At 42.2% G+C, this 62,500-nt stretch overlaps 1 protein-coding gene across 1 annotated transcript; it reads left to right on the top strand.

Moving 5' to 3' along the window:
* Window positions 1-5,839: 5,839 nt before the first annotated feature.
* LOC121860819 lies at window positions 5,840-22,974 on the top strand. The gene is made up of 2 exons (XM_042358206.1): window positions 5,840-5,986; window positions 19,742-22,974. Exon 2 carries the CDS (start codon window positions 19,785-19,787, stop codon window positions 22,806-22,808), a length of 3,024 nt encoding a protein of 1,007 aa, XP_042214140.1. The 5' UTR covers window positions 5,840-5,986; window positions 19,742-19,784; the 3' UTR covers window positions 22,809-22,974.
* The last annotated feature ends 39,526 nt before the right edge of the window (window positions 22,975-62,500 follow it).

Here is a 62,500-nt window from a genome sequence, read left to right on the forward strand (position 1 = left end):
GAAGAAGAGGAGGAGGAAGAAGAGGAGGAGAGAAAGTAGAAGAGGAGGAGGAGGAGGAGGAGGAGGAAGAAGAAGATAAGGATGAGGAGGAGGTAGTAGAAGAAGAGGAAGAGGAAAACTATGTCTCTCATCCTCTATTTTCTTCCTCTTCTTCTTCCTATCCCTTTTCTTCTGTCTCTCCACGACGTTCTTCCCCTCACCCTCTTCCTCCATTTCTCCTCCTGTCTCCCCGTTTCTCTCTCTCTCTGTCTGTCTCCCCTCGTCCAACTCCCCCTATACCCTCACCTTACCTTACTTCACCCCTTGACCCCCCCCCCCGTCACCCACACACGAGCCAACTTAAGACACGACTAAGAGATTTAAGTAAACTTCCTCTATTGCAGACACACAGACAGACACAAAACCTTCCATATAACTTTAGCTATAAAATATCCCCCTCAATTGTTTAACTTTAATTATGACCAAAATATTTCTCAATCTTCCCCCCAAACTCTAAACTTTTATTTTTTATTAAATTTTTTGGACTCTGGGGTTAAGAGTCAACACAGTAAGTTTAGAGGAGTCGTTTAGCACTTTATTTTACCGATGAGTTGTGAGGTTGTTGGTGTGATGAGTTAGTTAATAAGATCACTTTACCTGTTGTGTGGTTGTACAGTACCTGGTTTATTACTGTTGTAGCTATTATTATTAAGTACTATTTCCTGTAACTTTCAAATAACCGGGAATCAAGGGGTCAGGGAATACCAGAGGGTTAGGGGGTACCAGGGGTCAGGGGTTACCAGAGTCAGGGTGGGTCAGGCAGCCACAGCGTAAAGTTTTTTAATAAAGAATCCGTCTGGGTTTTACAATGAGCTCAAGTTTATGAACAGGGATACTTATAGTCTTCCTAACTGTCTAAATGTCCGTCCTAGCTACCTCTTGTGAGCTGAGAGAGAGAGAGAGAGAGAGAGAGACTAGCCTCCTCTCACTTAGTGGCTTAGTAGACAGGTAGATGTCTCCTCGGTAAGATAATTATGGGGAGACAGACAGACTGGGGGTGAGGGAAGGTGAGGTGAGTAAAGAGGAGGGTAAGTAGGGGGGGGGTGAGGGGAGAGTGGGGGACAGTGAGGGGAAAGAGGGAAGAGGAGAGTGGGGGAGAACGAAGAGAGTGAGGGGAGAGTGAGGGGTTCTACAGGAAGTTCCTCTTAATTAGTACGCAATAAACCCGGATACGTCATCTGTTCATATTTCCGGGTTATGATAATTACCCCGCTAAATATGTGTCACGTTCTGTTGTCACCACCACCACTACCAGTATTACCACTATCACCACTACCAGTATCACCATCACTACCACCACCACCATTACTACCACCTCTATCACTATCTAAACCACCATCACCATTGTAAGAAAAAAAATGGAAGGTTGCCAAGTTGTCAGTTACTGTAATTTAGGTTAAGTTTTCTGTCAGCTGTTGGCCACATCTCAGAATATTGGAACGAGTCTCAAGATCGTTGAAGGAAGATTTGAAGTCTTCTTAAAGGTAGGTTAGCTAAGTTAGGTAAGGTTGTTGTGGTGTGATGCTCGGGTGTCAGGTGGTCAAATATTCCTCTCACACACTCAAATATTACTATCGCACACTCAAATATTATTCTCACTCACTCAAATATTACTCTCACACACTCAAATATTCCTCTCGCACACTCAAATATTACTCTCACACACTCAAATATTCCTCTCGCACACTCAAATATTACTCTCACACACTCAAATATTCCTCTCGCACACTCAAATATTCCAATATGAGAAACGAAAGTGAGGGAAAGTATTTTCATTGGCACAGGTCGCCGCTTACTTATGAAATACTTCTTAGAGTTTGGCTGCAATATCTCGCGTGTTGATGTGCCTCTGAGAGAGAGAGAGAGAGAGAGATGCAGGTGAAAAGAGAACAGCGAAGGAGCGTGGGAGAGTCCGTGTGGAGAGAGTAAAAAGTGTGTGTGTGTATGGAAGTATGTAGTAGGGAAGGTGTGGGAGAGTGCAAGAGGAGTGGGGGAGTGTGAGAGTGCAAGAGTGTGGGGGGACTGTAACAGTGTGTGTGTGTGTGTGTGTGTGTGTGTGTGTGTGTGTGTGTATGGAAGTGTGTAGTAGAAGTGTGTGTGGGAGAGTCCAAGAGTGTGTGTGGGAGAGTGTAAGATAGTGAAAGAGTGTGTGGAAGACTATATGAGTGTGTGTAGTGCAGGAATGTGGGAGCGTGTGGGAGAGTAGAAAAGTGAGAGGCAGGAGAGGTTGAGAAGACACACACAGACAGCTACAAAAAATATTTCCAGGTTAAAGAAACAGAGAGAGAGAGAGAGAGAGAGAGAGAGAGAGAGAGAAAGAGAGATGGTGGTGGTGGTGGTCCAGGATTATCGTCCAGACATAAAGACTTCCAGGATACTTCTTCCAGGCCTCGCCCTCTTATGACCTGTAGGAGGGAGGGGGAGGTAGATGGATGGGAAGGGAGGGGAAGAGGGAAGGAAAGGGGAGTGGGAGAGGAGGAGAGGAGGATAGGATGGATGGGGACGGGATAGAGGGGTTAGGGGAGGGGAAGTGGGGGAAGAGAGGGGAATTAGGAAAGAATAAATGGGGAAGGGGGAAAGGGAAGGGGGGGAGAGGAGAAAAAAGGAGGATGGGAACTGAGAAAGGGTAAGGATGGGTTAGGGAAGGAGGGGTGAGAGGGAAGGGGAGAGAAATGAAGGAGAAGAGAGGGAAGGGAAGGAAGGGGAAGGCATAAGGCGAGGTCTTTCCGAAGTGGGGAGGAAAAAGAAGAAAGGAGGGAGGGGTGAGAGGAAAAGAGATGGAAGAGAAAAAGAGGGAAAGAAGAGAGGTAAGGTTAAGTGAAGGAGAATGAAGAGGGGATTGAGGAGGGCGGAGGATGGCTAGTAAGGGGTAGGGGAGAGGGGAGGAGGGGAGGGAGAGGGAAGGAGAGGAGTTTACGATTTTGGGACGGCTGAGAGGAAGGAAGGAGGAGGAGGGGAAGGGTAAGTGTTTATGGGACATAGGACGAGGTGGGTAGGGGGGGTTGAAGGATAAAGAGAGAAGGAGGAGAAAAGAAAAAAGATTCCTTGCCAGAAGGGGAAGAGGAGAGAAAAGTGTTTATGAGGGGGAGAGGGAAGAGGAAGGAAGGAGGGAGAAGGGAGGGGGAGGGGGGAAAGGAAGGGAAAGTAGATAGAATGGGAAGGGAGAAGAGATTAGTATTGCATCCTTCATTTATTAGATCCAGTCAATGGTTATGGAGGGAGGGAAAGGAGGGAGGGAGAAAGGGTGGGAGGTAGGAAAGAGGAAGAGTGAGAGAGAGGAAGTAGAATAAGTGAAGGAAATGGGAAAGAACGGATTGTGAGAGGGATGAGAGAGAGGAGGTCTTCAGGGAGACACTGGGTTCCCTCTTTATACACCAACAACAGAGACGAGAGGGAAGAGGTGAAGAGGGAAGAGGAGGGAGCAGAGGGGAGTAAGGAGGAGGAGGAGAGGGGGGAGTAGTCTTTTTTGTTTCATTGTAATTATATGATAGATGGGGGATGGTAGGGGTGGTGATAACGGGTACAGTCTCTCTCTCTCTCTCTCTTAATCTAACTTGTGACACATCATCTCTGAAGCGTTGTGAAGTCTGCCAAGGAACAAGGTGTGTGTGTGTGTGTGTGTGTGTGTGTGTGTGTGTGTGTTTGTTGGTGACAGAGCTCATGTTTGACGCCCTAATGTGTGTATATGAGAGCCAGGCGGAAAGTTGAAATAAAAGTTATGTTTGACAGGTTTGTAGAAGTGTGTGTGTGTGTGTGTGTGTGTGTGTGTGTGTGTGTGTGTGTGTGTGTGTGTGCAAAATGGAGAGGGGTGTTAAGTAAGTAAAGATATAAAAGAGAAGAGAGCAGGTAAAATGGGAGAGGGAGGAGGAGGGAAAGGAAAAGGGAAAAAAGGGTAAAAGTGATGGAGGAAGTAAAAAGGAAAGAGAACAGAAGATTAAAAACAGGAAAGACAATAATGGGGACAAAATGGAATGAATGTGAATTGAATGACGAAGAAAAAACAAAACTAGGAGGCGACAACAAAAATTTAAGACGAAAAGGTTAAAAGCGTACGAGTCTTAACTTCTGTTTAACTGCGTCACCGTCACCATGACAACGGGTGACGTCAAACACCAACACGATGAATGAGTTTATGTTTACATCCTTTTTACGCGCCAACGCTAATGAATGACAGTGATTATGAATGAATGTCTCCCACTTTACTTACGCGCCACTACTTGTGAATGACGCCGTGTTTACCTCTTCTTTTAACCTCTTTTTTCGCTTTCTTTTCCTTTTCTTGCTTCTTTTTTGCGTAAAATAACGAGACCTCCAGGAAGTGAATCGGCCACTGAAACTGTAACCGGTAGATTAGAATGAGAGGTTGTTTGTGTTGTTGTTAGGTTGAGGCTGTGGACAGGTCTCGGAAACTGTCTTGTTGACAGGAGTGTGATAGTTATGTTGTGTTCAAACACTACTACTACTACACACACACACACACACACACACACACACACCCACCACACCCACCCACACACACACACACACACACACACACACACACAATAACATATAATAAATCAGTGTATTCACTCCCAGTAAACACTGCTCCTACACTGTCACTATGTTGAAATGAACTGTATTTTGAGCTGATCCCATCTAAATCACTATATGTCTTATATGTGTCACTTATGTCACTTGTATATTATTTGTAATTCGTAACCCATTCCCCAAATATGTAACTGTATATTTTCAGCCTTCTGGCTGCCAAGCTCTTTCAATAAACCGTTATTATATATTATTATACACACACACACAGGCCTCCAAGGAGATGCTGCATTAATCAACACCCTAACATGACCCCGACCTTCAAGGCTCCCAAGGCTCTTATAAACTTACTATTATTTGCCTTCGTTTTAACAGGTAGTTGGGTTCACATTTTCACATAATGTATTCAGGTTCTTCCAAGGACAGGGATTTTTATTTAAGCATACGAGGGTTCGGGTTCGTGGGTCAGAGATTTAATAGTTTGGTCCTAGAATGCGGATCATCATGATGGGATTTGAAGCTCTAATGAAGCGTGAGAAAAGCCTTTGGTTCAGGTCAGGTCAGGTCACGCCGCTTTGACCCTTGGATGCCGACAACCACCTTGAACCCATCCGTCCGTCAGCCCAGGCCAGCCAATCACCAACAGATACGAGGTCAGCCAATCAGAACCAAGTACGAGTCATATCACTAGCTGCTAAACGCGACTAGTTGAGATTTTGTGAGATAAAATGTTTATTTTCTTCATCTATTATTATTATTATTATTATTATTATTATTATTATTATTATAATTATTATTATTATTATTATTACTATTATTATTATTATTAAATCTGTTTCTTTCAGTGGCAGACAAACCAACAGTAGCATAAAATACAAAAAAAGAATATAGTATGCATTTATTGACAAATGTTTATAATTTTCCTTAAGTAGAGCTATGTTAGAGAATAAGGTACTACTACTATTACGACTTGTGACTACTACTACTACCAATAATAATAATAATAATAATAATAATAATAATAAAGTCAAATTAGAACTCAAAGTTTAGGTGCCAGGAAGACGAAATACAGTAAAAGAAAATACAAAAAATAAAAAATAAATTGAAAACAATACTGTTATGGGTAATTAATCATACGGCCGACACCTCGGCACGAGGGACACCTCCAGTAGAAAGACAGGTACAAAAACGTTTCCCCAGACGCCCGGCAGCGGATCACGGGAGCAAGTTATTCGGGGGTCAATTCGCTCGTGGCCTCAGTTTGCCGCTGACAGTGACACGGAACGCAAGGGCAGAGTCCGGGTACACAGGGAAGGAGTACGCTACCATATCATACGTGAAACACTATATATTTTTTTTTTGGAAGTATCGTCAACTCTCTCAGGAAGACGGGAATGGCGCTGTGATTACTCATTATTAGGTTAGTGCTTTATTGAGTTTTCTTCAGTGAATTTTACTATAATTCACAAACATCAATATTGGTATAGAAAATTTCTTAATATTACAGATACTACACAAGACCAGATACATTATTAGTTAAATGTATATTGATAGTAAGTTAATGTTTGTTTTTTTAATTATTAGAAACAGCAATGCATTTTATTTTTACTTACACATGTTCTTGTTTTGATTATTTCCAATGTAAACATTATAGGTAAACTGTCTTCCGAATCTTTCATTACTTTTCGTTGATGATTACAGACAGGAATTTATTATCAATTATTGGAGGTTTAAAAGACGAAAAAATATTAAATCAAGCTCAAAAAAACAATTAATGAAAATGTTTGAAGCGTTGAAAGTACACGTGGTGAGTGAGGCTCAGTTCACTATCCCAACCGTAAACTTTGGCACCCATTCTCAGCTGGGTCAACTGTGGGTACGTCAGGAGAGCCAGTGATCCAGAACTCAGGAGGTGACCCCCGATGCTGTATCTCATTTTCAGAGCCATACTAAAGGCTACAAAATACTTAAATACAGTAGGCAAGTGTATACACCTTACGGATGTCTGTCACTGTAACATTACTTATTATCTGTATACAGTATGTGTTGTGTTCTGACATCACACGAAGCATGATTTAAATGTACTGGATCAGTATGTTGTGTTGTAATCTCACATCACTGGGGGGGAGTTTGTTTTACCATAACCTAAGAACACTTTATAGTTTGTTGTCATAACCTCACAACACGGGAAGTTTTTGGCATAACCTCACAATACTGGGAAAAGTTTGTTGTGTTGTGCTGGAACGCTGGAAAGTTTCAAGGAGACTGGATAGATTCATGGATGATAGAGAGTGGTAGTAACTCTCGACAGGAGCTGCCATGCACAGGCCAACCAGCCTATTGCAGACCTCCTTATGTTCTTATGTTCTAATGTTCGTAACCTGACAACACTGGGGTATAGAGATAACAAGGGCCATAAGGTGGGAACATGGTCTCAGACATAACATCGCCACACACCAAGTGTTATCCAGATAACGATGACGGAAGAACGAATATTTCACTCAGTATTCCGGCGTGACGGGGAAAACAAGTACAAATTTTGTATTAACAAAACTAAAACATTAAACATATTGACAAATATAACCAAAATCATACAGGTTACAATAACAGATACATATCATACAGGTTACAATAGATACATGTCATACAGGTTACAATAACAGATATATAAGAAAGTTTAAATAGATACATATCATACAGGTTACAATAACAGATACATATCATACAGGTATACAACAGATACATGTCATACAGGTTACACTAACAGATACATGTCATACAGGTTACACTAACATATATCATACAGGTTACACTAACAGATACATGTCATACAGGTTACACTAACATACATGTCATACAGGTTACACTAACAGATACATGTCATGCAGGTAACTAACTAACAGATACATGTCATACAGGTTACACAACAGATACAGGTTACACTAAACAGATACATATCATACAGGTTACACTAACAGATACATGTCATACAGGTTACACTAACAGATACATATCATACAGGTTACACTAACAGATACATGTCATACAGGTTACACTAACAGATACATATCATACAGGTTATACAAAGATACATATTGTATACAGGTTACACTAACAGATACATGTCATACAGGTTACACTAACAGATACATGTCATACAGGTTACACTAACAGATACATATCATACGGTTCACTAACAGATATGCACACCACATACACATCAGCAAGGTATAATTTAACAGATACATATCATACAGGTTACACAACAGATACTATCGTACAGGTTACACTAACAGATACATGTCATAGGTTACACTAACAGATACATACTGCAGGTTACACTAACAGATACATGTCATACAGGTTACACTAACAGATACATGTCATACAGGTTAAACTAACAGATACATGTCACAGGTTACACTAACAGATACATCATACAGGTTACACTAACAGATACACATCATACAGGTTACACTAACAGATACATAATCAAGGGTACACTAACAGATACATATCATAAGGTTACACTAACAGATACATGTCATACAGGTTACACTAACAGATACAGTCATACAGGTTACACTAACAGATACATGTCATACAGGTTACACTAACAGATACATGTCATACAGGTTACACTAACAGATACATGTCATACGGGTTACACTAACAGATACATATCATACAGGTTACACTAACAGATACAATATCATACAGGTTACACTAACAGATATGTCATACAGGTTACACTAACAGATACATGTCATACAGGTTACACTAACAGATACATATCATACAGGTTACACTAACAGATACATATCATACAGGTTACACTAACAGATACATATCATACAGGTTACACTAACAGATACATGTCATACAGGTTACACTAACAGATACATGTCATACAGGTTACACTAACAGATATGTCATACAGGTTACACTAACAGATACATGTCATACAGGTTACACTAACAGATACATGTCATACAGGTTACACTAACAGATACATGTCAAGGCGTTACACTAACAGATACATATCATACAGGTTACACTAACAGATACATGTCATACAGGTTACACTAACAGATACATGTCATACAGGTTACACTAACAGATACATGTCATACAGGTTACACTAACAGATACATGTCATACAGGTTACACTAAAGATACATGTCATACAGGTTACACTAACAGATACATATCATACAGGTTACACTAACAGATACATATCATACAGGTTACACTAACAGATACATATCATAGGTTACACTAACAGATACATATCATACAGGTTACACTAACAGATACATATCATACAGGTTACACTAACAGATACATGTCATACAGGTTACACTAACAGATACATATCATACAGGTTACACTAACAGATACATGTCATACAGGTTACACTAACAGATACATATCATACAGGTTACACTAACACAGATACATATCATACAGGTTACACTAACAGATACATGTCATACAGGTTACACTAACAGATATGTCATACAGGTTACACTAACAGATACATATCATACAGGTTACACTAACAGATACATGTCAACAGGTTACACTAACAGATACATATCATACAGGTTACACTAACAGATACATATCATACAGGTTACACTAACAGATACATATCATACAGGTTACACTAACAGATACATATCATACAGGTTACACTAACAGATACATATCATACAGGTTACACTAACAGATACATATCATACAGGTTACACTAACAGATACATGTCATACAGGTTACACTAACAGATACATGTCATACAGGTTACACTAACAGATACATGTCATACAGGTTACACTAACAGATACATATCATACAGGTTACACTAACAGATACATATCATACAGGTTACACTAACAGATACATATCATACAGGTTACACTAACAGATATACACTATATACACTAACAGATACATGTCATACAGGTTACACTAACAGATACATATCATACAGGTTACACTAACAGATACATATCATACAGGTTACACTAACAGATACATGTCATACAGGTTACACTAACAGATACATGTCATACAGGTTACACTAACAGATACATATCATACAGGTTACACTAACAGATACATTTGTAACAGAATAAGAACTAGGAACATGACCACACAAGCCGAAATATAAAAAGTTCGTCCAGGGTTTGTGACCTTTGACCCCAACAACGTTAACAACTTAACAAAATTCTAAACATGAAAATATATGTTATTGAAGGTCGAAGAAAACATTCGTACAGAGTGGTGTTTAGGCCGGAGTTTTATATATATATATATATATATATATATATATATATATATATAGAGAGAGAGTGACCAACATTAAAGTTAGTAATCATTTGTTTTGTTTTACGTTTGGCCAGTGTTTAGTTAACAATTGTGATCCAAATTTCTTATCAACTGTAGTTTAGTGAAGACTGGTTACCGCGAGTAAGTCTGGGGACTGGGGTTGCAAAGAGGAGCCCATGACGTGAGCGGGCCTGGACGTGAGACAAAATTGTGGCAGTCAGTTAAGAAAGGTCTTCATAGAGCTGACTGATTCGGTTAAATACACAGCATTTTATATTGACACGAGTTTAAATGTACACAAATGACATTCAAAAGGTACAAAAAGTTAAACTCAACTGACAACAACAATGTCGAATGCAAATTTGTTTTTGTTAAAATACAAATACAAAAACTGCTAAGAACAGAAATATTAAAAACAACAACTATCAATAAACAGTAAAAAATGACTACTATATCTTCCATATTGTTGTATTACACACAAATATAAAAGAAAAATCACAGAAAATTCTCACCAGTAATTATAAATGTAAAAATAATAATTACAAAGTGTAGCGCACGCTGAGTGGTGTGAGCATAACAAGTATATATAATACGTTAAACACTAAAACACACCAGCAAACACACCAAATATATAAGCTAATGTGAACGTTATTTTGAAATGGACAATGTGAGAGGTGGAATACAAAAAGTTACTTTAAATAAAATAAGTTAAATACAGAAAGATACTTTAAATACAAAAAAGCTACTTTAACACAAAGTTACCTATACACAAAGAAGTAACTAAAATACAAAAAGTTACTTAAAAACAAAAGTTACCTATACACAAAAACAAAAAAATCCCTCGCACGGGTAAAATATTCTCAGCTAGGTCAGGAAAGACTAAAAATACAGCTAGAATATACTAATAATAACATAATGGCGTCACCATTCAGCGGGACCACGCCTCCCCCACGTCAATATTCCCTCCCGCCCAATATTGTCAACTCACTAACTGCGCTAATTTCAATTTAACAAACAACCTCATGTGATCGTAAATGTTTACGTTGGACTCTGACGTTAATGTTTATAGACTTTCGTTTGGTTGTGTTTTTTTCTGATAAGTTCCTTGATTCTTGCTTGATGTTTATATTTGTGGTTCTCTTGCAATGACGTTATCGGTTAATTATTCTTATTTGACTGTAATGTTTAAAAGCGTCTTATTTGAGATAAGGTTAGTACTTTACTGATGTTACAACTTGATGTAAACAATGTACATATACAGCAGACATTCCAAGTTACGAGGGTAACTTACGAGTTATTCTCAACTTGTAGGAAATGAGTGGAATGTTCGAGTGCTAATGTGTTTTGCTGCTCCAGGTAACACAGCTATATCAAACACAGGTCTTCCAGGTAACACAGCTATATCAAACACAGGTCTTCCAGGTAACACAGGTATATCAAACACAGGTCTTCCAGGTAACACAGGTATATCAAACACAGGTCTTCCAGGTAACACAGGTATATCAAACACAGGTCTTCCAGGTGACACAGGTATATCAAACACAGGTCTTCCAGGTGACACAGGTATATCAAACACAGGTCTTCCAGGTGACACAGGTATATCAAACACAGGTCTTCCAGGTAACACAGGTATATCAAACACAGGTCTTCCAGGTAACACAGTATCAAACACAGGTCTTCCAGGTAACACAGGTATATCAAACACGGTCTTCCATAACACAGATATATCAAACACAGGCTTCCAGGTAACACAGCTATACAAACACAGGTCTTCCAGGTAACACAGGTATATCAAACACAGGTCTTCAGGTAACACAGGTGTATCAAACACAGGTCTTCCAGGTAAATACAGGTATATCAAACACAGGTCTTCCAGGTAACACAGATATATCAAACACAGGTCTTCCAGGTAACACAGCTATATCAAACACAGGTCTTCCAGGTAACACAGGTATATCAACACAGTCTTCCAGGTAACACGGGTATATCAAACACAGGTCTTCCAGGTGACACAGGTATATCAAACACAGGTCTTCCAGGTGACACAGTATATCAAACACAGGCTTCCAGGTGACACAGGTATATCAAACACAGGTCTTCCAGGTGACACAGGTATATCAAACACAGGTCTTCCAGGTAACACAGCTAATAAACACAGGTCTTCCAGGTAACAGGTGTATCAAACACAGGTCTTCCAGGTAACACAGGTATATCAAACACAGGTCTTCCAGGTAACACAGGTGTATCAAACACAGGTCTTCCAGGTAACACAGGTATATCAAACACAGGTCTTCCAGGTAACACAGCTATATCAAACACAGGCCTCCAGGTACAGCTATATCAAACACAGGTCTTCCAGGCACACAGGTATCAAACACAGGTCTTCCAGGTAACACAGGTGTATCAAACACAGGTCTTCCAGGTAACACAGGTATATCAAACACAGCACAGGCATATCAACACAGGTCTTCCAGGTAACACGGGTATATCAAACACAGGTCTTCCAGGTAACACGGGTATATCAAACACAGGTCTTCCAGGTGACACAGGTATATCAAACACAGGTCCCAGGTAACACGGGTATATCAAACACAGGTCTTCCAGGTAACACAGATATATCAAACACAGGTCTCCAGGTAACACAGCTATATCAAACACAGGTCTTCCAGGTAATACAGCTATATCAAACAAGGTCTTCCAGGTAACACAGCTATATCAAACACAGGTCTTCCAGGTAACACAGGTATATCAAACACAGGTCTTCCAGGTAACACAGGTATATCAAACACAGGTCTTCCAGGTAAACACAGGTGTATCAAACACAGGTCTTCAGTACTACAGGTATATCAAACACAGGTCTTCCAGGTAACACAGATATATCAAACACAGGTCTTCCAGGTAACACAGGTATATCAAACACAGGTCTTCCAGGTAACACAGATATATCAAACACAGGTCTTCCAGGTAACACAGCTATATCAAACACAGGTCTTCCAGGTAACACAGGTATATCAAACACAGGTCTTCCAGGTAACAATACAAACACAGTACACAGCTATATCAAACACAGGTCTTCCAGGTAACACAGCTATATCAAACACAGGTCTTCCAGGTAAACAGTATATAAACACAGGTCTTCCAGGTAACACAGATATATCAAACACAGGTCTTCCAGGTGACACAGGTATATCAAACACAGGTCTTCCAGGTGACACAGGTGTATCAAACACAGGTCTTCCAGGTAAACACAGCTATATCAAACACAGGTCTTCCAGGTAACACAGCCATATCAAACACAGGTCTTCCAGGTAACACAGGTATATCAAACACAGGTCTTCCAGGTAACACAGGTATATCAAACACAGGTCTTCCAGGTAACACAGATATATCAAACACAGGTCTTCCAGGTGACACAGGTATATCAAACACAGGTCTTCCAGGTGACACAGGTATATCAAACACAGGTCTTCGTAACACAGCTATATCAAACACAGGTCTTCCAGGTAACACAGCTATATCAAACACAGGTCTTCCAGGTAACACAGGTATATCAAACACAGGTCTTCCAGGTAACACAGGTATATCAAACACAGGTCTTCCAGGTAACACAGGTGTATCAAACACAGGTCTTCCAGGTAACACAGGTATATCAAACACAGGTCTTCCAGGTAACACAGGTATATCAAACACAGGTCTTCCAGGTAACACAGGTATATCAAACACAGGCCTTCCAGGTAACACAGCCATATCAAACACAGGTCTTCCAGGTAACACGAGTATATCAAAACACAGGTCTTCCAGTAACACAGGTATATCAAACCACACAGGTCTTCCAGGTAACACAGGTATATCAAACACAGGCCCCTCTGTGTAAATACAGGCACGTTCTGACAGGTCTCCAGGTAACACAGGTATATCAAAACACAGGTCTTCCAGGTAAATATAGTAAGTATCAAACACAGGTCTTCCAGGTAACACAGGTATATCAAAAACACAGGTCTTCCATAACACAGGTATATCGAACACAGGTCTTCTTCCAGAGGTAACACAGCTATATCAAACACAGGTCTTCCAGGTGTAACACAGGTATATCAAACACAGGTCTCCAGGTAACACAGGTATATCAAACACAGGTCTCCAGGCAACACAGATATATCAAACACACAGGTCTTACAGGTAACACAGGTGTATCAAACACAGGTCTTCCAGTAACACAGGTATCAAACACAGGTCTTCCAGGTAACACAGGTGTATCAAACACAGGTCTTCCCAGGTAACACAGGTATATCAAACACAGGTCTTCCAGGTAACACAGGTGTATCAAACACAGGTCTTCCAGGTAACACAGGTATATCAAACACAGGTCTTCCAGGTAACACAGGTGTATCAAACACAGGTCTTCCAGGTAACACAGCTATATCAAACACAGGTCTTCCAGGTAACACAGCTATATCAAACACAGGTCTTCCAGGTAACACAGGTATATCAAACACAGGTCTTCCAGGTAACACAGCTATATCAAACACAGGTCTTCCAGGTAACACAGCTATATCAAACACAGGTCTTCCAGGTAACACAGCTATATCAAACACAGGTCTTCCAGGAAACACAGGTATATCAAACACAGGTCTTCCAGGTGACACAGGTATATCAAACACAGGTCTTCCAGGTAACACAGGTATATCAAACACAGGTCTTCCAGGTAACACAGGTCTTCCAGGTAACACAGGTGTATCAAACACAGGTCTTCCAGGTAACACAGGTGTATCAAACACAGGTCTTCCAGGTAACACAGGTATATCAAACACAGGTCTTCCAGGTGACACAGGTATATCAAGCACAGGTCTTTCAGGTATACATCAATCAGTCCCTCAAACTCACTCAAATAGCCATTGTTAAATGATTTCCCTTTCCTTAATCTATTCTCGACCTTCTATTTCCACGTTTGTCCCGGCTGTTCAGGTCTTTATTCAACGCGTCACGGACCATTTTATCTGCGTTTAGTCGCCAAAAATAAAATCCGTCAAAATTTCCGTTGTGGACTCGACACAAACACGCGCGAAATTAATATTATTCTTGAAAAAGTGGGAAAAATGGTGGTTTTCATTGTGTCTCTCTTTTTTTCTCTCCGTCTGCCTCTCTCTCTTTGCTTCCATTGGTCTCTCTCTCTATCTTCGGCTACGTGGCTCTTTTCTCTCTCTTTGTATATATATATATATATATTTCTTTTCTTCTCTCTACATCAGCCTGCCTCTCTCTCTTCCTCTCCCTCTCTCTCAGTTCTCACGCATGGGGGCCCAGATTAAGCTATTTTAAGTAATCTCAGGTATATCTCAAGTGAAACTTTTAAAACACCGACAATAATTATGTTAATAACGCATTTCACACACGTAACATACATACATATATAGGAAGAGACGAGAAATTATTAAATCAAACTTGACGTACACGAACAGCATAAAACAATTATTAAATATAAACACCTAACTGGATAAAAGCACACACAAGTGGAGAGAGAGAGAGAGAGAGAGAGAGAGAGAGAGAGAGAGAGAGGCAGGTGTAGAGTGAGTAAATTAAAGCTGGTGGCGACAGGTGAGTCATAACAGGTATTAATGGAAACTGTCACACCCACCTGTCCTACCTTTTAACCCTATATTACTTTTTTTCATTCACTCACTAACTTTTATACTTTTAAACACATATATTTTTTTGAGGATGAACACATGAATGATCTCAGAAACTTTACGTACATCCTATGAGAAAGATGACTGGGTGTAAATACAAGTAAAAATGGGGGAATTAACTAGAGATGAAATAGAAAGTAAATATTAGCTAAAATGAAGAAGCAAATTAAGATAATGGGGGAGTTTCAGGTATCCTTAGAGTGGATCTGTCAGAAAATGGGAGAATGAGTGATGAATTGAACCAAAGTAAAGAGCAAGTGCAAGGGAAGAGAGTAAACAGGTGGATTGATAAATGAATGGAATATGAGATGAAGAGAGAGAGAAAGAGTGATGTTTGTGAAGGAGAATTACTAGACTAACATCGCTATTATAAGGTTGTGAAGAATAAAATGTAAATGGTATAGAGAAAAAACAGATAAGAACGAACGTGAATAGTGTGTTTGGGTGTGATAAGAGGCAGGGAATATAAAACAGATGAATCAGGGTTTGGCCAAGAGGTGTGTGTGTGTGTGTGTGTGTGTGTGTGTGTATCTGGCTACCTTGCTTTAATATGAAAAAAAGCTTGAAAAAGTATTACAAGCGCACACACACACACACCTTTTCCTGTATAACTATTCAGATTTCAGTGTAAATCTTTGTGTATAAATCACAATTAAATCTATATACAGAAAGAGGATTCTCTACACTTTGCCTTTACTGCAAGATGATTTACTGGGTGTTAAATGTATAATGTACTCGAATCATAAATTATAATAACAATCATGCTACTACTACTAATAATAATAATAGCAGCAGCATTGTACCTCAGGTGTTGTCATCATAGTCAACAGGTAATGCCATATACATAAATGGGGTTGTTACTAATTAATACTGAAGACCAGGTCTCTCTCTCTCTCTCTCTCTCTCTCTCTCTCTCTCTCTCTCTCCTTGTATATAAAAGTTTTTTATTTATAATATAATATATAATAACCCTCGATCAGTCTTCATTAATCACAACCATCGTGACACTCCATTAATATTATGTATTTAAAATTACCTACGCGGGTCACCAACACAATTTTTCACTTTTTGCCATTTTTTTGTGGTTCATATTAGGGGAAAGTATTGTGGCCGATTTTTGGAGGCAAAAGAAAAATTAATTTGAGTTGTATGTTGAGGTATGAAGAGTTTTGAGGGTGACTTAAGCGCTTTGGAGGAGATATACGAGTTTTGGAGTTGTCTTAAGAGTTTTGGAGATGACTTAAAGAATTTTAGAGGTAACTTGAAGAGTTTGGAGGAGACTTATGTTATAGATAAAGAGTTATGGAGGTGATTTATACTACAAATAAAGAATTTTAGCGGCCAATATTTCCCTGAATGTGTGTGTGTGTGTGTGTGAACTCTTCTACCTCGTGTAAATAAAGGGTGGAATTGAACCAAACTCGGTGGGTGGATATATCAGAACAACATCTTCCCAACGAGTTCGATAATCAATATTTTGCGTCGTTGGGGTAGAGAGTTATGACCTCTTTTGCCCTTTGTTGTGGCGCAGCGGGGAACCTCACAACTTTTGCTGACATCTTTCTTACAGCCCAGGAAATGTTCAGTGTTTACCATGAACGTCTTAGAAATAGGCATGAGTGGGAAAGGGTGGTGGTGGTTAGGGAAGTAGGAGGGACAGAGAGGGGGTAGGGGTGATGGGAGGAAGGGGGAGAGGGGTGATGGTGGTAAGGATGAGAGGGATGATGGAGGTAAGGAGAGGGATGTAGGGGGAGAGGTGATGGTGGTAAGAGCGGAAAAAGAGTGATGGGGAGGGGAGAGGTGGTAAGGGGGGGTAGGGGGTAATGTTTAGGAAAGAAAGCGGACATTGTAAGGATAAAGAGACACGTAGAAATAACAAATTACCATGGCATGTCACACACACAGCAGAGGTATACTGTTCATACGTAAATACATTTCGCGAAACCTCCATTTTACGGACTCCACTCTCCATATAATCCGTTAGATGGGGGTTTCATATCTAACGGATCCCCAATATGACGGACTTTCATCTCTACAGTTCGTTAGATGGAGGTTTCACACATAAAGGGGTATATACGTCTAAGGAAATATGCGCAGAATCATTATATACACATTCAAAACAACCTAGATATATTTTAATACATATATATACACGGATATCTTATATAATATATACCTGGATCTATATACGTATGCTGTATATAGGCCCTCGTCATCAAAGACACGTAAGGTAAATATTTCCTTTAGATATAGTACTAGTAGTGATGATAGTAGTAGTAGTGATGGTGGTTATGTTCAACAGATCAATAGCTGTCTTCTGGAACCACTCCAAGTTACAGCTCTTATATACAGTCTAAAATGTTTCGGGATCTGTAGAGCCTACAGTCTCTGTTAGTATACTGTCTATCTTCTGTATACAGTATACCTCACATACATAACCATCCATCAACTTCAGTATATACTGTGTATATATATACACACACAATGAATGGAGAGAGGTTGTCAAGGTGGAGGATATAGAAGAGAGAGGCAGGAAGACTACTGGTTCTGTCATCTTTATGGAAATCCACAAAGCCTCCGTCGCTTACTGAATTTATCAACATTTTTACCAATTACTATGTTAATGTATGCACCACCGCCCATGTATATATATATATATATATATATATATATATATATATATATATATATATATATATATATCATGTAAATCCACAATGAAAACGTGGCTAAGATAAATCTTGATAAAATCACACCTTAGCTTCCGTCTTTATTCAAGACATCTTCAGAGGCCTCTGAAGATGTCTTGAATAAAGACGGAAGCTAAGGTGCTCCGTTGTTTCCATTTTCCCGTGTGATTTTATCAATATATATATATATATATATATATATATATATATATATATATATATATATATATATATATATATATATATATATATATATATATATATATATGTGTGTGTGTGTGTGTGTGTGTGTGTGTGTGTAGTGTAGAGACGCCGCCAGTGGTGTAGACAACATTGTGTGGTGGTATTAATCAAGGCAGGATTATATCTATAAGCTAACTGACCCAACTTGTTCAGACTCAGGACAGTTACGTCGTCTGTACTAGAGTTCTGGTGGCCCACGGTCTTCCTCTGTCTCGATAAAAAAAAAGACATTACGATTTTTTCATTTTCATTCTTTTTATTTACTGTATATACGAGTATAAGTTAATTATAACGTGGCTCACTCTAAGTCTCCTTGTCTTGTTATCTTCCTCCCCATCTCTCTTTTTATGAAAAAAAGCATAAAAATAATAAACAAACATAAACAATACTCAAGATAAATGAGAATAATGTAGCCAAGGTGTCAGAGGAGGGTGAGTGTAGCAGCGTGTGTCCTGCAGGAGGGTCACAGTCACACCTACCACGTTTACACTTGTACTACACCACTGGGGGCCAAAAGGTCAAACGTCACAAGCAAACTTTTGAAAGAGGTATTACCCTGCAGAGGTTGACACGCTCTCAAGTGTTAGCTAAATAAACTTGAAACTGATGTGCAGCAGCTACCTATATGCAATAACAACAATAATAATACACACTACCCTTCGATTACGTGTACGAGTATTAATGCATGCTATTGGATAACTTAAAGATTAACCCACAGCTTATTCCACCTTAAGCCGAGCCAGCCTAATTCTAACCTAACCTCACCTGCATTGCGTTAGGTTAGGGTGTTTAATCAGGTAAAATAAGCTGGGGGAGTTTATCTTCAGGTTATCCACAATATTAATACTTTAAGCTTCACTGAAAATAATAATCAAAAGCTGGACCAACACAAGAGATACATACATTGCTAGGTGACCACAAGCTTCTAGTACAAATTTATCATAGCGAGGAGTGTTGTGATTATATGAGACAACTGTGAACCATCGATTGTTTTGTGTGTGTGTGTACACGAAAGCGTCATTTATCATCCTCTAAGTTTCAAGTGTTAATATACTAGTCACTATCTTTTTATTATATTTAGTTCTTCAGTAAAACATTTTACTCCGTGTTTGGGATTAGCAGCTGCCTGAGCCAGAGTGGGCAATGTGTAGGGCTGACAGACAGACATGAGGTGAGTGTGATGTGTGTCACAAGGGAAGTAATGAAGTTTATTTCTCTTTCCTCAGGTTCTCCTTGTCTTACGACCTCTGATGCTGAGTGTGACTTTCGATGACGTCTGCTAGCGTCTACGTGGTGACCTCACGACCACCTTCCCCTACACACATGTGGTGGGCGGTGGTGACAGCGTGGTTGTGGTTAACCCCTGTAGTCTCAGGACAGTATGGGCTCCTCGCGCCGGCCTTCTTGTCACTGAGGAGCGACCCTGGGGTGTTGTTGTCCTCGTCGGCAGCTCTCAGGTCAGGGGCGGTCCCCAGCACGCTCCTGACCAAGCTGGGGGAGCGTCCGCCTCTCCCCCGCCGCAGTGCCTCCACCAGGGAGAGCGAGATAGCCGCCATCTTCAGGGGCGTGGCCTACGGCGCCCCGACCCAGGGTCCAAACTCCACATCACCTGTCCCACCCACAACCACCACCACCACTACTACCACCAGCACTACCACCACGACCCCCACCACTACCCCCAGGGAGGAATACAGGCCCTGGGCAATGGAGGATGGAGGGGTGGAGGTAGTGGGACTACCACACAACACTGTGGTGTCTACAGCAGCAGGAGGGGAGGTCTCCTACGTCCTCCACGACGCCACCAACGTCAGTGACGACGGGGAGGCGCCACCACGACCATCCCAGGCCACCATCCTGATGGACGATACAGCCACAGTGCCCGCGGCCGCCACCATCGCCACCACGGAGGAGGGTGTGAGGGGCTGGGGGGAGAGAGAGACGACGCCTCTTATAGTGGATATGTCTGAGGTGCGGTGGTGGCTGGGGGCCGCCTGGTGGGTGCACGTGTACGTGTCTGCAGGTCTGTTGGCCCTGCTGGCTGCTGCTGCCCTCTGCTGCATGGTTCGATCCACCTCGGGCGTGGTGCTGCCCCGCCCACACTACCTGGGTATCCACACACTGGTGTTCCTGGCCGCCGCCCTCAGAAGTCTCCACTTGTTCCATGATCCCTACGGCGTGGAGCGCCGCCTTCCCGAGGCTGCGGCGGCGGCGGTGGAGGAGACCAGCTGGCCTTGTTTGACGGCAGCACTGGCGGTGCTTGTGGTGGTGTTGGCCCGGGCAGGGGGTCACTCACGGCCCACACGTCCACACGCCACCCTCGTACTCACCCTCATGACGGCACTGCATCTGTCCGTATCCATCACCGCCCACTTGGCCGCCCACCTGCTAGTGAAGTACGCTCTCCCCTTGCGGGTGGTGGCCCGGGCCGTGACGGCCACTTGGGGAGGTGGAGTGGGAGGTGGTGGGGTGTGGGCTGGTTGGCGGGCGGAGACGTGGGCGGGGGGTGAACGGGGTCAGCTGCTAGCAAGGGTTACACGATGGGGCGGGGGAGCCACCCAAAATTCTGGCCTCCAGCGTGGCGCCCGCCTGGCCCTGGTGGCCAGTGTGGCCCAAATAGTGTTGGCCATATTGCAGCTTTACATATTGGTAGCGCCCCTCACCCCCGCCGCCCATGTGTGGGCTTGGTGGACCCGCGTGAGCCTGGCCCGGGGGCTGGAGCTGGTGGTGGGCGTGGCGGTGGTGACGGCGGCAGGGCTGCTGGCCCAGGGGCGCCCCGCCCACGCCCGCCACGACACACACATCTTCTCCGTGTTAACCAGCTGTGGACGGGAAGCACGGGTGGTGAAGGGCGGGCGTAGTGCCAACGTGTTCCCTGCCAGCTCGGAAAAGCAGCACATCCTGGGCAGCTTCACCCTGCGGCCCGCCCACCACACCCTCGACCACACCGTCAAGCGGCCGCCCCTCGACTGGGCCTCGCCCGACCAGCCCGACCACAACACCAACCTCCACTCCGTCACGTCAGACTTCCAGCTCCTCTGGAATCGCGAGAGAACACAGTCAGCTACCACCTTCCGGCCGCCCTCCATGTTGGTCAACGACAGCGGCTTCGTCAGGTTCCGTACCCAAGTGGACCCAGAGCAGGCAATGGACGACGTGTTCAACCAGTCGTCCCTCAACCTGCGTAACGCGAAGTCCTCTGCGTCGCCGTACATCAAGACACATCACAACTACAGCAGCCAGACATTGCCCTCCACCAGGTACTACTGCGGCCCCGTCACCAGCGTGTCCTCCCCCGAGCGTTCGCCCATCAGGAAGCCGATCAGGTCTCATACCACCCGTGGGCGGCGGGCGGGGAGCAGAATGGGCCAGTTGCGTCCCGTCTCCCCCACCCAACATCACCTCACTCTGCCGGCGTCCTCCGCCAGCAGGTACGACGTTTGCAATTACGACGACTACGAGGTGGCGCCCTACTACCACCATCATTCTGGAAGCGTCTCCGGCAGTAGTAACATGTACGCCACGCCCCACGCCAACTCCCCGCGTCGTCATTATTCCACGCTCGGCAGTCGTCGCGAACCGCTAGTAGGCGTCCACACAGGTCGCCAGCTGACCCAGGACATCAGGGTGTGTCAGCCCTCGGACGCTCTCAGCGGCGTACTAGAACCCAGCACGTGTTCGTCCCTGTCAGAGATCCACGTGGACTACCTGACCGACGTGTCCTCCTCTAACGACGGCGTCAGCCAGGGGTCACTCCCCTTCCCCTGCCAGCGACCACGGCGACACCACCACCTGCTAACTCTCCCCCTTACCTCCACCCATTACGCACACTCCAACCCCACACACACCCACAGCCACGCCCACAAAACCCCCAGCTCTCCCCCCTCCTCACCCAGCCACCAGCCGGATGTAACCCCGGACTCGGCCGTGGTGCTGGACTACTGCTCGTCGGGCGAGGAAGAGGGGGAGGAGACTGCGGACCCTCGCGAGTCGCAGCAGCAGGGGGAAGACTTAATGCGTCTGAGCAGCACGTCCCTGAGCAGCGAGGTGAAGGGCCAGGCAGGGTCACGCTCAGGGCTGCTCAGTAAGCTTGTGGGCAGCAGCATGAGCGTCAGTTGCTACGGCTATTCCCCCCTGGATGTTGATGACACGTCCTCCCCTTCCCAGGAGACTCCAGCAACAGCTGTAGCCAAGGTGCGGCGAGTGGCGTCTTCCAGCGATCTCCAAGAGGTGTGTGAGGCCTCCAGGACGACCTCCACGTTACCTCGACCCCCAGATACTGTGACGTCACTTTGAGGCAGTTTACCATACCTGGAGGTTTTGTGTTTACCTCCACACCTCATCATGACAAGGGGGAGGGGGTCTATTCTCTCACATCCACACACCATCACTACCATCCCCTGTCTCTTACTTCACCCCCTCCAACACCTTCACACTCCCCTCACCCACCCACACACCACACCTCCACTCACCCACACACCACACCTCCACTCACCCACACTACACCTCCACTCACCCACACACCACACCTCCACCCACCCACACACCACACCTCCACTCACCCACACACTACACTTCCACTCACCCACACACCACACCTCCACCCACCCACACCACACCTCAACATATCACCCCGAGCTTGAGGTCCCCTTTACCGTACATCCACACTATATTACACCCCGCCCCCAAACACCCACATCCCCTGACATTCCTATCCTCATAAACTAACATTCTTTCCAAAGCACTACCATGATCCCTTGAACCCACCCTGATCTTACCCTCATCCTCCATCCCCACCTCACCCTTCGCCCTCACCTCACCCTCCATCCCCACCTCACCCTCCACCCCCACCTCGTCCTCCATCCCCACCTCCTTCACCTCAGTGTATATAGGTCATCCAGGTCACCTCAATATGAAGGTAGAGATAGTGTTGTTAGCTCCTCCTCAGGAACCTAGAAGCTGTGGGGCAGGTTGTGGCGGCCTGCATCCTACACCCCACTGACTGTGACATTCTATAACATGTATGATAGCCTGTAATGTGGTAATGTGTGTGACAGCCTGTGATATGAGCTGCACTCTGTCTATCAGCATGTAATATGTGTGAGTGACAGGATGTACCATGCCTGTAATATGTACTGTAGCCTGTAACAGGTATATATGGCATCCTGTAACATGTATTTCACACTGTAAGGGAGCATTTAACCTGCACTGAGCTGTTTATAATAAGCAGTTGGCTACAGGCTCTCTTAAACCTGTAAACTCATGAACAATGTCAGCTGTCATAACCAGCCTGTAAATTGTCATGAACCGTCACGAATTACTATTAGCTCTCTTAAGGCGGTTATAACCTACCTGGAAACAACCGCTAAGAAGCTGGCAGGGGACAAGAATGAGTTGGCAGGTGTCAATAGGGAACAAGGAGGATCAACCAAGTGTCAAGTGATAGCACAGGTGTCAAGGAGGATCAACCAGGAGTAAAGTGGTAGCACAGGTGTCAAGGAGGATCACGCATGTGCCAAGTGGTAGCACAGGCGTCAAGAGGAAGTCAGCAAGTGTCAAGAAGAATCAAGCAAGTGTCAAGTGGTAGCACAGGTGTCAATAAGAAGCAAGCAGGTGTCAAGGAGGATCAACCAGGAGTAAAGTGGTAACACAGGTGTCAAGTGGTAGGTAGCACAGGTGTTAAGACGAATCAAGCGGGTATCAAGTGGTAGGTAGCACAGGTGTTAAGAAGAATCAAGCGGGTGTCAAGTGGTAGGTGTCATGTGGTAGAAAGCATGTGTCAAGAGGTAACAGTAAGGTGCAGGTCGCCAGCTATAGGTGTAAGACTGGAGTCACTGTGATAAACTATTTTTGTATGTGTAGAGTATTATATCTTCTCCCAGGATCAACGTGGATATATTCTCTAGTCAACTGGGAAATAAAACTTAAATATATACTACCAATGACTTTTTCTATATACCGTAATGAATAAGTTAATAATAATAATGATGAAGATAATAATAAAAACAACAATAATGATAATAACTATAATAATACGAGAAAATATAGTAATGATGACAATATGACTAAAATAAGATGAAAAAAATGATAATAAATATAAAAAAATCACAATAGTCAACACACAGAAAATACAAGAAAAACAAAAGTACGAATAATTAAAAGAAATATCACAAAAGCAGTGAGCCCAATTAACGCGGCTAACAGTTAAAACAAAAGACATAAACAAGGAAGAGTTACACATCAGATACAGAGACACAGTGTATAATACTACTCCACCATTATGATTAACTGGAAAACATTGCCTAATTGTTGTGGGGGGGGGCGTGTTTACAATCTCACTAATTAGGCATTATCGCCAGACTAAGCTTTAAAACACATTCATTTCGCCAAACAGGGATGAAGTTTGTTGTTTCTTCATTGACGTTGTTTTCCCTAAATTATGCCAGACTTGTAAGTAGAAAACAGAGTTACTACACCAAGACACATTATCAAGTCAACAAAATTTTCAGCTAAAAATCATTCTTGGTAACACTGACACTGACACCAACTCTGGACAAAGGTTTATCGTCCTAAGAACATGAGGATATTTTCCCCTGGTATGTATTAAGTCCCTGGTCATCTAATAAGCACTGCATGATCACAGTAATTTACATCATTCAAGTCTGTTTAATGATGAGTTATCACATCTGCAACAAGGGTTATTAAAATATTTTGTGAATACTCTTACATATGTTGTTATTCCTGAGTACATTTAAAGAAGTTCCCATTCATACGATACTTTCATTAAACATATATGACAGCCGTGTGGACATTACTAAAGATACACTACCTTAATGTTCTGTCCAATAATACTTTGCAGGTATTATTACCTTCACCCTAATATATAATGTATTTCTTAGCATTATAAATACCCTCTAGCGCTGGGAAACCCTTTAGTATTATGAACAACACCCCCCAGTGTACCGTAACCTCTTTATATTATGAATAACGCCCCCTTGAGTACGATAACTTGGCCTTTTGGGCGCGAAAAGTTAATCACTCCCCTGTGTACCACAACTGGCTGCCGGACGCACAATGAATCATGTCTTCCAGTAAAAAGTAACCTTTAGTGTGTTAAGACTGAAAATCTTGTATACGATAACAAACTCCCTTATGTACGATAGCCTATTTTTTACCTGGTGGTTACCTGGTGGCACAACTATAACGAGGAGCCTCATGCACACTAACCTTATCTCTTGAAGTAACCTTGAGTGTCATGACTGGGCTCATTAATATTAATCAACTCATGTAAGATGATCATTAAGTTAATTTACCTCTTGCGTTACAGATGAAATCATAGCGTGCGATAACAACCCCAGTTAAGTACGAGTGTCTATTTTTTGTTTACTCATCTAATCCTTGTCATTTGATTGGATAATCCATACAATCATAAGCGTCATGCACCTTCAAACGTACGCAGCAAAGCTTATGAAGCTGTAGCTTGAAGTTTCGCAAGACCTTTAAAACAAATTCACAGTACCAAGTCATCACAAACGAGTGTTATATCTAAGCTAATTTTAAAGGTACGAGAGCTCTTTAAAAGCCATCTTCAAACACACGCATCTAAAATTTACCACACCATATATTTTACAGCTTTAAGTCAGCAGCTAAAAAAATAAAAAGTAACTTTAGGTGACCTGGGAAAATTTAAATGACGGCCGGATTTAAAAGCAATTACGTACTAGGAGTTTTAAAAGGGCGGCGCCCCTGGTAAATTGAACACGACCTTAGCCCCTTGTACACACCCTTCCTTCACCCCTCCCCTGCCCCCCTTACCCCTCAGTACCCTTCCACTGCCCTCTCTTTTTCCTCAACCCTCCACTGCCCTCTCTTGTCATCTCTCGCCCTCCCTTACCCCTTCCCCGCCCTTCACTACGCCTTCCCTCCAACCTCCTCTTCCCCCCACAATTCTACACCCTTTATAGTATACCCTTTCCACATTCTCTCTCTTATCTTTATCCTCTCCCTTTTATCCCCTTTTCCCTCTCTCTCTTCTCTTTATCCTCTCCCTTTATCCCCTTTCCCTCTCTCTCTCTCTCTCGTCTCCCCTCCCTTCCATACCCAGGACTAGAGGGGATTTCGGCAGCATTTCAAATTACAGTCAGAATTGAAACAACCATTTAATAGACTGGACGGGTCAGTCCTAGCACACACTGCGAGTCCCTCTCTGATTGGCCACTGCTGACACAAGAGTCCTTCTCTGATTGGTCGCCGCGGGCACAAGAGCCCTTCTCTGATTGGTCACCGCGGGAACAAGAGTCCTTCGGTCATTGGTCACTGCCCGGTCCTGGACGAGTGTGTGTTCTTCTGTGAGTGGTCAGCACTGGAGTAAGAAATCCCCCGAGATTGGTCAATATTGGTACACAAGAACTTTCCTTTATTAGTACAGTTCATATATATATATATATATAAATATATATATATATATATATATATATTATATATATATATATATATATATATATATATATATATATATATATATATATATATATATATATATATATATACAGATAAATACGTAAGAGAGCACCAAGAACAAACAACAAGCAAGCACACATACAAAAGCGACTACTAAGTCCCTCTCCTGAATTGTGGTCAAAACTAAACACAGTGAAGCCGGGGATTATAAAAACAGTAAAAAACATTTAACCCCGCGACCCTACCTCACCCCGCTCCCCCTCCCGACCACCAGATTATAGGGGGGATACCTGAAATATATTCACCCCCCTCCCGAAACATTCCCTGAACTATATGATAAAATATATTCACCGCCTGAAGTATATTCTGGAATCATTCCTGAAGCATATCCTAAAATATCGCCTGAAACATATTTGCCCTCAGAAATATACTACATTCCTGAAACATATTTATCCCTTAAAATATATCCCGATATATACTGTGTTGTAATACATTCAAGGACTGAAAAATATCCCCAAATATATTCTCAAACACGATTGGACTGAAATATATCCTGAAAATATTCACCCACTGAAGCGTTTCCTCAAATATACCCTGATATATGTTCTAAAATACATTCTTGAGGTAAATATATTGATACACTGACGGTCTTTATCACAAACAATATATACGACGGAGGAAATATGTTCCAAAATATACTCAAAGGCTGAAATATACTCTGAGAGCGAGAGAGAGAATAAACAAAGTGTGAGTAGAAGAAGAAAGTAATAAAGGAAGTAAGAGTCAGACGAGTAGAGGAAAAAGACCAATAACTTCGCACCTCGGCAGACAGGTAAACACAGACAAAATAACGGGAAAGAACAACATATACACACATACTCTCTCTTATGTGGAACAGAGAGAGAAAGTCTCCCTCTCCCACACTCTTCTTCCTTCCTAACTCATACACTCCCTCACTCTTCCACACCCTCTCTCTCTCTTCCATACCCTCTCCCTCACTCTTCCACACCCTCTCACACTCTTCCACACTCTCCCTCACTCTAACCCCACCCCACAGTCCCACACTTTCTCACATTCCCCACACTGTGCCACACCCTCTTCCAATCTCCCACACCCTCTCTCACTCTCCCACACCCCCTTTCACTCTCCCACACCCTCTCTCATTCTCCCACACCCTCTCTCACTCTCCCACACTCTCTCTCACTCTCCCACACCCCCTTTCACGCTCCCTCTGAAGCACAATGAGATTCCGAACAGATATATGTTGCTCACTCTTCCCTTCCGGGGGGTCAGAGATGGCGGGTGTATTGTGTAGGGGGACGGCGTAATGGTGGCTCTATGGTGGGAGAGTAACAAAATATTTGCTCATAATTTTTTCAGAGAAAATGGATGGTCTAATGTAGCACTATGGTGACATTATAGTAACTCTATGGTGGCTCTATGGTAGTTTTATGGTAGCTCCAGTGACTCAATAACAGCTCTAAGGTAAATATATGGTAGCTCTAAATTGATTATGGCAACTAGAGGTAAAACTATGGCGGGTCTATGGTTGCTCTAAAAGTGACCCTATGGTAGCTCTCAGGTGGAGGAATGGTAGACAATGGTGGGTTAATGGTAGTTTCACACACAACAGGTTATAGAAGAGAGGGGGATGGTAGTAGACGGTCACATACGTTATTGTTGAGAGGGAGAGAACAGGGATGTGAGAGGGAGAGGGGAAGACGGATGAAAGGGAGAGAGAAGAGGTGATGGAAGAAAAAGAAAGGGAAGGAGAGAGGGAGGGATGGGAGAAGAAAGGAGTAAGGATTGAGCAGGGATAATAGAGAAGGAAGGAGAGAGAGAAGGGGGAACAGGAGAGGGGAGAGAGGAGGAGGAGGATGGAGAGGGAGGGATAAGAGAGGAAAGGGTTGAAGGAGAGGGGGAAAGGGAAGGAGGGAGGAAATGAAGGTTAAGGAGGGGGTGATAAAGGAGGGAAGGAGTGAAAGAAACGAAAGAGAGAGAAGGGAGGGTGGGGGGGTTAGAGGTGAGACAGGATGGTCACGACACACCATGATTCACGCGTCCTCTTCAACTCTCCACACCATTGTCTCCTCCCATTGTCCTCCACACTGCTTTATCACAGTTTCTTTCTTTCCACCATTATCTCTCATACCTGGTGGCTCCACTCATGTCGCCGCCTTCTTATTATTATTCTTTTTCTTCTTCCTGCGTTTTGTTCTTTCAGTTTGCCTGGTTGTCTTGTGGCTACGGGTATATTTTGGGTTTTTTAATTTACACATTTCTTATCTTTATCTATCTTTCGAGCTATCTCCGTCCGTCTAATTTCGTCTAACATCTTTTGCTGTTTCCGCTTCTCATCTTTTCTTCTTTTCCTATTGCGTCTCCTTCTCTTCCTTCTATTTCATCTTCTCCTATATCTTTATCTTCAATTGCTCACACACACACACACACACACACACACACACACACACACACACACACACACACACACACTACAGGTAACCAAATGAAGGTGTAATAATAACACTATCAATTAATTATCAGTAAACCTGTCCTCACATTATTGAATTTCCGGCTCATTTAATTATTGAACTTCCGGCTCATTTATGTGTATTGGAAACCGATGGAAGTCATTTAAATAACACTACGACAACAACAAAAACTAATAATAATAATAATATCGTAATAATAACAATGATAATAATACTAATCAAATTATATCACGATGGGTATTACCTAATTTAGTCTACAACTGATCTATTAAAAATACAAGACTATCCTTAACGTAGTACCTCAGGATTCAGAACTTAAACCGGGATGTCAGTTTGGTCAGGTGACACTCGGCCGGGCCTTTACAATGACCGGAGATATATAATTTTTTAGCTCTATCAATCTATTCCACTTTGATACGAACATTACACTTCACATCCTGAACAAGAAGCCCCACGAGACCTTCTCCTCCTCCTCCTTATTGTTTCCCTTCCTTCTCTTTTTCCTTATTCTCCTCTTCTTCCTCCCCCCCCCTCCTCTTCATTATTACTCCCTCTATGCCTAATACCACCTATTTATTTATTATCTACAGTATATACCCTACCACCTAATTAATCCCCTCACATTCAATACTTCAAATGCATTAATACGCTGTCAACTGATTCTCTAATTAATTACAAAATGGACTCGAGAACTACAAACTAACCAAAATATAACGTAAATCCAACATGTAACACAGTTTAATATTCAGCAACAGGATCAGGAAATACTGGCATGATGCATTACCAGGTTTGTATCATGATAGTTTGTGAGTGAGGAAGATCGAGAGTTACTGTAGTTTGTGAGTGAGGAAGATCGAGAGTTACTGTAGTTTGTGAGTGAGGAAGATCGAGAGTTACTGTAGTTTGTGAGTGAGGAAGATCGAGAGTTACTGTAGTTTGTGAGTGAGGAAGATCGAGAGTTACTGTAGTTTGTGAGTGAGGATATAAATACAACTACAAAAATCTAAAGGACCGTAAATAGACGTTAATCACCCCCCCCCCCTTAAACTACATGACCCTCAAGTAGTTGATGCCAAAGGGTGACTAAAAATGTCCAGATATGTCCATGTAAGTAAACTTTTGATATAGTCTGTACAGTATTCAGATATAAATAACATGACATAGGTGGAAGTTACTGTGCATGTTAACGTGATAGTTGTACAAGATAAGATAACATTACTTTTCATTCTTATTTTAGACAGGCAAAACTCCACTATTTTCTCCACCTTCTAACCCTTCCTTCTTCTAGGCCTTCCTTCCTCCCCCCTAATCCCCCTTTCCTTCCTCCTAAACCCTCCTTCCTGCCTCATGATCCCTTCCTTCTAATCCTTCTCTCTTCCACTCCCTCTTTGCTTCCTCTGTCTAATTCCTCCTCCACAGTTCCTCCTTCCGCCTGCCTCCTGATTGAAGCCTCCGACTGAGATTGGGCAGGTGATCAATCTAGGTTGATTAAAGTTGAAGGTGAGCAAATAGATGGTTCTCTCGCTCTATCTATCTATCAATCAGTATCTCTCTTTATCTATCTATCTTTTTCAATCTACTTATCCATCTATTTCCCTTTCTCACTGGATTAACAGTCTACTGATATAGTTTCTGTCTATTTGTTTGTTATTATTTTTTCTCATCTCTCTGTTTATTAATCAATCCGTTTGTTTACCCATCAGTTCATTCCTTTATCTACCCGTCTATTATCTATCTATCTGTCCGTCTGTCTATATCTATTTGTCTCATCAATTTTTCTATCTGTCTCTTTATGTGTTTATCCATCTACGTCTTTCTAGCCTTTTATCTTTCTTTCTCCCGCCTTTCCTTTCCCTATTATCCTCCCTCCCTTCCTCTCCTTACCTCCTCTCCACTCTTCCCTTTCTCCGTCACTTCTCCCCCTCCCCCCCTCTCTCTTTCTCACTAAACCTATCTCCCATTTCCTCTCCTTCAATCAGCCTCCCTTCTCTTCACTTTTCCTCCCTCCCATTTCCTCTCCCGTTCTCCTATTCCCCCCTCTCTCTCCCTCTATCCTATTTCCTCCCCGTCACTCTCCTTTCATCCCATTCACTTTCTCTTCTTTACTCTCCCTCCCTCCCATTTCCCCTCCCCCTCCCCATCCCTGACGTCATCACCCTCCGCTTCAGGACAGGTTAGAGCCGCTGAAACACTCGGTAAAAAGTATAAATTACCCGTATTTTTCTTTTATTTTCCCGCCAACACATATATACGTCCCCCCAAAATACCCAGAATAGCCCGCCAAACTGAGCAAGATTTCCCGCCAAAACATGTAAATATTTTCCGCCAACATGTGCAGAATTTCCCGCCAGAATGTGCAGAATTTCCCCGCCAAAGCATATTAATATTTCCCGAAAGAATGTGCAGAAGTTTCCGCAGTAATAAGTCAAGGTTGTTCTCAAAAATATGTACAGAACTTTCCGGCAAGATATATGAACATTTTCCCGCCAAACTAGGCAGTATTTCCCGCCAAAATATGTAGAATTTCCCAGCACGATACAGAAAAAACCCTCATGACTGTGAAAAATATACCACACCTAAATATGCAGAATGTTGCTCAAAAGGTGTAAAGGATTTTCCGCCAAAACATGAGAATTTTTCCCACCCAAATACTCAATGTTTTCCTCTAACAATATTAAAAATAACCAAGTATTTGATCCCAGCTGACCCAGAGAACTGTACTAGTGTACAAGTACACTCTTGTCAGGGCCCTTGTACACCGGTACTTGTGTGAGAGAAGAGAAAGAGGGAGGGTAGGAGGATGGAGGATGGACAGGGAGGGTAGGAGGATGGAAGACAGGGAGAAAATAAGTGGGACGGTAGAAGTGAAGAGAAGGAGGAGGGAATTATACTACTAAAAGGGTGTACTTGTGTGAGTCAGTTGAACACGGGTGTTTGTGGGAGAGAATGTGGGTGAATGGAAGGTTGGTGGTGGGAGAGGCTACGGGAGTGAAAGAAGAGAGAGTATAGTTGAGAGGGAGTGGTAGCTTGATCTTCACTCTCCCAGAAGCACCTGAGGGCACACACACACACACACACACAGTGTATTCACTCCCAATCAATCTTACTTTTTGCACTGTCACTATGTTGAAATGCCTTGTAATTTGAGCTTCTCCCCACCTAGTTATTATACACATATTTGTCTCACTTATGTTACTTGTATATTATTTGTAAATCAAGAGACCCATTCCCCAATTATGTAACTGTATATTTTCAGCCTTCCGGCTGCCATGCTCTTTCAATAAACCGTTAATTATTATATTATTATTATTATTACACACACACACAGATCAAAGCACCGGGACCTTAGTATTAAATAAAAGGAAAAAGCGGGAAATCTATCCTCTCTCCCAGACTTTCAGGAGCTCTCAGCTGTCCTGAAGCCTAGGGCACTAGTGAGTGAGTGAGGTTATGAGGGAGGGCGAGAAGCGCACACACGACAGGTCAGTGTGTGTTGTGATCAAAGCTGTACGACCTGACTATTAAATAAACGGAAAACGCGGCAAATTTGTATTCATTTCATCTGGAAATACTGAATATTGCCGGGAATTTTTATACACAATTCGGCGAGATTTTTTTTTAAATTTTGCTGATTTTTTTATATAATTTGGCGGAAAATTTTGGATACTTTGGTGAGAAATTTTGCATTTATGTAGAAACAATTTTATATTTCAGAAAACAATAACAAGAAAAATGGAAATATCTCTTATTTTCCCGGGTTTTCAGAATCTGTCCTGAGGCTGATAATAATGACTGGTGAGAGAGTGAGTGAGAGTCTGAAGAAGAGTGAGGGTGTGAGGGGGAGAGGTGTGAGGGGGAGAGTGGCAAAGTAAGGGCATCTAGAAGAGTGAAGCAGAGTGAGAATGAGGGAGAGTGTGGGAGAGAGGAAGAGTAAGGACGGATATGTGGGGAAAAAAGGAGATAAAGAAGGATGAGAGAAAGGGAGTTTATACTGTAGTTCAGAGAGAGAGAGAGAGAGAGACCTAGTTCTCACACCCGAGGCTGCTATATATGCATGACTGTACTTTCATATATTCGTGGGGATAATACCTCATTAACACACCTGGCCAGGGGGGGCGCGCGCTAAAAAAAACGTTTATTATAATAATTATCGAGAATTTAGAACACGACACAGTTCCCTCCAAAATATGCAAAATACTCGTTAAAATGTGTAAAATTCCGGCCAAACTGTGTAGCTCTCGCGCCAAAATATGCAACATTCCCCCCCAAAATGTGTAGTTTTCGCGCGAAAATGCTCGTAGTTTTAGCCAAAATCTAAAACATTCCTGCTATGGAGAACCGCTTCACCCCCCTTCATATGTGTATTTTACCGCCAAAATGTGCAAAATTAGTACTAAAATATGCCAAAATATTCCAAAGTCACCCTAAAGTGCATACAACTTCTGCAAAACGTTCAATCGTCTCGCGAAAATGTCAACTTTCTTAGATCTTAGTATTGTTGTTATATTAGTTTAAGATGCTTGAGCTGTGAGGGTTGTTAAGCCAGTAAGAGTTAACTTCAACAATTAATAACAGACGATACTTAAGACTAAAAAAGATATACATATGTAAATATTCGTAATGTATTATTCAAAATTCTCGACAAAGAACGCCAATCATCGCCAAAACTACACCACGTATTTTCAACTTAACTATTAAACAAACGTTCCCGCCAAAATACTTGAAGTTAAGGAAAATTATTAAATTCCCGTCAATATCTGAAAATTATCGCCATCACCAGAAAAATCTCCACGCCAGCTTATTGCACCTAAATATAGTAAAATTTCAAGCAAACAATATTATAATTTCATGTCAAAAACCGTAAAATTTTCAGGCCAAAATAAAAACAGATTTCCCGCCAAAATATACACACATTTCCCGCCAAAATATCTGGATGTCAACTGCATGGTTAAAACAGATTATTCGGGCCTCGCCTTCACCGTATTTACATTTATACTATGAATTTAAATCCCAGTCAGGAAGTGCATATTATTTTAATTATATTCAACTTAATATATACATCAATTTTGACACCATTATTCATTGCTGTTGTTTTTATTATTGTTATTATTATTGCTGTTGTTGCTGTATCATTATTATTATTGTTATTATTATTAGTATAAATATTTTGTACCGCAATTATCTATAATTCAATACAAACATAATACGTCATTGATCCATTAATAATTAGTATTTATAATTTTGCATAATGATAACTTTCACCTCTTGAATGGATATAGAAACAGTCTACCCTTCGCGCATCACTGACTCCATTTTCTATCGAGGCTACACTTTCTTCCGGGACACACACACACACACACACACACACACAGGTCAACAAAGTGGAATTTTCTCCCTTTACTGAGGCGGAGTTGGAGGCAGATTAGATTATAATGGAAGTGTCTGGCCTTATATAACCCCCCTCCCGTGTGTGTGTGTGTGTGGGGGGGGAGGCGCCTCTGTCTATGTGTGGGAGGCGCCTCTGTCTATGTGTGGGGGTGTGGGAGGCGCCTCTGTGTGTGTGTGTGTGTGGAGGGTGGGGGAGGTGCCTCTGTCTATGTGTGGGTGGGAGGCGCCTGTGTGTGTGGGGGGTGGGGAGCCCCTGTGTGTGTGTGTGTGTGGGAGGGTGGTGGGGAGGCTCTGTCTATGTGTGGGGTGGGAGGCGCCTGTGTGTGTGTGGGGGTGGGAGGCGCCTGTGTGTGTGGGGTGTGTGGGAGGCCTCTGTGTGTGTGTGGGGGGGTGTGGGAGGCCTGTGTGTGTGTGTGTGTGGAGGGTGGGGGAGGCGCCTGTGTGTGGGGTGGGAGGCGCCCTGTGTGTGTGTGTGTGGAGGCGCCTGTGTGTGTGTGTGTGTGGGGGTGTGTGTGTGTGAGGCGCCTGTGTGTGTGTGTGGGGAGGCGCCTGTGTGTGAGGCGCCTCTGTGTGTGGGGGGGAGGCGCCTGTCTGGTGTGTGGGGGTGGGAGGCGCCTCTGTGTGAGGGGGGAGGCGCCTGTCTATGTGTGGGGTGGGCCTCTGTGTGTGTGTGTGTGTGTTTACATAATACCCAGAAGATATGTAAAATTGGAAGAAAATAACAAGAAATAGAGAAACAGATAAAACAGGAAAAAAAAGGAAGAAATTGAGAAATAAATAAGATGAAACAAAGACAAATAGGGGATTAGATAAACAGAGAATAGGTAAAATAGGTGGAGGGTCTCACAGGAGGCCATTTCTAAACTACAGATGGATGGAGGCAGGTCAAATAGGCTTTAATTGGGACTTGTGGCCAATTAACCCAGCCAACGCAGGCGGCGGATCCCAGAGCTGCTGTGACCTGTAAGATATCTCTAGCTGTCTCCCTAGTGTGCTTGCCAGTAGGCTACGAGAGAGAGAGAGAGAGAGAGAAAGTGTATGTGTGTGTGTCATGGTATTTCATGCATATTGAAATTGTGTTATCTATCTCTTTCTCTCTTCAGTGCTACGAGAGAGAGAGAGAGAGAGAGAGAGAGAGAGAGAGAGAGAGAGAGAGTGGAAGGAAGTCGTGGCATTTCGTGTATGTTGATGCTGGGAGATGTTAGGATCTCTCTCCCCTCCCACCTTACCTCCCAGCTCCACAGCCTCTCTATTAACTCCCTCTCACAACCAGCCTAACAACTTCTCATAACTTCCATCACAACCTCCCTCAAACTTCCTCCCTCACAACCTCTATCATACCTCTCCCTCACAACCTCTATCATACCTCTCCCTCACAACCTGTATCATACCTCTCCCTCATAACCTCTATCATAACTCTCCCTCACAACCTCTATCATACCTCTCCCTCACAACCTCCATCATACCTCTCCCTCACAATAACCCCCTCCAATCCCCACCCTCCCCTCCCATCCTACCTTCCCACAATAACAGTTTCTTGGCAATTAAAGAATCAATTCGAGGCTGTGCTGCTTCAAGGAGTGTTTTGTGTTGGTTGTTAAGACGGGTACCACAAGACTCCTCTGGTGGGGTAGTTAAGTGGGGGGGGAGGTAGTTGGGGGTATTTATGCGGTAGTTAGCCTGAACGGGTCATTATCCCTAGACAAACAACCAGTATAATCCCTTTACTGTAGTTTACATACCAAGAAGTCGCTTTATACAAACCTCAAAGTTACTTTTTTCCCCCGGGAGAAGTTTTTCCTTTTATCGGGATTTTAAAACACGGGTGAAAATGGCATCGCTGGTCGACCATCACAACAAACTTTTACCTACATAATGTGATTATGGTCAGGAATGCAAATAAGGGTCGTTGTATCGGGGTCCTTGTTGAGCTCTATCTATCCTAAAGCCATTACAGGATCGGGTCAAGACAGTGCTAGGCGGACGGGGAAGCCAGGGGTGATAGTGTTGTGGTTGAGCCCCGGGGTGACCGCCCCTAGTGACCATAGCCATTAGTATCGGTCCAGCCCAGCCCCTGTAATTACGCAAATTTGCTAATTGGTATTTGGGTCATTTGTAGCGTCGGAGTTTAAAAAACAGTGCACCAATTAAGCATCTAATTGGCCACAAAGTGATATATCCAGCATTACATAGTATTAGGGAGGCGTGTCCGGGTCCCACCTCTCATTTTCACAAACAAATATATAAACAAAGTCTGTAAGGTGGCATTAGGTCAGCGCCGCGGCCAGCCTGTTGCCGTTTATCTCACTTGTGGAGCTGTGTGTGTCTGCCTCCCCCCCCCCACAGAAAAGCTTATAAGATCAACGTCATCTGTGGGTAAACAAGAGAAGTGTAGTTGTGACGGCTAGATGGTAGTGGATGAAGGATGACGCAAGTAGAGGGAGGAGGACGAAGGATGTGGACGGAAGTGGACGGAAAGGGGATGAGAAGAAGCTCGTGGCTGGTGTAATGCCTCCGCTGATTGGCTGAAGCACAACAGGTAAACAAATACAAGGTGAATCTCAACACGTGGTCAGCTAAATTGACACAAAGTTCTCTCTCTCTCTCTCTCTCTCTCTCTCTCTCTCTCTCTCTCTCTAACCTGCTGGATACCCGCCACCAAGTATGTTAATATGTTGTTTATATTAATGTGGTTATCAGTAAGTTTGTCTGTCCACGTTTCAACTCCTGAACGCTGTGAGGTATTAACTTCAACCTCTCACGTCACGTCAGTTCCCTCGGGTTCAATCCCTGTGCTGAAGGTCGGTCAGGGGTCAGGGGTCACTTGATCAGTTCAGTAAGTGTAGATGGATTATTTTGACGTCAGGTAAGGATAACTCTCTCTCTCTCTCTTTCATCCCCTTACATTCTCTCATCTCCCTTATCATCACCTCCCCCTCCTCTTCCTCCTCTCTCCTGCCATCCCCATACTTCTTTTTCCCTCCCCTACTTATCCATACCTCCTTTTCTTTCCTCCCCTTCCCTCTTCTTCCTCTATCCCCTACCTCCTCCTTCCCACCCCCAACAGTCTCGGGGTGTCACAGGATAACACCATAAGTGTCATATCACCGACACTTGACACCGTGACAGTATCTCCTGACCTGACCTGACCGTCTTGGATGTGACCCTTGACTAGTGAGGTCAAGTCAGTCTCCCGTTCTCTCTCTCATGTATGTATAAATGTATGTACTGTATGTATGTACTGTATGTGTGCACTGTATGTATGTATGTGTAAACGGTATCCGGAAAAGTTATAAGATACTGGTTAGTGTTAGGTTAGGTAAAATTATCAGTCGGGAAGTTATACCTCGGGTGAAATAACCAAGGGGGTTAATCTTCAGGTGATCCCAAAATTTATAAAACACAAAATGTCTTCATGTTCAACAAAAAATAAAACAAGGATGCAAAGAAAATAAAGTTTGTTCATCTGTATAGAAGATATCAAGTGAAATAAATTCAATAAAAATTCAAATTCTTAAATAACCGCGTGTGCTTCAAACCCGAAACGAAGACAGATATTCTCTGAAGATTCAAATCGACACCATCTTCAAAAATCTACATCAACACTTTCAAAATAAAAAATATTTCCACTTTTTTTCACAAACAACAATAATAATCATCAAAAATATTTCCACTTTTTTCACAAACAACAATAATAATCATCAAAGTCAATATGAAAACCTTATTCTAAATCAAACTCAATCAAACAAATTACCACTTCCTTAAAAAAAAATACTGCAAACTTCTTTACCATAAAATATAACATTACCTTCAAAACCAAGAGGATAAATTTACTTCAGAATAAAAAGATCATCAAGTGTAACACCGTCACCATCATCATCGTCCTTCAACATCATGTCAGGCAAGAGCACCAGGCGCCTAAAAGAGAGCTCAGGTTCTCAACTACCTCAGCCATGCTAATATTGTTATTATTATCTGTGTTTTTTCTGGCTAAATAAACTGTTTCAAAGCAATTCAATTCAATCGTCAATGTTAAATTATCCAAGAACAGGTGCCCCCCCCCCCCTCCAGGTGAGTTTGACAGGTGAGATTGGGACAGGTACCCCTCATCCCCCCAGGTGAGAGTGAGACAGGTAACCCTCATCCCCCCAGGTGAGAGTGAGACAGGTACCCCCCCCCCTCCGTGAGAGTGTGAGAGCAGGTACCCGACTATTTATTACATCCCACCAACCTGTCAAAAACCTATCCTTCCCACAACCTCGTCCACGTTTTCCACAATGCTTAGTCCGACTTGCGGTAGTGTGGCGAAGGCGAGCGAAGGTATCTGGTTTGACAAATGCCCGAAGCTTTTGAGGGATTCGATGCCGTGTTCTTATCCTGATGTAACAAATGTAAGGCTTTTGAGTGACTCGCTGCCCTGAACGACCCCACCTTTGGTCTCATGAAGCAGTTCGAATGTAGTGACTCTGGTTCATGAAGCAGTTCGGATGTAGTGACTCTGGTTCATGAAGCAGTTCGGATGTAGTGACTCTGGTTCATGAAGCAGTTCGAATGTAGTGACTCTGGTTCATGAAGCAGTTCGGACGTTGGGACTCTGGTTCATGAAGCAGTTCGGACGTTGGGACTCTGGTTAATAACAACATCGTGATTACATCCACTAAAATTCGAACTGACTAACACTTTTATCATGATGGGGTTCGGCGTGGAGTTCAATAGTGCATGTTCTCTCTCTCTAACAAACAAACACACACACACACACACACACGGCATCAGAGTTCAATACACAATATCCCTGAGCATCAAGAACTTTTCCCAATACTGATCGACTTCTTGCCCTTCCACATCGTCCCAGAGACCTGACCCTGACCGATGACCTGGGAGAAGTGACCTGGCCTCTGCCCTCCAGGGGTTAACCAATCAGGGGGAGGGACAAAGGTAAGACAAACAAACCCACACGATCTGATAGCGACACCTAGGACGTGGGTGTGTGTGGGGGGGTAATGATCAGTTCTGGGGGGGTAATGATCAGTTCTGAGACACAAATCAAATACAAGTCTTAGGGTGTTTTAAGAAGTACTGTGTACACTAAACGGCAAAACAAAGTAAATGGTTAAACTAATAATGTACAGTATTTGTAATAATAATAATAACCTCCGTCCCCCTCTGTCTCTCACCTAGCATCTTGGAGACAGTCACAATATTGGTAGGAGTGAGACCGTCGATCTGAATACTGAAGAAGACGAGTTGATTTAGACAGATAGATAGAAATAGATTTCCTTTTAAAACTCCTCTATAGCCTTCTGATGTACCAAGTTGGGAGAGCCTGGGAGAGATGGAGGGAGTGTGTGGGAGAGATGGAGGGAGTATGTGGGAGAGATGGAGGGAGTGTGTTGTGTGTGAGGTGGAGGGAGTGTGTGGGAGAGATGGAGGGAGTGTGTGGGAGAGATGTAGGGAGTGTGTGGGAGATGGAGGAGTATGTGGGAGATGGAGGGAGTGTGTGTGTGTGTGTGAGGTGGAGGGAGTGTGTGGGAGAGATGGAGGGAGTGTGTGTGTGAGAGGTGGAGGGAGCGTGGAAGGAGTTGGGAGAGTATGGGAGAGATGGAAGAGTGTGAAAGACAGTGGTGGGGGAAGGAACTGTGTGAGAGGAAAGAGTCTTGGGAGGGTTGAGAGAGAGGCTAGTGAGGGAGAGTGAGGGAGGAGAGGGAAGTGAGGGAGACTGTGGGTAAGTTGGGATAGGAAGAGTGAGAGAGACTGTGGGAGAGGGAGAGGCTAGTGAGGGAGAGTTGAGAGGAGAGGCTAGTGAGGGAGAGTGGAGGAGAGAGAGGCTAGTGAGGGAGAGTTGAGATAGAGAGAGTAAGGGAGAGGGAGAGTGATCTAACCTACCTTACGTTAATTAATATTAAGGACTCTCATTCGCTCTCTCAACCTCTTATCTACTCTCACTTACCTCTCCCTACTCCATCCCTCCTTCACTAACCAAAAATACTCTCCTCCTTCCTTCCTTCCTTCCTTCCTCCCTCCCCCTCTTTCCTTCTCTTCTCTCCCTCACTCCCTTCTTCCCTATTCTCCCTCCCTCCTCCCCCACGTTCTCTCCCTTCTCCACTACTATTCCTCCCTCACTCAACTCATTCTCCTTCCTTACTTACTTCCTTCTCCCTTCCACTCTTCTCACTCACTCTCCTTCACCATCTATCCCTCTCCTCTCTCCCCTTACCCCACTCCCCTTCCTCTCCTCTACCCCTTCTTCCTCACCTACCCCCTCTTCTCTCCCATTCCCTCTCCTTTCCCCTTCTCCCTCTCCTCTCACCCGCCCCCTCACCTCTCCCCCTCTCACAGCCGCCGTAGTATGATAACAGACACTTGAGCCCTAAATCCGTCCCTCTTACACACACGGCATTGTGAGAGAATGTGAGATAGAGTTTGTGTGTGTGAGAGAATGTGAGAGTGAGTGAGTGTGTGTGTGTGTGAGAGTGTGTGTGTGTGTGAGAGAATGTGAGATAGAGTTTGTGTGTGTGAGAGAATGTGAGAGTGAGTGAGTGTGTGTGTGTGTGTGTGTGTGTGTGTGTGTGTGTGTGTGTGTGTGTGTGTGTGTGTGGGTGTCTGTGTGTGTGTGTGTGTGTGTGTGTGTGGTGTGTGTGTGTGTGTGGGGAGAGAATGTGAGTGTGTGTGTGAGAGAAAGAAATGTGGAGAGTGTGTGTGTGTGTGTGGACAGGGTTAAAATAACTTTCCTATACACACACACAGCAGTGACTTGGAATCTCCTTGTTGAGAGAGAGAGACTTAATCACCTCTCCATTGTTTATTCGTATCTTCGACGTATTGTTTCAACAGAGTAGTTACATACCCTATACCTGTACGCTCTCTCTCTAACCTCTTCTTAGCCTCCTTCCTCTCCTCCTTCCTCTCGTCCTCCTACTTTACTTCCTTCCTCTCCTCCCTTCTCCTTACAGTCCTCTCCGCCACTCCCCTCCTCCCCTCTCCCAGGGCAGGAGGTCAGGTCTTCCCTAAGGACTTTAAATCCACATTTTCCTCTAATTGTCTACACGTGATTGTAAGAGCGGGCAGGAGAAGAGAGGGAGAGAAAGGAGGAGGAGGAGGGAGAGGGAGGAGAGAAGAGGAGGGAGAGGGAGGGAGAGAGGGAAGGAGAGAGGGGGGAGAGAGAGACCTTACTAAGTGTACCCTGGGATAGTGAGAGATGAATGTAAGAGGAAGAGGAGGAGGAAGGTGAGTGAGGAGTGGGTGAGGGAATTGTGAAATGATATGGAATGGAGAAAATATGGGAAAGAGAAGAGATAAAATATGAATAAAGAAGAAAATGAGGACGAAGAAGAATTAAGGACAAAAAGAAAAAAACAAGAAGAAAAAGAGGAAGTAGATATAATAAGAACAATTAAGTGAAGAAATGAGCATCCATGGTCGGCGTTTATTGGCTGAAAACATGTGGACCAACAGACAGATAAATACCCACGATAAAAAAACAAAACAATTATCCCGATAACATAACAGCATAAAAGGTCAAAAAGCCCCCTACCCCCAGCTGTGCCAGGTCAAGTGGGGGGTCAGGAGACAGACAAACACAGACAAATATATCTCCACGGGGGTGTTGGTGTATGTGGAGGGGTGTAAGAGAGGTCAACTTGTTTTGTCTCTCCTTATCTCTCACTATCTCCTTATCTCCATCATCACCATTCTTCTTGTTCCTTATTTGTGGATATTTCTTTTGATTCGTGTCTTGGCGTTGTTGGTTTTGCGGGACAATGGATCGACTTGAGGTCTCAGGGACACGGGTTCGAGGGTTAAGTTGTGTTGGTGTTGCGTGTGTGGTAGAAATAGGTTCAGTGTTTAATTGGTTCGAGTCTTAATAGGTTTTAGTTGTAATAGGCCCCCAATTTAACTTAACTGTTAGTATTGGGGCCCATTAGATCTCGGGTCATTACGACTGCTTGGTTAAATGGGCCTCAGTCCTAATGGTTGTTACTTTATGTTGGGGCCTACTTGACTTCTTGCCTTATAATATTAATGTAGTATCATATAGTTACGTTCCCTGGGTCACACACACACACACACACATACTTATTTTCTTCTATGTATTTTAAGTGAATTTGAACAAATATTTACTTACACTACTTACTAATATTACAACTGCTACTATTACGAATAATAATAATAATAATAATAACAATAATAACAACAACAAAATAACAATAATAACACTTCCCAGGTATTTACTAAGTCAGAATAAATTAGGCAAAGTCGGGGTTCTGAAATTAACATTGGTGTTATGTGTTTACCGTCAACATCAACACATTACACCGACCACACATATTATTCCCAGCAACTGTGTCACCTGCTTCTGTTGGTTCTCTCACCTGGCCGTAACTGAGGCACAGATTCTCTCTCACTTCCCTACGTTCAATATCCCTCCCCCTGAACCAGTTAAGTACGTTAGTGTGTGTTTATCATTAAGAGTTTTGGGATAATATTAACATTATCCACCTAAGTTTATTCCACCTAATATTAACCAAATTTTACCTGATTATTCTAACTTAACCTAACCTAACCTAACCACCCTAATATTAACCTAAACTATACTATACTAACCTAAGTCCTAACCAAACCTAAGTCCTAACTTAACCTAACCCAAACTATACGAACCTAACTCAGCAAAGCCTAACCTAAACTAACTTATGCCTAACCTAAACTACCCTAAGCCCTAACCTAACCTCTGAGAATCGATGTCTGTGTGTGTGTCGAAGTCCTGGAATGAGCGAGGCAGAAAGGTTCTCACATCTGCCGCCAGGAGGGAGGGAGAAAATTATCGGAGGAATCTTGGAGTATTGGAACCCTGGGTGCTGGCTATAGAGGGTTGACCGATAGCATCTACACACAGGCTACTACCTCACCTATACTAATTTATTCGTGATGATACCACGCTTCCAGGTGTAGTCTCTCTCTCTCTCTCATTAACGACCAATTTTATGAATGTTGATTATAACTTTTGTGTGATTTCTGGGGATAATGGTGATTTATTTATTCTTGTTATTCCCCGCTTAGACGTCCCGTGGCTAGGTTGGTTAGTTTCGCCTGTGTCTAGCTACGTACGTTTGTCGGTACCTGTCTAATAATAATAATAATAATAATAATAATAATAATAATAATAATAATAATAATAATAATAATAATGATAATAATAATAATGATAATAATAATAATAATAATAATAATAATAATAATAATAATAATAATAATAATAATAATGATAATAATAATAATAATAATAATAATAATAACAATAATAATGAATAATAATAATAATAATAATAATAATAATAATGATAATAATAATGATAATAATAATAATAATAATAATAATGATAATAATAATAATAATAATAATAATGATAATAATAATGATAATAATAATAATAATAATGATGATAATAATAATAATAATAATAATGATGATAATAATAATAATAATAATAATAATAATAATATTAATAATAATAACAACAAAATAGAATCCTTGACCTAACCTAACCAAACAAATACACAAGAGTAAGGCAATACCCTAAGTCTCATCTTTACCTCAATTAGAGAAGAAACAAAAATCGTCACCCAACTCGAATGTCTGATATAACGATCATTATTTTACAGCATAAAAGATCCTTTAATGACTTTACGAATAAATATGAATAAACGAGTGAAAAAGTATATAAAATAACCATGAATAAAAATTGGTGAAGATTGAAGACCAAGTATCGAATATGTTAATTTTTATGGTCATTATCAGGTATATAAATATTATCTTTTCCCCCCTTGTGGTCCCTTATGGTCAAGTCTGGAGATACACATCGGCCATTTTGTCTATTACCAAGACCATTTTATCTATCAGTAGGGTGGCTATTTTATCTATCAGCAGGGTGGACATTTTATCTATCAGAAGGACGGTCATTTTATCTATCAGCAGGGCGGCTATTTTATCTATCAGCAGGGCGGCTCTTTTATCTATCAGCAGGGTGGCTATTTTATCTATCAGCAGGGTGGCCATTTTATCTATCACCTGGGTGGCTATTTCTCTTAGCTGTCGTGGATCAGCTGGTGGTGACGTAGGCAGGTGTGGCCACGTTAGTCAGGTGTGGCCACGTTAGGCAGGTGTGGCCACGTTAGTCAGGTGTGGCCACGTTAGTCACACAAATAGACAGAAAAACAGACTGACAAAGCAGACACAGACAGACTGACAAGGCAGACAGACAAACAGACAGACAGACAGACAGAAATACAGACGTACATGTAAGCAGACAAACAGACAGACAGACAGACAAATGCAGACGTACATGTAAGCAGACAAACAGACGGACAGACAAACAGACGGGGACAGCACCCATGCCTGATGGTTAAAAGGGCAAAAAAAATGTTTCGCAAAGAAAAAAAGAAACAAATAAAAAAGAAAAAATGAAAGAACAGCTTTTCATTTTGTTCTATTTTTCTCTCAACAACTGTAAGTCATATTAAACATTTATGCCACAGAGAACAGGTGATGGTGATGACGATGGTGGTGGTGATGATGACCGATGGTGGTGATGGTGGTGGTGGTGATAATGGTGGTGATGGTGGTGATGGGTGGTGATGATGGTGGTGATGGGTGGTGATGTAGTGTATAGGTCAAGAGGCAGGTAAGCAGGCAGAGGTGTAAATGACTGGAATATTTAAGGATTACCTGAATACTATTCACTCTATCTTATTTCTCCTGATGATTAAACACCCTAACACTTCCTAAGAGGTTAGGTTAGGTTAGGACAAGTTATGTTTGGTTAGGATAGGCTAAGATAGGTTAGGTTAGGTTAGGTTAGGATAAGTTATGTTTGGTTAGGGTAGGCTAAGATAGGTTAGGTTAGCGTTAAGGGAGTTAATCTTAAAGAAAAGAAAAACTAGGGTGACCAATCTTCACCTAACCACATTTAACCATCAACGTAGAAAAAATTACCCCCTAAAATACCCAAATTTATACATTTTCCAAAACTCTCGCGTCTTGTAATGACATAAGTTTATGCACAATAACACCGCATGACAGCTGACCTTAGTTCTCCCGTCTGACCTTCACCTGTGACCCTGATCGTTGAGTCACACCTGTTCATGACGTTTCTACATTCTTTATTATACCGATACATATTGTTTAGTGTTTAGCGACCACAGTTTATTTTACCTAAAGCTTAATTAAACACCCTAATGCAACCTGGGGGATGATGTTAGGATAGGTTAGTTAGGTTGATTAGGTTAACTTAGGTTCGGTTAAATTAGGCGAAATAAACTGGAGAGGAGGAGAAGGAAGGGAAGTGTTGATACGATCCAATATTTGCTCACCAACAGCAACACACTGTCCGTCTTACTTATTTACCTGGCTACAACTATCAAGAATTGTGTTTGTGTGTTTGTCCTCTATTTTTGTGGGAAAATAAATGAACAGTTGTTAATTTCAGTAACACATAATATCCCGGATGCTTACAAAATCTTACGAGAAAATACCACTTTACATTAACACAACATTAGCATAGTATAAATGGTGTCTATATTGCACAGTGGCTCTACCTTAATTAGATAACGTTCTCGTAAGCTTCAGGTAAGGTCATAATAAAAAGTATCGTAAGAATCTCTGTGGATACGAGTTCCGATTCTCACAAGTTCCTAAGGTGATGTAAATTGTGTATTTATTTAATGGGTGATGGGTGAATATACTTTCAATATAGTCTCTCTCTCTCTACTGTCAAGGTGTATTCAAGTCAACTCTCACGTATATACAAGATATCAAATTAGTTAACCAATAAAATTCAAGAAAAATAAACGCAGTAAAGTCGTCACATTATGTCCGTGGTGTCCATTATGGGGCGCCAGTGTCCACCAAAAGTGCCCATAAATTTAAACTTTTCAAGACGTCATCAGGAATCCATCAAGAGGCTCTACCTGCACTTCCGTTTTCTTTATGGTTTATAGAAATTGGGATGAGGTGATGCCCGTACTGTATCTTATTCAATAATAGGGGATAAAACTTGACATTCTTAAGACAGTACCAAAGAAAATAATCTTCAATCTACTTCTTTAAATAAATAAACCCCCCAAAAAGTAATCGGAGCTGAGTGTTCTCTACAAAAACTTAAATAAAATGAAATCTACACATACTTTTTTTTCCAAGGGGGAGAATAATTATCACGTATATTCTCAAGCTACAATAAAAAAAATCTTAGGTCTCACAATTCCTTCACCGACACACACGTTTTCAGAGAGCTAAGCGGGCTGATTATGGCCACGCAGAGAATTATTTTTCATCAGGGAGGAAAAAAACGATTAATTGCCACCATTCCATTGAGGTTTAAGCCTTTCTCTCTCATTCCTGTTTTTTAACCTCCAGAGTACGATGACGTGACCTCCTGAGTACAATATCATCGTACTCAAGGGATTTGATGCGGTTTGAGGTGCTGCCGCTTGTCTACAGTGTCTTGTCATCTCTCAGCAATTTAGGAATAACATGTGATTTGAGCATGTCACGTGAGGCTTTGTCGTGTCGTAACCTCACAACACTAGAGGAGTTTGTCGTGTCGTAACCTCACAACACTGTGTGGGTGAGATGTGTGGCTTCCTATCTTCTTGCTGTGGTCTAGTTTGTGTGTGTAAGTCTGTGTTGCTGTACGTCTGTGTGTGTGTGTAGACTGCAAGTGTCTAAGTATGAGTGAGTGTATGAAACCAATAGTATATTTACTTAGTTTGCCTGTTTATACGTTATCCAGTGTATATATGTATGTATGTATGTATGTATGTATGTACAGGTGTATGTATGTATGTCTGCATGTGTCTAATACGAACGGTTTACTATTTCATATGTAAGCGACAAAACAGACCAAGAAGGCTTACACACACACAACAGAGGTAACACCCCACACAATAATTTCGTGCGGGATCTCTCTTTATTGCCCAGATATCACACCCGACCGTATAGTTCCCGCGTTTTTTATCCCATCTTCCCGCGCTTTTTATATAAATGTCCCAAGCGATTTTTCATCTCTCTGTTTCTTGCACTTTTTTGTCTTCTCTTTTTTCAATCTTTCGGAGTTCCAGTTTTCCCGCTCTTACTGACTCAACGTTTCCTCCGTTTTTATTTCAGCATTCTGCTCATTTTATATTAAATTTCCAGCACTTTTTTTTACTGTTCTCGCGCTTTTTACCGTTTCCGCACTTTTTACCGTCCCTGTGCCTCTTATCGACATCTTTCCCACGCTTTTTATCCATGTTTACCGCGACGTTTTAGCTCTCGAAATTTTTCTTACGTACGAAATTTTAGAATTACTAAAAAGATAAACTTATAGTCAGACAGGCACACGGAGACAAGACAGATATAGTCTGAACCGACAGAGGAAAGCAGACTGATAGACAGAGAGACAGACAGTAAGAAACACAGGCAAACAGACAGATATATTGATACGTAGAGACAGTTAAAAAAATATTCACTTGACAAAAATTGATAGTCATATTTAGTATATTAATGAATGACTGATGGCCAGGTTGACACAAGAAAATATATAACGACCACAAACACATACACACAGTACAACACACATAACGACGTGACACTCAATAACGACCCCCCCCCCATCACCCCTCCCCTCCCCCTCCCACCCCCTAACACACCATGGGTCATATATACCATTCTACATCATGCACAAATTCAGCAAAACTTATATTAATGTGTAGAGTTGGACCATTCCCGGAGGTTTATGGACACGACCATAGGAGTTATCGCACACCGCATCTATCCCGTAAATCCCAACCCGTTTACAATCACATACACCGAGCGATTTACACCAGTTGTTGTTGTGGGTCGTTATTAAGGTGCGTTCAAGCGGTCGCCACCTTGATGATGTTATTGTTGTTGTTGTTGTGGGTGTTCAAGCGGTCGCCATCTTCCTGTTGTTGTTCTTGAAGGATGATCTTTTGGTAGTGAACTCTGTGTGTGTGTGGCATGGTAATATTTGCTCGGGTGACGTCATTACAAACTCGGTACATTAAAAAGGTCAGAAATCACGGGTCACAGGTCACACACATGTCACGGGTCACACACAGGTCACGGGTCACACACACAGGTCACGGGTTGCACAGGTCACGGGTTGCACAGGTCATGGGTTACACAGGTCACGGGTCACACAGGTCACGGGACACACACAGGTCACGGGTCACACAGGTCAGGGTCACACAGGTCACGGGTCACACAGGACACGGGTCACACAGGTCACGAGATCAACTCAAGTCCCTCAGGTTCCTGCAGAGCTCCTCAGTGTTTACACAACATTCATACTTCCCAAAGCTCACCTATGCCTCCCCCACCTGGTCTTCCTCCCTAAATGCCACACAACGTAAACACCTAGAAAAAGTGCAAAAGAGGGCATGCAAGATTATTCTCTCCCCTTCCTACTCCACATATCAAGAAGCGCTCAACAAACTGACCCTTTCGACTCTCACTGACCATCACCACGACCTCATCTGCAAATTTGGTAAGAAGCTTCTACACCATCCCCGACACCGGCCCCTACTACCACCTGAGATCCCCTGTCCGAGAATTGCTGTTCGACACCACAACCGCATCCAGCCCATACGTGCACGAACTGATCGCTATAAGAACAGCCCAGTCCCAACCATTGTAAAAATTATCAATAACATGTAATAAATCAGTGTATTCACTCCCAGTAAACACTGCTCCCTACACTGTCACTATGTTGAAATGAACTGTATTTTGAGCTGATCCCCATCTAAGTTACTATATGTCTTATTTGTGTCACTTATGTCACTTGTATATTATTTGTAATTCGTAACCCATTCCCCAAATATGTAACTGTATATTTTCAGCCTTCTGGCTGCCAAGCTCTTTCAATAAACCGTTAATTATTATTATTATTATTATATGCCGAGTTCCATCTCTTATTCACCAGACACTTAAACAATACTCTCAGGGTCGCTACATAATTATAACACTCATTAATTAATTAATTACAAAATCACGTAAGATAGAAACATTTTCCCGCGTCTCTCTTCAATATATTAGTGAGACAAACATAAGAGTTGTATATGTATACTCTTGTGTATTATGTGTAAGTATATTTATACTTATGCATTTGCTGTATGTATATACAGTATCTATGTATAAGAACGTTCACGTGTCTGTCTACGTATATATATATGTCTATGTATGTTAATGTATGTCAATGTATATTAATGTATATGTCTATGTATATATGTATGTCCATGTATGTTAATGCATGTCTATACAGTATGGCTATGTATGCTAAAGTATATAAGTTTATGTCTATGTATCTATTTATGTAAAAGTTTACGTATTTGCCGCAGTAAACAGAGATAATCACCCGATTAAACCTTAAAAAGCAACTGACTTTTAGCCAATTAGTGATTTTTTTTACTATAACTAAATGGAAATTAATGTGTATATGATAACATTTTTCTTTCTTCTATTTAAGGCAGTTCAAATACAACCCAGTTATAACAGTCAAATAAAACCCAGTTATAGCAGTCACATACAACCCAGTTATAACATACAGTCAAATACAACCGTCATAACAGTCAAATACAACCCAGTTATAACAGTCAAATAAAACCCAGTTATAGCAGTCAAATACAACCCAGTTATAACATACAGTCAAATACAACCGTCATAACAGTCAAATACAACCCAGTTATAACAGTCAAATAAAACCCAGTTATAGCAGTCACATACAACCCAGTTATAACATACAGTCAAATACAACCGTCATAACAGTCAAATACAACCCAGTTATAACAGTCAAATAAAACCCAGTTATAGCAGTCACATACAACCCAGTTATAACATACAGTCAAATACAACCGTCATAACAGTCACATACAACCCAGTTATAAGTCAAATAAAACCCAGTTATAACAGTCAAATACAACCCAGTTATAACAGCAGACACCTAAATACAACAATAAAATGGCTGTATTTGTGGTCACCTTTTCTCTTCTTTGGTGCATTAAAATTATAACCTGACTCTGTGTGTACGTGTGTGTGTGTGTGTGTGTGTGTGTGTGTGTACTGTACAGCCAACAGATAAATAAAATATCAACATTTTGTTTACTTGCGGGTTGTTCATTCGTCTGGCAGCGAAGGTCAATCTTAATAACATGTACGATAACTTTTCCTTACGTACCTTGAGGCTGTGCAGGTCAACACACAACCTACACATCTGACAGTGCAGGTCAACACACAACCTACACATCTGACAGTGCAGGTCAACACGCAACCTACACATCTGACAGTGCAGGTCAACACACAACCTACACATCTGACAGTGCAGGTCAACACACAACCTGCACATCTGACAGTGCAGGTCAACACACAACCTACACATCTGACAGTGCAGGTCAACACACAACCTACACATCTGACAGTGCAGGTCAACACACAACCTACACATCTGACAGTGCAGGTCAACACACAACCTGCACATCTGACAGTGCAGGTCAACACACAACCTACACATCTGACAGTGCAGGTCAACACACAACCTACATCTGATAGTGCAGGTGCAGGTGTGCAGGTCACGCAACCTACACATAGGTGCACATCTGACAGACAGTGCAGGTCAACACGCCTGCTACACATAACATCTGACAGTGCAGGTCACGCAACCTACACATCTGACAGTAGGCTCAGGGACCAGGTGGGATTAATGATGAAGGAAACCGCCACGCAATTCCAGCAGGCGCTTATTTTTTCTACTCTGTTTGAGAGAAGTTTTGGATGTGTGTGAGTGTGTGTGTGTGTGTGTGATGTGTGTGTGTGTGTGTGTGTGTGTGTGTGTGTGTGTCTGTGTGTGTGTGTGTGTGTGTGGGGTGTGTGTGTGTGTGTGTGTGTGTCTGTGTGTGTGTGTGTGTGTGTGTGTGTGTGTGTGTGTGTGTGTGTGTGTGTGTGTGTGTGTGTGTGTGTGTGTGTGTGTGTGTGTGTGTGTGTGGGTCAATAGTTAACCTCGACAGGTGTGGTTGTCCCTTAGGGTTAAAACAATAAGAACAGATGGTGTTATAAACAATTATGTCAATAACAACAATAATAATAAGCAATATCAAAATAAAAGAACAATAACAAAACACCCACAAAATAACAAAAAAAAGAACATCCGAAAAATAACAATCACAACCACTAACAAGAAACAAACACAAGAACACACAGCCTAGGTCGTCAAGAACACACAGCCTAGGTCGTCAAGAACACACAGCCTAGGTCGTCAAGAACACACAGCCTAGGTCGTCAAGAACACACAGCCGAGGTCGTCAAGAACACACAGCCTAGGTCGTCAAGAACACACAGCCTAGGTCGTCAATACATATCCATCATTATTTAAAAACTAAAACAAAACCAGTATAAGTGGAAAGCAACTCACACTAACCGTTTAACTACCAATATAAAAAATATTAATAATCAGCTCGTTATTCAGGAGTAAGTTCAATATGTAAATCTGTTTCGCGAAATTTAGTGTCCGCGAAATACTGTGGTAGCGAAATTTTTTGACCGCGATTTAATGACTGTTAGCTTAGCCTTCCAGTTAGTTTTTGGTTAGTGACTGACTAGTGATGTGAGCACGTGTTTAACTGGCATAAGGATGGATTCTCAAATGGCTATGTTAAACTGGATCACCCAAAGAGTGACCCCTAGCTTAGGTCACATGAAGATTAACCCCACCTTATTTCACCTGCAGATTAGTTCCCACCTTATTTCACCTGCAGATTAGTTCCCACCTTATTTCACCTGACTAGAGTTGAGAGAAAATACCCGATTCACTTAAGTTTATTTTATTCTTACCTGGAGATGGCAGAGCGGAGATGTGCCTCACTTAAAACTTCAGATAATATCACCACAGCCGCAGTTAGGGAGAGTCCAAGACGACCGGACATCTCCCCAACCGCACTGGCTCAATGGCTTTAAAGGAACATGTACAAAGTTCGAATCTAAGACCTCCCAATCGCGAGTCGAGCTTACAAACAACTACACCAGGATTAACTAACACTACGACAGCAACCAATAAAGAGTCAAAGATATTATATGAATTTACCTTTAATTAGTTACTTTATTTTAGTAATATTTATGATAGGCAGACAGACATGTGATAGACAGAAATAGACACACACACACACACACACACACACACACACACACACACACACACACACACACACACACACACACACACACACACACACACACACACACACACACACACACACACACACACACACACACACAAAAGATAAACAATGAACAAACACAGACAAAATAACAAACGAACATTCAGACAAAAATATCCCCAAACTTACGATCTTGTGAGAGAAAAAGAGACAAATTGGCGTAATGTATCAGAATAAAAATAAATTGACCTCAGTCTATACATTATTAGTGTGTGTGTGTGTGTGTGTGTGTGTGTGTGTGTGTGTGTGTGTGTGAGCTATAACAACAATAATAATAAACCCTCTCCTGAACCGCTTGCCTCCCTCCCTCCCTCCCCATTGAGACAGGCGCTGTTATCAAGACCGTGTTAAGTGCTCTTTAAGTGAACCTCCGGGAGAGTGAGGGAAAGATGGGTGTGTGAGAGAGCAAGATTGAAGGAGGGAAGAAGGGAGGAACGGGAGAAGAGTGAGTGAGAATGAATGAAGAAGGGAGGGAGGGAGGAACGGGAGAAGAGTGAGTGAGAATGAATGAAGAAGGGAGGGAGAGAGGAACGGGAGAAGAGTGAGTGAGAATGAATGAAGAAGGGAGGGAGGGAAGGTTAACAGAATGAATGGAAGGAGAGGGATAGACAGAGAGACAGATCGTGTCAGGGAAGGAGATAATAAAGTAAACACATTGGAATAAGACAGACATACAGATAAAAGAGATAAAGAATAAAAGGGAAGAGGGAGAGAATAGTAGAAGGGAATAATACAAACATACATATATAGACCAATAAGTATAGAGAGAGAGAGAGAGAGAGAGTAAACAAAAGAAAGTGTATGAGGAGAGGCAGAGAAAGAGCAAGAGACAGAAAAGAGAACAAAAGAGAAAATAGTATAAACATTATCTCTCTCTCTCTCTCTAAACACCCCACCCCATAAAAACTCATCACCTTCACCCCATTAGACCTCTACCTCACCCCACCCCATAACTAATCCACTCCACCATCCATGTACACCCCTTTCACTCACTCCAGCCCCCATAAAATCCCTCCCCTTCATGTCCACCCCATATCAAGCCTCCACCCCCATAGAAATCCCCCCATCCCCCCTCATACCAACCCCCACCCCCAGTACCTATCACCACACACGAGGCCAAAATCTGCCTCGCCAGAGTTGGGAAGAAGTTCGGCTCAAAAGTTACGCAGAGTGACGCCGCTCCACAAGCTAAGTTTGGCCACGATTTGCAAGTCTCCTTATAAAGTTGGGGCCATTTGCACCTGTCTTTATAAGGTGTTAGGTGAGTCAGAGGATGTTTATCGTGAGAGGAGTTACAGGGATGTTTATAGCCGTGGAGGAGTTACAGGATGATAGCTGTGGGAGGAGTTACAGGGATGTTTATAGCCGTGGGAGGAGTTACAGGATGTTTATAGCGTGGGGAGTTACAGGATGTTTATAGCTGATGGGAGGAGTTACAGGGATGTTTATAGCTGTGGGAGGAGTTACAGGGATGTTTATAGCCGTGGGAGGAGTTACAGGGATGTTTATAGCTGTGGGAGGAGTTACAGGGATGTTTATGGGAGGAGTTACAGGGATGTTTATAGCTGTGGGAGAAGGATGTTTATAGGGAGGAGTTACAGGATGTAGGGGAGGAGTTACAGGGATGTTTATAGCCGGGAGGAGTTACAGGGATGTTTATAGCCGTGGGAGGAGTTACAGGGATGTTAGCCGTGGGAGGAGTTACAGGATGTTCATAGCTGTGTGAGGAGTTACAGGGATGTTTATAGCTGTGGGAGGAGTTACAGGGATGTTCATAGCTGTGGGAGGAGTTACATGGGATGTTCAGCTGTGGGAGGAGTTACATGAGATGTTTATAGCTATGGGAGGAGTTACAGGGATGTTCATAGCTGTGGGAGGAGTTACATGAGATGTTTACAGCTATGGGAGGAGTCACATGGGATGTTCATAGCTGTGGGAAGAGTTACACCAATCTCCCCGTCCTTCTCTCTTTGCTACACACCTTCCACTCTCCCATCCTCCCCTCTCCCCCAAAGTGCCCTTCCACCCCCCCTCCCTCCTCTACACCCACTCCCCTACCCCCTCGTCCACCTGGGGATGATCGCGTCACCACCACTACCGACACACACCTGACGGTAATCCTTCACAGGGACTGACTCCTCCCCACCCCTCTCCCTCCCTCCCTCCACCACCCTCTTCATTCCCTCACTCACCTTTTTTTTTCTTTCTCCCTGCCTCTTCCCCCATCCTCCCTCTTCTCTCTTCCTCCACTTCTTCCTTTCCCTGATAACCCCCTTTCTAAATCCTCTACCCTCTGTTAAATCCTCCCCCTAACAAACCCTCCTCCCCCAAACCCTCCTGCCCTTCTAAACCCTCTCCACTACTAAACCTCCCTCCCCTATCAATCCCTTCCCACCACGTCACCTTTAGCAGGGATGGAGTAATCAACGCCAGGTCTCAGGTAGATAGTCAGTGACGTGTGACGATAAGGGTGAATGATGCACCACCACCTAACCTCAGTCTCATCTCTGTTCTGTTTACACACACACACACACACACACACACACACACACACACACACACACACACACACACACACAGGTAGCCGCAGGTTTATGTACAGGATGTCACGTAGCCGCAGGTTTATGTACAGAATGTCAGGTAGCCGCAGGTTTATGTACAGGGTGTCAGGTATGCAGGTTTATGTACAGGGTGTCAGGTAGCCGCAGGTTTATGTACAGAATGTCAGGTAGCCGCAGGTTTATGTACAGGATGTCACGTAGCCGCCCTGCCAGGTAGCCGCAGGTTTATGTATAGGGTGTCAGGTAGCCGCAGGTTTATGTACAGGGTGTCAGGTAGCCGCAGGTTTATGTACAGGGTGTCACGTAGCCGCAGGTTTATGTACAGGGTGTCAGGTAGCCGCAAGTTTATGTACAGGATGTCAGGTAGCCGCAGGTTTATGTATAGGGTGTCAGGTAGCCGCAGGTTTATGTACAGGGTGTCAGGTAGCCGCAGGTTTATGTACAGGGTGTCACGTAGCCGCAGGTTTATGTACAGGGTGTCAGGTAGCCGCAAGTTTATGTACAGGATGTCAGGTAGCCGCAGGTTTATGTATAGGGTGTCAGGTAGCCGCAGGTTTATATTGCGAGGTATACGCTGGGAATACCTTATAATGGCCTCGCTCGATGCAACAAGAGGATCAGAGAGAGAGAGAGAGAGAGGATAAGCACCTTATCTGCACCACAAAGTCTACCTGAACATGTCACAGGTGGAGATAATTATGAGGTCACAGCTGGTTATTAGTACAGGTGGGTAAGAGGTCACAGCTGGTTAATATTACAGGTGATTAGTGTTCCAGGTAGGTTACAGCTGGTTATTAGTAAGTACAGGTGGTTGAGTGCTTCAGGGTAGGTTACAGGGGAGTGTTCCAGGGCAGGTCACAGGTGGTTATGAGTACAGGTGATTAGTGTTCCAGGGCAGGTCACAGGTGGTTATGAGTACAGGTGATTAAGTGTCCCATTCTCCTCCTCCTCCTCCTCCCTCCGAGCCACAACAATGCTCGAGGTGCCATAACTCTGTGCCATGACTTAACACATAGCTTATCCAACTAGTGTGAGATCTTGTTGTGACACACACACACACACACACACACACACACACACACACACACACACACATCATAAAGCTTTATACTGACCCTCCATGTTTTAAGATACTAAGACCTTAACAACCCTGACAGCTGAACCACCAACACCTAACAAACCTAAAACAACAACAAGAGTACTATATTTATGAAGCTATGAAATATTAACATAAGGTCATCACCAGAAATACTTCGCTCTTCTTCCCAGCTCGTCTTTATCATTGACCCGACCTTTGACCCTTATTAGACAACTAGAATAAATCAGGTGTTTGCGGTAACCCTGACCCTTACCTAGAAAACTGTGGCTGACCCTTGTAATTATATATAACATTTCAAATAATTTATCATAAATTTATTCAGATAAATTTTAATCAATGATCCATCCTCGGGTCTTTAATATATCTTAAATCAACATAGTAAAATATTATTGGTGAAAAAAGACAAACACACACACACACACACACACACACACACATGCATGTATGAAAGTATGTAAACTGTGTGTATGGATAAAGGTGCGTTGGTATGTGAGTGTATGATGCAAAAAGAATGTATCCCTCATCTCCCGCTTCTCTCACATTCCTCTTTTATCACCGCCTCCTCCTCCTCCTCCTCCTGCTTCCTTTAATATGCTGGAGGATTATGTCCGCACCTCACTACCTGCTGTGGGGGGAGTGTGAGGGAGTGGGGGAGAGAAGGAGTGAGGGAGGGGAGGAGTGAGGGAGGGGAGGAATGTGAGAGAGGGAGATGAGTGAAAGAAGTGAAGGAAAAGAAAAGGAGAACGAAAATGTGTGTGTGTGTGTGTGTGTTTAAGGAGAGAGAGAGAGAGAGAGAGAGAGAGAGAGAGAGAGAGAGAGAGAGAGAGAGAGAGAGAGAGAGAGAGAGAGAGAGAGAGAGAGAGAGAGAGAGAGAGAGAGAGTAATTAAGTAAATGGGAGGGAAGAAGGAACGAGAGGGAGAGGTGAATGATAATTGATAATTGATGATTTGTACGACGGCAAGGGGAAGGGTGGCGACCACAAACACACACACACACACACACACACACACACACACACACACACACACACACAGTCAAGGGCGAGTGTGCATCCATTCACAACTCGCAAAAAACAAACATTGTATTGGCTGTTCATAAATACAACTTCGATTTTTTCGCAATATTTTCAGCACAAGATATGGTAGCTGTTATGTATTTTGCATCCACCCTTTGAAGACTAAAGGGTTAAATCATCATGGATAAAGGATTAATTTCTTCTCAAAGGGATAATTATCATCCTCAAGGGGTTAAAATATCACCCTCAAAGGGTTAAAATATCATCATCAAAGGGTTAAACTATCATCAGTGTTAAAATATCATCCTCAAGGGGTTAAAATGTCATCCTTAAAGGGTTAAAATATCATCCTCAAGGGGTTAAAATATCACCCTCAAAGGGTTAAAATATCATCATCAAAGGGTTAAACTATCATCAGTGTTAAAATATCATCTCCAAAGGGTTAAAATATCATCCTTAAAGGGTTAAAATATCATCGCTCAATGGGTTAAAATATCATCCTTAAAGGGTTAAAATGTTATCCTCAAAGGCTTTATTATCCTAAAAGGCTTAAAATATCTTCCTCAAAGGGTTAAAATATTATCCTCAAAGGGTTAGCAGGTAAACAGAGACACGCTAATATAGTTCATTACAGAAATATGTAAATTAAATAAGCGCTATATATTACATTAAGTACAGAATTATTGTAATTAATATCATATTTCAGGAATTCAGGCGTCGGTGTGTAATCCGTATTGTTATTTTTAAAAGAACTTGAAAGCAGTAATAACAATAATAATAATAATAATAATAATAATAATAAAAATAGCAATACTCATAAAAAATATAATAATAATACATTTTATGGAGATAATGTGAGATTTTTTATTTCTTTATGTACTTATCGTCCTGGTCTCTCTCTCTCTCTCTCTCTCTCTCTCTCTCTCTACCTATATCTATATTTCTCAGGGATTTTGTTCTATCTCTTCCTCTCTCCTCATCAGAACAATAACACAAGAAAGATGATAATCAGAGGACACACAATAACAAACGGAGAGGAGGAGAATAAAACAAAGGAGAAGAAGGAGGAAGATAAAGAATAAGTAAGACACACAAATGGGACGTAACAAAGAGGGAAGAGGGTGAGAACACGAAGAAGATAGTGCACAGGGCATAATAATGGATAATAAAGGAGGGGAGACACACAAACGCGGATAAAAACATTGAATTAACACACAAGTGAAACGCATCAGTGGACATGAAAATCTCTCAACCCCCAAAATCAGGAAAACTTGGGAAATTTAAGACTTATTTAAAAACTTAAGATAAACATAAACTGGAAACAGAGGGAACTGGAAAAGCTTCCTGGAAAAAATAAAAACTGGATAAACAGGAATATTTAATAAGTGAAATAATAATAATAACAAAAACGACAACATTAATATCAACAACAGTAACAATAATAATAATAATAATAATAATAATAAAAATAATAATAATAATAAAAGCAGAAACAACAACAATAATGATAACAGCAACAACAATAATAGTAATAACAAAAACAACAAACAATAATTAAATAACAATAATAATAAACAGAATTAACTGAACTACACAAATAAATTGGAAACTGAAGGAAAAGAAAAAAAACACGTAAGACATCCGCCAGAAACTGGATGCCTGAAAAAAAAATCTGGAAAAGACTGGAAGACTGGAAAATCCCCCTGGAAGACGCAGCCACTCCAGTCAGCAGCGGTGGTTGAGGACAAATTGTGGCCTCATTAACACCGGTAATTACCTGCGCTGGTAATTAAGAAGAGTGAAAATGTTTCCTTGTAGTATTTACGGCGACCTCACTATTTTCATCTTTTCATTTTGTGTTAATAATTTTTGACCCATTTTTTTTCTTTTTGAAGGTTAATTTTCATCTGTTTTCTGTTGTCGATATTTTCTGGGACATCATCTGTTAACTACTAATTTCATCCGTTGTCTCTTGTTGATATGTGATCCATTTTCTGTTATAGAATACTTCTCACCCGTTTTCTGTTGTTATTGGATAAACCACAAAGACAACAAGGACGGGAAACATCACAAGGAAAACAAGTACAGACTAAGAACATCACAACACGAACAAGAACACACCACAAGGATAAGAACATGTGCAGGAAACATCAAAGGACAAGCACAACAAAAACACCGAACGAGGGCAACAAGGACAAGAAACAAACAGCATTGAGGGTGTTGGTAGGCGGCGTTGAATGGAAGGTTTTGTCTCTGCTGCTAAACACACGACCAACACGACTAACACTGTGTCAACACGACCCATTCACTGTGTGTGTTGGGGGTGGTGGGTGGGGGGTCTAGGTAGAGGTGCTTGTGTGTGTGTGTGTGTGTGTGTCGGGGGGTGAGGGGTGGGGGGGGTGGGGGTCTAGGTAGAGGTGCTTGTGTGTGTGTGTGCCTGAGAGAGAGAGAGAGAGAGAGAGAGAGAGAGAGAGAGAGAGAGAGAGAGAGAGAGAGAGAGAGAGAGAGAGAGAGAGAGAGAGAGAGAGAGAGAGAGAGAGAGAGACCTACTGATAGCAGGGTGTCTCTCTCTCTCTCTCAAGTCTGTTATTATCAACGTGTAGTCAACTCAACTCAGTGCCCACTTGTCTTGTCCTGACTGATAACGTAGTGCCCACCTGAGGGATGACTTCTATACGACATAGCTGAGCCAATACGCAAAGCTGGTGTCACTTAACGTAGCAAATACACAAAACTGGGCTCGCTTAACGCAATCCATCCACAAAACCGGACTCGCTAAACGGAATCAATACACAACTGGACTCGCTTAAAGTAATCAATACACAAGGGAGAGTGAAATGTGTCAGGGTACGCATTAATATTTCTCGGTGATAGACGGAGACAGACGGACGGACGGACGCTCTCCCTCACTGACTGCTGCTGATCACGTGCTTAAATATACAGTAGTTTAAGGGAATTCAGTTCATTCTATGTGCTTCTCCCGCCATAACTTGGAGGGAGGAGTAGTGTGGAGAGGAGGGAGGAAAGGAAAAGGGGGGAGGGAACACGAGGTAGATCATAAATCCAGTTGTTGTGAAGACCAGAGGCAAAACAAAAGACTGATGACTTTTATGACCTCGAAAATTCCCTTTGAAAACCCGCTCGCTATTCCGCCTAATTACTATTTTCCTTAATTAGATTTGATGTCATTAAGCACAGCATCTCACTCTTATACCTATTATTAATTTCAAATATCATCGACGCGGAGATATAACAATTTTCTCTAATGTATAAACCGGAAAAATATTAAAAGCACGTTAAAAAAAATTTGTGTATGTATATATAAGAATAAATAGAAATTAAAGATAATGTTAAATTTCTCCGACCGACATGTTTGGTGTCTCGTCCACAACAAAGAGATGCCAGTTAGCCTTTACATGATGTTATGACGATATGGTTGAATTACTTTATTATTATTAGTTTTTGCAGTTATTGTTTTCATTATTATCTTATCTCAATTACCAATATGATTTATCTTTCCTTCCTATTGACTAATTAACAGGTGAGAATAAATGAAGGTAAATATGACAAGTAAATGAAACCTGATTAGTAAAGTCCGTAGATTTAATACATGACACGAGGCTTAAACCTTACCCTCCCATCAGCTCTCAAAACCACCCAGTTAAATATAAAAGCATAAACCAGTCTCTCAAACCACCCAGTTAAATGTAAAAGCATAAGCCAGTCTCTCATACCACCCAGTTAAATATAAAAGCATAAACCAGTCACCTCAGGAAGTAAATATACTGTAGCATTAACCTGGGATCTCAAAGGTTAAAAGATGTATATCACACGACAGCACCAGAGACGAGCAATAATTTCTCGGGCACTGAAATAATAGTGACCCGTTTATATACTTAGGGGTAACTTCTTTAATATTCAATGATTAAGTTTTTTTAATAGCTCTTCCGGTGTTTATCCAATGTTTATATATATTTTGAATGTGTTTTATCCGATAGGTTCAGTTCAGTTGAGGACAATAAACGATCTCTGTAAGAAGTGTATTGGAGGAGGAACGTGTTTGGTTAAAGGCCACAGTGCCGCCATCTTTCTTCACCCACAATGAGAGTTGAAACTAATGTCTTTGTTTATCTCTCGCTGAAGGTGTTGTGTTGGTGATAGTGTTGTGTTGTGTTGTGTTGTGTTGCTGTTGGTGATAGTGTTGTGTTGTGTTGTGTTACTGTTGGTGATAGTGTTGTGTTGTGTTGGTGATAGTGTTGTTTTGTGTTGTGTTGCTGTTGGTGAGTGTTGTGTTGCTGTTGTGTTGCTGTTGGTGGATGTGTTATGTTGGAGTGTTGTGTTGTGTTGTGTTGCTGTTGGTGATAGTGTTGTGTTGTGTTGGTGATAGTGTTGTGTTGCTGTTGGTGATAGTGTTGTGTTGTGTTGGTGATAGTGTTGTGTTGTGTTGTGTTGCTGTTGGTGAGTGTTGTGTTGCTGTTGGTGAGTGTTGTGTTATGTTGGTGATAGTGTTGTGTTGTGTTGGTGATAGTGTTGTGTTGTGTTCCTGCTGGTGACTGTAGTGTTGTGTTGCTGCTGGTTGGTGTAGTGTTTGGTTGCTGGTGATACTGTTGTGTTGCTGGTGATACTGTTGTGTTGTGTTGTACGAGGCTACTACTCTCATTAATTAAACTATTTAGGAAGGAATTAAAATCGAACCAAACAGGTAAGCTCCCCC

This window comes from Homarus americanus, unplaced genomic scaffold, assembly GCF_018991925.1.
Source record: "Homarus americanus isolate GMGI-L3 unplaced genomic scaffold, GMGI_Hamer_2.0 scaffold23617, whole genome shotgun sequence".
Lineage (NCBI taxonomy): Eukaryota > Metazoa > Arthropoda > Malacostraca > Decapoda > Nephropidae > Homarus > Homarus americanus.

Bases quoted from the DNA above. Each gene is read 5' to 3' on its own strand.
- LOC121860819 (XM_042358206.1), top strand. From the start codon at position 19,785: ATGACGTCTGCTAGCGTCTACGTGGTGACCTCACGACCACCTTCCCCT.